The sequence below is a fragment of the Podarcis tiliguerta genome, assembly GCF_965153285.1.
Source record: "Podarcis tiliguerta genome assembly, chromosome: 8".
NCBI classification, from domain to species: domain Eukaryota; kingdom Metazoa; phylum Chordata; class Lepidosauria; order Squamata; family Lacertidae; genus Podarcis; species Podarcis tiliguerta.
In genome coordinates this window covers 64,139,809-64,211,129 of record NC_139541.1, presented here as the reverse complement: position 1 = coordinate 64,211,129, position 71,321 = coordinate 64,139,809, and the positions used below count along the sequence as shown (strand labels likewise).

General features: G+C 47.4%; 1 protein-coding gene across 7 annotated transcripts; it reads left to right on the top strand.

The window, feature by feature from the left end:
- The first annotated feature begins 10,968 nt into the window (after nt 1–10,968).
- LOC310684662 (mitochondrial peptide methionine sulfoxide reductase-like) lies at nt 10,969–58,926 on the top strand. Of its 7 annotated transcripts, XM_083456108.1 has the most exons (7): nt 10,969–11,125; nt 17,866–18,139; nt 33,040–33,108; nt 33,737–33,856; nt 41,269–41,373; nt 48,973–49,079; nt 58,182–58,926. In XM_083456108.1, the coding sequence occupies exons 2-7, from the start codon at nt 18,067–18,069 to the stop codon at nt 58,338–58,340; spliced, it is 633 nt and encodes a 210-aa protein (XP_083312234.1). In that variant the 5' UTR covers nt 10,969–11,125; nt 17,866–18,066; the 3' UTR covers nt 58,341–58,926. The 7 variants fall into 7 exon arrangements, with proteins under 7 accessions (XP_083312234.1, XP_083312233.1, XP_083312237.1 ...); XM_083456107.1 differs by lacking the exon at nt 17,866–18,139; XM_083456111.1 differs by lacking the exon at nt 33,737–33,856.
- The last annotated feature ends 12,395 nt before the right edge of the window (nt 58,927–71,321 follow it).

Sequence of the window (71,321 nt, the reverse complement as noted above, 5' to 3'; positions counted from 1 at the left end):
CTCCCATGATCCCTGGCTGTGGGCTACGCAGGTTGGGGCAGATGGGAGTTGGCGTCCAATAATATCTGGAGGGCCACAGACCTGCCTTAAGACTTTGAATCACGGCTTTGCACACAGTGCTGGCTTCAACTGCAGCTAGGTCGTTGTTTTTTCCTCAGTTTGGATTGAAGGTGGGTTGGGGTGATGCGGGGAAATGCAGCCAGATGCAGGATTTCCTTAGAAATGGGAGGACAGATCTAGACCGTGACTGACGTCGCATGCACACTACTCTCCAAACCAGTGACGGCAATGCACCAGGCGGAGAGTCAATAGTGGGCGGTGTGTGCAGCCCAAGTGCCTGGTTCTCCTCATCGCATCTCCAAAGGGACAGAAGGCAATGGGACGTGATAAGGAAGAGCCAAACTGAAAGGTCAGGGGCTGAAACGGCATCTGACGAAGGCAAAAGGAAAAGGTGTGCTTAAGCATGTGGGATAATGGGTGGGTGTCATACCTGTTTTGAATACCGAAGGCAGCTACTTTGAAACAGGTTCCGGCAACAAGCCAACATATATCTGGCTAATCTAGTCACCCCAGCTTTGCCCTCGGTAGCTGAGACTCCCGGGCCAAGGTCCCATTTAGCCCTCTGAGATGTTGGGCCAGCAAACATGTGGAGGAATGATGCTTTTGTTTCCATCGTTATCAGGCTGCACGATTCAGCCTCCCTCTCATGTATCTGAAGGGGTGGGAGCAGCACAGGAAGATGCTTTATACTGAGTTGGACTGCAGGGTTCAGTACAGTGGTACCTCGGGTTACAGACGCTTCAGGTTACAGACTCTGCTAACCCAGAAATAGTACCTCGGGTTAAGAACTTTGCTTCAGGATGAGAACAGAAATTGCGTGGCATCGGTGCAGCAGCAGGAGGAGGCTCTATTAGCTAAAGTGGTGCTTCAGGTTAAGAACAGTTTCAGGTTAAGAACGGACCTCTGGAACGAATTAAGTTCTTAACCCAAGGTACCACTGTATTGTCAACACTGCCTGGCAGCAGCTCTCCAGAACTTTACATGTTTCCAGGCATTTCTGCACCCCCTTTATTCAGTCTAAAGGGCTCCTAGACTGGCTTCATGAAGAACTTAAAATAGCAAAACAAAATTCTATAACAAATGGCAGGGATAGCCAACATGGGGCCCTCTAGATGTTATGAGTGCCACCATAGAGGATCATCTATGGTTTCCGAAACTCGCACCTCCGGCTGTTTTTGGACTACAATTCCCATCATCCCTGACCACTGATCCTGCTAGGTAGGGATGATGGGAGTTGTAGTCCAAAAACAGTTGGAGGGCCAAGTTTGGGAAACCCTGATCTAGTCCAATCCCCTGCAGTGCAGGAATATACAGCTGTCCCATTCAGGAACCATGCTTGAACATCAGCCATGCCAGCTGAGGCTGATGGGATCTGGAGTCCAACAGCAGCAGGAAGGCTAGCACTTACAGTGGTACCTCGGCTGTCGAATATAATCTGTTCTGGAAGACCGTTCGACTTCTGAAACATTTGACAAGCGAGGAGCAAAGGGTGGTCTGCAAAGTCAAGGGAGAAAATTGGGGGGGGGGGGGTACCGCAGAAGCCGTTTGACTTCCGAGGCTCATTCAAAAACAGAAGCATTTACTTCTAGATTTTCAGTGTTTGAAAACCGAAACGTTCAGCTTCTGAGATGCTCGAAAACTGAGGTACCACTGTATTTGAATTCCTTCAGCCTTCAGAGGAGAGATCACTGGAGACGTGGGTCACACCCACACCATACGTTTAAAGTACAGTGGTACCTTGGGTTAAGAATTTAATTCGTTTTGGAGGTCTGTTCTTAACCTGAAACTGTTCTTAACCTGAAGCACCACTTTAGCTAATGGGGCCTCCTGCTGCCGCCGTGCCACTGCTGCGCAATTTCTGTTCTCATCCTGAAGCAAAGTTCTTAACCCGAGGTAGTATTTATAGGTTAGCGGAGTCTGTAACCTGAAGCGTCTGTAACCTGAAGTGTCTGTAACCCAAGGTACCACTGTACACAGCTTCTTTCAAAGAATCCTGGGTACTGTAGTTTGTTCAGGGTGTTGGGAATTGCAGCTTGGTAAAAGGGAAACTACAGTTCCCTGGATTCTTTTTGTTATTATTACTAGAGAAGACTCCCTGGAAAAGACCCTGTTGTTGGGAAAGATGGAGGGCACAAGGAGAAGGGGGCGACAGAGGACGAGATGGCTGGACAGTGTTCTCAAAGCTACAAACCTGAGTCTGACCAAACTGTGGGAGGCAGTGGAAGACAGGAGTGCCTGGTGTGCTCTGGTCCATGGGGTCAGAAAGAGTCGGACACGACTAAATGACTAAACAACAACAACATCATTTATACCCTGCCTTTCCTCCACGGGGTTCAGGGCAGTGTAGCATTTCCCTCAAGGAAGGGGCAAAAGCAGAGCTGGTAAGGGATGTGACCTGGTAAGGGAAGCTGTGTGGCTTGGGGAGAGAGTCCTGAGGGCCAGGCAGAGAGCCCTGAAGGGCCATGTCTCTGATGCAGATGATTCTGTAAAGTCAGCAGCATGTTCAGTACTAAAGAGAACAGCAGATCAGGAGAAAAGCAAAAATCAAAGGCGGAAGCAGCCATTTTGATTAAGATCCTAAATCAACACGCTATACCTATTTCCCACCCCACTGAGCGACAAATGTCCCTATTTGGAGCTTGGTGTTCTCTCCCTGCCCCCCACCCCATTTCCCCCATCTATATTACTTTCTGAGCACGTTGATTGTGACCTAAATTGCTTGCACTGGGATTTTAATTCATTCTCAGCTGCAGTAATCACTTGAATTTAAGATTCTCTTCCCCTCCCAAACACGCAGTTTTACCCTGCAATTTAATCCACAATGCAATTTCCCCCACCGATGGATCCTTTTAATGACACAGCCGCTCCTGCCACAAAGCACCACATCCCTCCCCCATGGAGTTTCCTTTATGCGTTTCATGTCATTTCAACATTATTGGAGAATCTAATGAACTCGGAGCTATCTGGTTCAGCTGCCATTGTGCGGGCCACGGAGGAGGGTTTCACTTCACGCGGTCTCCATCTTTGTTTTATTTCAGTTGTAGGTGTTTTTGTCGCTGGGTCCATCATCTCTCCCCCCACCCCCGGTGCTTTTTCTTCTGATGTAGTCCACTGGCCAGGGATGTGGGTGGCGCTGTGGGTTAAACCACAGAGCCTAGGACTTGCTGATCAGAAGGTCGGCGGTTCGAATCCCCGTGACAGGGTGAGCTCCCGTTGCTTGGTCCCTGCTCCTGCCCACCTAGCAGTTCAAAAGCACGTCAAAAGTGCAAGTAGATAAATAGGCACCAATCCGGCGGGAAGGTAAACGGCGTTTCCGTGCGCTGCTCTGGTTCTCCAGAAGTGGCTTAGTCATGCTGGCCACATGACCTGGAAGCTGTACACCAGCTCCCTCGGCCAATAAAGCGAGATGAGTGCCGCAACCCCAGAGTCATCCGCGACTGGACCTAACGGTCAGGGGTCCCTTTACCTTCACCTAGTCCACTGGCCACTGTCCCCTGGATATGGAAAGAGGAGAAAACAGCTGATCATCTGTCCTTTTCATCTTCTAAGATCTTGAATTTGGGTGATGCTGATGTTAAGCCTGGAAGACACACTAAAGGATATAGATCAGGCACCCCCAAACTCAGCCCTCCAGATGTTTTGGTACTACAATTCCCATCATCCCTGACCACTGATCCTGTTAGCTAGGGATGATGGGAGTTGTAGTCCCAAAACATCTGGAGGGCAAAGTTTGCCTATGGCTGTGGTAGAGCATCTGCTTTGCATGCAGAACGTCCCTGGTTCTTTTGCCTTTTTTGAAATAATTTTTATTTTATTTTACAAGTGTAGAATTACAACAATACAAAATACATATCCATACTTAGAGATTTCTTTGAATCTCCAGACTTCCCACCCTCCGTAGGTCCTTTTGTCAACCTTCCCAACTGCATATTATTTCATAATTCAGGTTTTATATCTCTCCATATTCATGATATTTGCTACATTACAAGTGTTATTAAAATCCTGCTAATGTTTTCATCTGCTTACAGTGGTCTCCTAAACAAATTATATTCCCCCCCCCATTCTTTATTGAAGTTTTTGTCTTCTTGCTTCCTGAGCTTTCAGGTCAGTTTTGCCATTTCGGCATACTCCAACAGCTTGGTTTGCCATTCCTCTCTGGTAGGGACTTGGTCTTCTTTCCTACTCTGGGCTAGTAGCATCAGTGCGGCTGTAGCTGCATACATAAAAAGTCTTTTCTGCAACTTTGGGATATCAGCACCTACAATTCCTAATAAAAAAGCTTCTGGTTTTTTAAAATAAAGGTTATTTTGAACATTTTTTTAAATTCATTATATATCATCTCCCAGAATGCTTTTATTACCTTACACGACCACCACATGTGGTTAAAGGTACCTTCTTTCTCTTTACATTTCCAGCAGGTATTTGTACTTCAGAAGATCCCTGGTTCAACCCCTTGCATCTCCATGTAGGGCTGGGACTATCCTCTGCCTGAACTCCTGGAAAGTCATTGACAGTCGGTGTAGACATTACTAATGGTCTGACTCACTGTCAGGCATATTCCTATGTTCCTAGGTACAAAAGGCAGCAGAATGTAGGACTGAGGTGGCATAGTGGGCTGGGCCAATGCAAATGGAGGAGGTGCCGTTTTTGAACACTCCTTCAAGTAGAAATTTACTGCAAGTAGAAAATGAGTCCATCAAGGAGAATGGTTCTAGTTCTGTCCTCCCCCTGCTGTGCTAGGTTTCTAGAGAATTATTTCTGTTTTTACATAGGGACACATTTGTATGCTTCTCTCTCTCTCTCTCTCTCTCTCTCTCTCTCTCTCTCTCTCCACTGGTCATTGATACAGCATCACTAGCTTCTCAGGGGTCCCTCACCTCATTCTTCCAGCCGTAAGTGTAATCTGGTGGGCATGGTGCAAAAACACAGCCATGCACTTGAGCAGATCAGCCAGAGCTTGGTTCACCTCTGGATTTCAGAGGTGTCCCAGGCGATTTGTTTTTCAGTGGGCTCCAGTCCACTTGGTACCATGCTTCCCTCCCCTATGAGCCACAGAACCAGAATTTAGCATGTAAAACAAGCAAACAGAGGCCCATTTTCTCTTCCCCCAGGTCCCTCTGCTGAATGAAGTGAGAGGTGAGCAGCTACTAGGAAGAGGGCCTTTTCAGTGATGGCACCCTGCTTATGGAATGCCCTCCCCAGCAGTGGCAGAGCTTCAGGCTCAGGCACCGGGGTGGGGCAGAGAGCAGGAGGGGGCGGGGCTGGCACATGTCCTGGGGGTGTGGTGCACCGCCCAAAGAGGCGTGGTGGATGTCCTGGGGACATGGCACGCCGCCCACAGGGGCATGGCACACAACCTACGGGTGTGTGGCGCCCAGCATGAGCAGGGGGCAGCCACGATGGCACTCCACCAGGATCACGCTGCTGGGGGCGGTGTGCTCCCCCCTACACTCCTCTTCCTCTGCCACTGCCCCCCAGAGAGGCTCACCTGGCAACGGGGAACCTGTGGCCCTGCAGCCGTTCCTGGACTGCAACTCCCATCATCCCTGACCAGTGGCCATGCTGGCTCGGGGAGATGGGAGCTAGAGTCCAAGAATATCTGTAGGTTTGCCAGGTTCCCCACCTCTGGCTTACCCTATGATCTTTAAGCTGCCAGCTTGAGGACCTTTTGGTTCTCCCAGGTTCTTTGCAGCACAATCCCACCCAGCTCTTCAATTTCTGCACCAAGTTCCCCCTTGCTGGGATTTATGCTGCTTTTATTTGTTACAGTTGCTGTGCTTTATGCTTATTTTAGTTGTGCTCTGCTTTGCCAGGCTTTTGTTGGTTTCATAATTTATCTTGATTTTAGAGGTTTTTTATTGAGAACTGTATTTTATTCCTTACAGAAACCGCCCAGAGCACTTAGGTGGATGGGCGGCATAAAGATGAAACGAATGAATGAATTGGTTTCATTTATACAGGTAGGAGGCTCCTTTTGCCACTGGATGACACATAATTTGGACTGCCTTCCCCCATAATTTTCTTTTTTCATCTCATCTCACCTGTTTATTTGTATGTTGTTTCCCCATAAGACTGTGCCCAAAGTAGCCCACAACAACTCAAATAAACAGCAACAACTAAAAAAGATGAGAAACAATTACAAATCATAATATAAATAAATGTGCACACACAAAAACCAATCCATGCAACATTTTGAAAAAGAATGCAGGTAAATTACCAGTAATTCAACAGCCAGCAGTTCTCAACCTGTGGGTCCCCAGGTGTTGTTGGACTACAACTCCCATCATCCCTGAGCTCTGGCCTTGCTAGCTAGGGGTGATGGGAGTTGTAGTTTAACAACATCTGGGGACCCACAGGTTGAGAAAGGCTGGTAGACTAAACAACATTGTATAAAGCAATACAAAAGAGCAAGCCTAGTTTTTAAACTTAGCATGGGACAAATGACTGCATACCCACGATATGTTTAAGGCACACACCCTGCTTGGGAACCGTAGTCTGCTCTTCACAAAACAACAACAACAACTTATTATTATTTCTACCATGCCCATCTGGCTGGGTTTCCCCAGCCACTCTGGGCGGCTCCCAACAGAATAAAAAATCAAACATTAAAAAACCTCCCTAAACAGGGCTGCCTTCAGATGTCTTCTAAAAGTCAGATAGTTGTTTATTTCCTTGACATCTGATGGGAGGGCGTTCCACAGGGCAGGCACCACTACCAAGAAGGCCCTCTGCCTGGTTCCCTGCAACCTCACTTCTCGCAGTGAGGGAACAGCCAGAAGGCCCTCGGCGCTGGACCTCAGTGTCTGAGCAGAACGATGGGGTTGGAGACTCTCCTTCAGGTATACTGGGCCAAGGCTGTTTAGGGCTTTAAAGGTCAACACCAACACTTTGAATTGTGCTCGGAAACGTACTGGGAGCCAATGTAGGTCTTTCAGGACCGGTGTTATATGGTCTCGGCGGCCGCTCCCAGTCACCAGTCTAGCTGCCGCATTCTGGATTAGCTGCAGTTTCCAAGTCACCTTCAAAGGTAGCCCCACATAGAGCGCATTGCAGTAGTCCAAGCGGGAGATAACTAGAGCATGCACCACTCTGGCAAGACAGTCCACAGGCACAATTCCCAGCACCCATAACAAACAACAGTTCCCAGGATTCCTTGTGGGGAGGGGACATATATTTTAAATGTTTGATAGGTACATAGCCTGAGTGTTTGTGGGGAACATTGGAAGCTGCCTTATACTGAGTCAGACCGTTGGTCCATCTAGTAATGTCTACACTAACTGGCAACGGCTTTCTGGGATTTTGGGCAGGGAATCTTTCCCAACCCCACCGGAGATGGCAGGGATTGAACCTGGGAAGTTCAGTGTGCAAAGTAGATGCTCTCCCACTGAGCTGTAGCCGGGGCATTTTGGATTGTGCTGGCGATGAAGCTCACATTAGCCTCCCATCCTTACTGTCATTTATATTGCTTTCCACAGCATGCTTTTCTTCCCAAAAGCCAGCCCCGGAGGATGGGCACACAGTTCTTAGGCAGTCCTCCATGCAAACGTTGGCAAGTCTGAACTCTACTTAGCATCATGGAGGATTTCATTAAGTGGTTTGAGGGCCTTCTCTGCACCTAATCTGCCGTGCAGATGGATGGGCAATGGACCAGCAGGAGCTGGAGCTCCAAGCCCTGAGCACATCTGATCTTGAATGAGAGCCTTGTGCAGACTGCAGAGTAAAGCTCAAATCTGGAGCCCTGTGTGGATATTCACTGTTTCCATGAAGGGATAGATGTCACAGGACCTCCAAGTGTCTCTATTTTCCAGAGACACTCCCAAGTTTACAGAAGCCATCATGGTTTCTGATTCGAACCCATTTTCCCTTAAGATGTCCCTATTTCCACCGGAGAAACGTTGCAGGGTATGGAGTTATGCGATCCCCGAGCCAAGGAGATAAGTAACTACAGTGGTACCTCGGGTTACATACGCTTCAGGTTACACACGCTTCAGGTTACAGACTCCGCTAACCCAGAAATAGTGCTTCAGGTTAAGAACTTTGCTTCAGGATGAGAACAGAAATCGTGCTCCGGCGGCGCAGCAATAGCAGGAGGCCCCATTAGCTAAAGTGGTGCTTCAGGTTAAGAACAGTTTCAGGTTAAGTACGGACCTCTGGAACGAATTAAGTACTTAACCTGAGGTACCACTGTATACATCCTTTAGAAGACACCTGAAGAGAGCCCTGTATAGGGAAGTTTTTATGTTCAATGTTTTATTATGTTTCTATATATAATGGAAGCCACCCAGAGTGGCTGGGTATTCCTATTTTCATAGCAGAAATGGGTAAATATTGGGGGGTTGGGGTATGATGTCATGGCCCAAAAGGAAACGAAGGAAGCAAGGAGAAAGACAAAGGGCTGAAGTCAGAGCTACAATTCCCAGAGTGGTTTAACAGGGATTCCCACTTCCCATGGGAATTCTGGGAATTATGCGGCTCTGTGATGGGGGAAGAGGGGTCTCCTAACATGTCTCTGCACCTTTAACAAACCACACTTCCTGGGATCCTTTGGGGCAAGAAGCCATGACTGTTTAAAATACGGTAGTTTAATACTGCTTTAAATGTATAGTGCAGATGGGTGCCTAAGAAGAAGGAAGCTGCTGGTTGTAAATAAGAAGGCAGGCAGGCAGGTGGGAAAGACTGAAGCTGGTGATTTCACCCTCAAGGATCAGCCTCAGCTACTGCCCTGAGCTCTTCCCCTGCAGCCTGGGTGGAAATTACAATAAGGAATTGCATCCTCCTCTGGATGGCTTTTTGCTCAGCCTGGCTCTGTTCAATGGTTGTGGCTTTTTGGCTCTTCATTACAGCTCAGGCTTCTCCCTCCTCCAGATTTCACTCTTTCTCATCTCCTTTCCGCACAAAAAAGGAGACTTAAATCAAAACAAAGGAGTTACGAGCACAATTAGCAGAGCAAATGGAAGTGAGGGAGAAGAAAGCAAGAGAGCTGTGAAGTAGGGGGTGTCTCCCCCTTTCTCTCTCCGCTGGCAAGAGTGTTATTAGGCACTCACAAAGATTCCTTATTAAATGCCTTTTGACATCAAGTAGGAAATTATAGGACGTGTGCATTCATTCACTCACTCAGGTGACAATTGAGCCCTGGCTGCCACACTCAGGGAGGGGGGAACGTGGGGGGAGGATAATAAAGGAGATACTGGAAGAAAAGCAAAAGACAGCAGGTTTATAAATCATGTTTCCAAAGCTTTTTCCCCCCATTGAGCAACAATACCTCTTAGATCCGAAACAAGAGATGGAAATGAGAAAAGCCAATAGTGGCTTAAGCACAACACTGCATCTCTGTATTTATTTAATCCTTTCCAACAGAAGATGCTACCTTATGCATGGGGCTGCCCTTGAAGACTGTTCAGAAATATCGGTTGGTTCGGCCCTATTATCTGGGGCTACACACATACACCATATATTCCAAGCACATGATTTCATGCAATTCTGAGAACTGCAGTTCACTCCACGCAGAGTTACAATTCCCAGCACTCTTCACAAAACAACAGGGGCCAATATTTTGGGGGTCCAAGTCATGTGCTTTAACTGCATGGGGCATAGGTACCAACTCCTTGGGGCCCTGGGTGCCTGAGCACCCACAAAAGTCCCCATGAAGAGACCGGGCACCCACAATTTTTGGTGCCAGGGCCATCCACCCTGGGCACACACAGTTGTGGGGCCAAGTTGGCACTCATGATATGGGGTATGTGCAGCAAGAGTCTTGCTGGTCCAGTTCTATTTGGCCTGTGTCAAAGGAGCTTCACTGGCTTCCAGTGCATCTCTGGGAACTATCTGAGGTGTTCGTTATAATCTCACAAACCCAAAGCCACAAGGGAGGGGCAACCAGGGTGATCAGGGAGAGACAATGCAAGAGAAAGTCTACCTCCACCTGCCACCCAACTCCAGCAATGGAATGTTCTCTCCAGTGAGGCCTGACTAACATCTTTTCAGCTTCAGGTTAAGACCTTTCTCTTTTCCAAGGCATCTGGTGGATTGTGACCGTTTATCATGGCTCAGATACCGCTGATCATTTTACTGGTGCTACCACTGTGATTCTGATGCTGTTGTTCGTTAGTGTATTGATTATTGCTCTTTTCTGTAATGTTATTCTGTTTGTAAGCTGCCTATAGACTATTTTTGTATTAGCTAATAAACAAAACCATCATCATCATCTGTTTGGGACCTGGGCACATGAAATAGCTAAGAATTATCTGCTGCCCCATGATTTTAATCGATCAATGAACCAACTCAACCCTGCAGCCTTTATTGTTATGTTGTGCTTTTTTTTGGTCACTGCTTACAGATTTTTAAACATTAAGCATCGTAGAAGCTCTTTTAAATATAAGACCCCATCTTAGCACTATATGCACATTTAAAGCAGTGTCACACCACTTTAAATAGATGTGGCTTCCCCCACAGAATCCGGTTTGTTAATGATGTTGAGTGTTGTGAGGAAAGCCCCTGTTCCCCTACAGCTGGCAGAGTTAAACCAATTCAGAGAATGGAATCTGGGGGGGGGGGGGGGAAGCAGCCTTAGCAAACTACACTTCCCAGGATTCCTTGGGGAGAGGGGGAGCCCTGACTTTTAAAGTGGTATGACACTGCATTAAATGTACAGTGTAGACGTGACCCGAATTAGTAAACATATGAAGTGTGTGTGTGTGTAAATATTTCAAACAGTGAGGCGAGGGGGGTCAACGAAAGGCAGAAAAGTAGGTACCGAGGGAGCTCCTGACGACTAAAGCACCGATTATGGGATGGAGGCGGGTGGATCTCCCAGCAGCCCACCCCGCCCCTTGCGCCGCTTGAAGCTTCATCAGCCCCACCCACCACTTTACGTCACACTTCCCGCCCCTTGGCCCCGCCCACCTCTTGTCCCGTGCCTGAGAAAAAAGTGGAAACTGGCTACTTACTTGCATGTGGGTAGCGGTGGGGCGCCCTGTTGTTGAACTGCGAGCCATGCCTGGTCCTGTACGGATGCCCTCTCGGGAAGAGGCTCTGCTAGGCAGATCTGAGGCAATCGTAGTGTCAGGTACGGGAAGAGGGAGACCCACGCGTGTCCCTGTATTTTCGTGGGGTGGGTGCAGCCGAGGTGGGAGGGGGCTTAAGAAATCCCCACCCACCATGATCAGCTATGCTTTCTGTCCTTTACCCGCCCAAATCTATCTCACAAGGCACAAGCGCCTTCCTGCTAGGAAAAAAGGGAACGCCAGTCAGATAAGGCAGGGAAGCTCCCCGTGGGGTTTGCTCCCGCGTAGACCTGCATGGGACCGGCAGAGAAGAGCAAGGAGGAAGGCATCCAACGCCGTGTAGCTCAAGAGGATCGTTAGATCCCAGGTCCTGAGTGCGGAGATTGCAGGAGGGATCCTGCGCGCACAGACGCGCGCACTTCCGTGGCGCTCCGGAGGAAGTTTTGAGCCTCCAGGAGCTCTTGGAATGTGCGTTGTTTTGTGGTTTGCAAACTGGCTCTGACGCATGACGCTCCCGGGGCAGAGAAATCGGGAGCTGGGATTTGCACCCCAAAATAAGTTATGGGTGTGCAAACTTCCGTTCGTTATCCAAGCTGCTCACGTGTCTGTGTGGAATAAGGGGCTGGGTACATGGGCTTAGCCAAGGGACAGGCAGCTGCCCCCCCATCAATTAAAATATATAGCAAACGGAGGTTCTGCCTGCCCCCTAACAAGAGGCCTGCCCCCCCCGCAACAAAAGGCCTGTGCCCCCTAACAAAAATCCTGGCTATGCCCGTGGCTGGGTGTTGAGCGTCTATGGTTCTTCCCAAATGGTGGGTCTAGGGGAGAGTGTGAGGGACCCTCCTCCTTTTCCAGGCTTACTATTGTCCTTTGCATGTTACCTGCAAAGCTGAACATTTGGATGGAGGTGAATACTATGAGATGTAGAAGACTTCTTTCTATAAAAGACTGATGAGTCAATGTGGTGTAGAGAATTTCTCACAGGTCCTATTAGTGCCATCACAGATTTTGAGCACATGACTCCCCCGCCCCCAATGAATCCTGGGAGGTGTCATTTACTCCTCAGAGAACAGTTCCCAGAACTTTGAACAACCCAAAGGTTCCCGGGGTTCTTTAGGGGAAGTCCAATGCTATACAGCGGATGTGACCTCAGACTATGGCTGCGGAGAACCCAGGTCCAGATCCCTGTGCCCAGCCACGAAAAGCTCACTGGATGGCTTTGGGACAACCTACCTTACGGGGTTGTTGTGATATTAACACTGAGAACCGTGCATGCTGTGTTGATCTCCCTGGTGGAAGTGGGACAGGAATGTAAAGCAGTGTAATAAAGTGATTTTTGACAGGAAAAGCGCAAAGGCTGAAGTCCAAGGGAGACAGCATGCCTGACCTCATTGCTTCCTGAAGCTCACACAGTCTAAAGTTCTAGTTTGTGCATGCAGTAGATAAGATTGTAAAGCCTCCTTGTCTGTTCCATTTCTAATTAGCACTAAGGAGCTGCCTGGTTATATGTTTCCCCATTTGACAAAGAAGGGATTGTACACATTGAAAACAGTATCAGGGAGAAGGCTAAGCTAGAACTCCTCACCCTGGTTTCTAGTTTGGATCCCTCACCCAGAAAAAAGTACTGTATTTTTTGCTCTATAAGACTCACTTTTTCCCTCCTAAAAAGTAAGGGGAAATGTGTGTGCGTCTTATGGAGCGAATGCAGGCTGCGCAGCTATCCCAGAAGCCAGAACAGCAAGAGGGATTGCTGCTTTCACTGTGCAGCTATCCCTCTTGCTGTTCTGGCTTCTGAGATTCAGAATATTTTTTTCTTGTTTTCCTCCTCCAAAAATTAGGTGCGTCTTGTGGTCTGGTGCGTCTTATAGAGCGAAAAATACGGTAATTCATCTCTATATTATTTATACCCTGCCCATCTGGCTGGGCTTCCCCAGCCACTCTGGGCGGCTTCCAACAAAATATTAAAATACAGTAATGCATCAAACATTTAAAGCTTCCCTAAACAGATGTCTTCTAAAAGTCTGGTAGTTGTTGTTCTTTTTGACATCTGATAGGAGGGCATTCCACAGGGCAGGCGCCACAACCGAGAAGGCCCTCTGCCTGGTTCCCTGTAACTTGGCTTCTCACAGTGAGGGAACTGCCTGAAGGCCCTCGGAGCTGGACCTCAGTGTCCGGGCAGAATGATGCAGGGTGGAGATGCTCCTTCAGGTATACTGGACTGAGGCCAAGCAGAACATGAATGTGAAATCCCTCTCCCACTGTTGTTCTCCAGCAACTGGGCCTCAAGAGGGATATACCGCCTCCGGTCCAGGATTTGGTATGATGAGCCATTGTGATGAGCGTCCACCGATACAGCCTTGCGGTCCATGAATTTTTCTAATCCTCTTTGGACGCCTTCCAAGTTGGTGGACATCACTACATTTTGAGAGGGCAAATTCCATCATTGAACTACAGCACTCTGCGAAAAGGTGCTTTCTTTTCTCTGTCCTGAATTTTCAGCTTCATGGGATGATCCTGAATTCTAGTATTAGGAGAGGGGAGGGGAGAAACTCTTATTCCACTTTCACCACACCAGGCACATTAGTTTTACAGTGGTACCTCGGGTTACAGATGCTTCAGGTTACAGACGCTTCAGGTTACAGACTCTGCAAACCCGGAAGTAGTACCTCAGGTTAAGAACTTTGAGAACTGAAATCGCACAGTGGCAGCAGGAGGCCCCATTAGCTAAAGTGGTACCTCAGGTTAAGAACAGTTTCAGGTTAATAACGGACCTTCAGAACGAATTAAGTTCTTAACCCAAGGTACCACTGTATATGCCTCAGCCACGTCCCTCTTCCTCACCCTTTTTCTAAGATAAAAATCCCAAAGCTTGTCACTGTTCCTATATGGTGAGCAGCAGGGAGATTGAGGCACAACAATGAACCCCCCCCCCCATTCATGGTAATTTTTATTTGTATATTATATTTGTATTATAGATTATAATTCTATTAATTAAGTAGGGGAATGGCCACAGCTCAATGATAGAGCATCTTCTTCACATGCAGAAGGCCCCAGGTTCAGTCCCCAGCAGGACTGGGACTGCCCCCTGCATGAAACCCTGGGGTGCTGCTGCCAGTCAGAGCGGACAATATGCAGCTAGATGGAACGGTGATCTGATTCTGTATGAGCGGGCTTCCAGTGCTCTTAATATTTTCATAGCGTTCATTAGCACCGTGACCGAGCAAACATGCACAAGAACTGTGTGTGAAAGTAATGCCATTATGAGCTAGACAGGGTGAGTTGGACATGTGCTCTCAGTAGAGGAAAAGCTCTGAGCTACATTGCTTCAGATCCTGAAGGTCCAACTGAGTTCTTCTTACAAGCAATAAAAGAAAATAATGACTTGACCATCATTTGATGCACTCTGAATTTCAGATAAGCTCTGCTGATCACCTGGAGATGGCGTGAGCATGTTTTATGCTCTCTCCATAACTTGTGTTATCTATTATTATTATTATTATTATTATTATTATTCCTCTTTATGCTGGATTGAATGGGTAGATGGTTATATGCATTAGGATGGGGGGAAATGCTTGCTGATTTCCCAGCTGCTCTTCCCAAGAGAGTGTCATCCCTGTTTACATTCTGAACATGTGCCAAGGGCCTGTGCTATGGAATGATACTGATTGGGGATGGGGTATACTGCACTCTCCATGGCAACAGATAAGTGTTGCTAGGAGACAGCGGAGGAATAAAAGGCTGGGAGGGATGCCCAGCAGCCTTCGTACCCCTCCTCCTCCTCGCCTTCCACTCTCTCTCCCCAAAGTGTCTTTTGGAACAAGATTATTCCTGAAACGTGGCGACTGTCATTGCAACCATCACATGGTAGCGCAAGGCGGTGGAGGAGTTGAGAGCATCTGAAGACCGGGTTTCTTTCTTTGCACATCTACCATGCAATAATGTCAGTCGCCATTAACCCCTGTAGTCTTGCTTGGTACAAAGGCACTTGTATGACCTTCTGCCATGTCTGTAAGAAAGGAAAAGGTGCTCACCAGTGGTGGGGCATCTTGCTTAGGAACACAGGAAGCTGCCTTCTGCTGAGTCCCATTGTCTACACAGGCTGAGCAGATGCACATTTAAAGCAGCCCGTAATATGTTTTGTTGGAAATTGTAGTTTATCCTTTACAGAGCTACAATTCCCAGTGCTCTTGAAGACTACAGTTCCTATGATTCTTTAAATGTATGATGTGTATGCGGCCTAAGTATTTGCATGGGAACTTCGGAAGCTGCCTAACCCTGAGTCAGACCATTGGTTCCTCTAGCTTAAAGGTAAAGGGACCCCCTGACCATTAGGTCCAGTCGTGACTGACTACGGGGTTGCGGCGCTCATCTCGCTTTATTGGCCGAGGGAGCTGGCGTACAGCTTCTGGGTCATGTGGCCAGCATGACTAAGCCACTTCTGGCAAACCAGAGCAGTGCAGGGAAACGCCGTTTACCTTCCGGCCGAAGTGGTACCTATTTATCTACTTGCACTTTGTGCTTTCGAACTGCTGGGTTGGCAGGAGCAGGGACAGAGCAACGGGAGCTCACCCCGTCACGGGGATTCGAACCGCCGACCTTCTGATTGGCAAGTCCTATGCTCTGTGGTTTAACCCACAGCGCCACCCGCGTATGTCTAAATTGACTAGTAAGAGCTCTCGAGAGTTTCAGGCATGGAATCTCTCCCAGTCCTACATGGAGCAGGCAGGGTTTGAACCTGGGACCTTTTCTATGCAAAATCAGACTCTCTGCCACTGAGCCACAGCCCCTTTGTTTTTAGATTATGATCGCAATGCAGAAGAAGATGCTGGGTGTTGCTATAGTTCTGTTGACCATAAGATGTACCCTACTGAACTGGAACGAAGGTCCATCCAGCCCATCTTGACAAGTTAGATCATTCTGTGCTTTGCAGCGGAGAAGATTCCCAGCTTTAGTTCCTAGCATCTATAGATAGGGCTGGAAAAGACCTTCAGTCTGGACCGCTGATCACTCACAGTTTGGCTCTGCCTCACCTTGGACTGCCCAAGTCAGAAGGGGAAGGTGGAAGATGAGGGTCTGCAGAGTGGATGCTTGCCAAGCGCAAGGGGCGTGGTGGTGAATTCAAGAGCCTTACAGAGGATGTATGTATTGCCAAAATCAAAACTCTGGAGACTGATGGAAGGGGATGCTGGTGAAGGCAAAGCAGGCTTGGGAAGGGTTGTAGCTCAGTGGCAAAGCATGTACCTTGCATTCTGAAGCTTCCTTGCTCAACACTTAGTGGAAGCCTAGGCATGGTCACACAGAAGCAGGACCCAGGGTGGTCACTGAGACTTGTTCCAGGTAAATGTGCAGCCGCCAGTTTTTTGTTGCAGCTGACTAACACAGTCGACTCTCTGGAACTCATAATCTTGAAACAGCACCGGTCCTCTTTCTACTCAGATGGCCAGTTTGCCACCTCGACAGTGCAAGAAGATCTTGGATCGAGTCTCAGCTGAACTGGTTGCAAATTGACTTTGCTCCTCAGTCAGGTTTTTTCCCTTGCAAACAGACCAGGCTTTTTAAAACAATAACAACTTCTCTCTATTGCTTATCTGTACTCCTAGACTTCGGAACTCCCTCCCTAGAGAAGCTGGGCTGGCTCCCTCCTTGCTGTCCTTCTGACGGCAGGCAGTGGCGTAGCGTGGGTTGTCAGCACCCGGGGCAAGGCAAGCATCCGGGGTTGTCAGCACCCCCTAACCCGTGGATTTGCGCCCCCTAACCCGTGGATTTGCGCCCCCTAACCCTAACCCCCAGATGTTGCGCCCGGTGCGGCCGGCCCCCCTGCACCCCCCACGCTACGCCACTGACGGCAGGTGAAGACTTTTTTGTTTCCACAGGCTTTGAGGAACTGACTGCTTTTAATGACAGGGTTGGTGCTGTAGTAATCATCCATATGGTTTTAGATCCTAGATATTCAGCAGGTTCCCTCTGTGCCAACTTTTAAATGCCTGCCTGCTCTATTCCACCAGGCCTATGCAGGCAGTTAATAATACATCTCCCACAATAGTTGGTTTGTTTTATATTCCTTTTTGCTTTTAACTTAAAAAAACAAACTTTTTATGATATTGTTTGGCTTTAAGTTTTTGCATTGCTGCAAACCGCTTTGATATTTTTTTTTCATGATACAGCGGTAAAGAAATGAATAAATAAATAAAGCAAGCTTTAATTCTACCAATGTTTAATTGTGTTTATTTTTTAATGATTGTTTTTTTTCTTCTGTGTTTTGAGTTGTTCTTATTTTTACCTGTAAGCCGCTTCAGGTCCCGTATGGGAAAAAGGCAGGGTATAAAAACACACACGAATAAACAAATACTTTATATTTCCTTCTGTTCTCCTGGGTACAAAACTTTGCAACAGTGCCAAGCAAAACAGTGTTACTAGTCTGAGAGAGATTCATATCAGGTACCTAGGGCAAGCAAGGTATGAATTTGTTATTGAAGTAGCCCCGGTCAGCGTAGCTGCCAGGGATCAGGAATGATGGGAGTTGTATTCCATCTAGAGGGCCACAACTTCCCGACCTCTGCCTTAGGAAGAACTATTAGCAGCTTGGTGTTTTGGCTCCTTGGCTAATCCTGATCTCTTCTTCGGTGTGTGTTGTCTGGACACACAGGACACGCGTGCGCATCCTGCCGCAGAACTGGCATGTTGAATGTAAATTTGCTCATTGTCTCCCCTTCTCCTCCTGCCTTTACCGAGTTGTTCTTTCTCTCTCCTCCCTTTCTCTTTCTCTCGCTTTCTCTTGGTCCCATGATGCTTTGCACCTCAGCAAGCTGATGCCATATAAAAAGAGTGGCTGTTTTCCTGCCCGTTCTTCTGATGGCAGAAGGGGGGAAGCAACCCTGGCACCGTTTGGAGGCGAAAGTTGCCAGGCTTCCGACAAGGTCCTCCTTGTCTTGTATTCTCTGGCTTTCTTTATCTCCCTCCCACCTCTTTCCCTGACACCCAGAACCTCTTGTGGATAGAGGGCATGAGGCGGGCACCGACAGGAGTCCAGGGCGGGTACTGGCCTGAAGGAATTGGGGGACCGCGTACCAGAGGAGGTAAGCTTCTTTGCTTCTGCCGTGTTCTTTTCTTTATCTCTGTGGGTGTTTTTAAATAAATAAACTAGTTGCTGTGAATGTTTGCATCTGCCTACTTTTTTTTTGGCTAGCTTTCTGGGTTCCTCCAGGCAGGCGTAGAGCGAAAGGGGGGGGGGAGGGTGGCATAGAACCACTACAGTTGGGATGAAGGTTGGCAGGGAAGCTGTGAGACAGAGGGAGAGAGAGAATAAAGCTGGCACGGGCTGGAGGTCTGCCAAGGATGCTTGGCAGAGATGCCATGGAAGACTGGGGCAGCCTGGACGCGGCGGTGTTGTATGGATGGGAGGTGAGGAAGAAATGGTGAATCGCAGAAAGGCAGAGAATAGGAATTACAGGCTACTGAATTGGACATTTTCTTGCATCTACATTTTTAATTTTTTATTTATTTTGGAGGGGGGATCCATTTCATATTTGATATTTTTCTCGTGGAGGCTGTTGGTTGGCTCGATCTGTTTTGCAATATATTTTCAGGCGGAGAGGGGGGGGTTTGCGTTTAGGGAATGTGGCAGTTCCTATGCTGATTGAATTGAATCTGGGCCAAGGAAATTATGTAGCCTGCTTGTTCCCGCTCGGAAAAGGGAGTGAGAGTGAGAGAGAAAAGCAGAGAGACAGGGAGGAGTTGGCTGGGAGCTGCCGAGCTGCCTGGCCACTTTGGCAGCCAAAACATCGTGCCGATCCAAGCGGGCCTCCGTGCCTTTTGACTTCTCCTTGGGGTATCTGCTATCTCCCCTTCTGTGGCTCCCCTGCATGGCCCCGGCTTGTTCACATTGGGCTCCTGAATGGGCAGCGTCCGGCGTCTGTGGCAGGTAGCTCGGGACAGGTAGGAAAATCGAGGACCAACTCACACGCGCTGGGTCTCTACCATTTCTTTTTGTTCTGCATGCCAGATGGTTGGGTGTATGGTTGTGGGCTGGGCTGGCTGAGTCCTAGGAACATATGATGCTGCCTTGTACAGAGTCAGAATCTTGGTCCCTTCTAGCTCTATATTGCTTACACGGACTGGCAGCACCACTCTCCAGTGTTTCAGATGGTGTTCTTCCCTGCCCTACTTGGAGATGCCTGGGATTGAACCGGGGACCTTCAGCTTGCAAAGCAGGTTTTCCACAACCCTTCCCAAGCCTGCTTTGTTATTTCTTGACTGGCATCCATTATTCTCCTGATTTCTGTATTTGGCAATGCATCATCCTTTCCATGGCCCTTTTCCTGGGCAAATTCCACCTTGCAGACCCCTGATTTCCCCAGCCTTTCCGATTTGCTTTGTGCACTCTGAGGTTTAGGGACAGCTGAGGCAGCGCCGGAGACATGGCTGCATCTTTTCGGGTTTGGGATTGCCAATGCAATGCACTGCAAAGCGTATCAGGTGGGTGTGGTCCAGAAAGCCAGAGATAAAACAGGGAAATAGCTCTCTGCTAGAGGGCAGCTTGGTTTGGCTGGAATTCTCCCAATGCAGACATGTGTTAAGGAGAACGTTAGAAAGACAAGAGAACCACAGACCTTCCCTCAGCTCTTCTTTACATGTTAACACAGTGCTGATTTATTATATATAGTTGCCACCTGGCTTGCATGCTATATCCTGAGGTACAAAGAGGCTGAGATGCTATGAAATGCTAATTTCAAGTAAGGATTTAAGGAAGGTGGGCAGGCTATCTTTTTGGATGTGCCTTACCTTTCTGTGACAATGCTGATTTCCTGGTGCCTTTCTTGCCTCTGGAAAATCATGCTTCCTAGTTGTCTCTTTAAAATTTCACCTTTACAATGAATTCCCGCATGCTGGAGGCCTCATTTTTGGAGGTTTCAGCATGCTTGTTTAGGTTTCTGGAAAATTAAACAGGTAGGTAAGGGAGCAAATTCATGTGAACTCTTTAATATTCACGTATGTAACTGCACACGCATTAACTCAAGGCATGGGTGGCGAACCAGCTATCTATATGTCGATGGACTCCAGCTCTGATCAGCTCCAGCCCCTGTGGCCAAAGGGTCAGGGATAATGGGTTCTGGAGTCCAGAAACATCTGGAGGGCCACAGATCCCATATCTCTGCATGAAGGCATCATTGTCCCACCTTGTACAGCAGGCTATTTCACTCTGCAGCTAGTGAGTTTCCTTTTGAAGTGGGGGCGTGCTGTGGCTTTGCAATGTACACGTAGCCAAAAGGGAGTGCAGACAGTTCCTTTGTTATTGTTCTTTTTTAAAAACGGTATGACTAGACCAGGATGTGGCTCAATTGAAACTTTCTTAGCTGTCCAAACACACAACGGCAAGGCAGCAGTTTCCTACAGAGGCACACAGTGAATTCTTGTATTGCCTCTCGTTTTGGTACTCTGTTCATTTGGTTTGTTCGTTTCAGCCATTTGTTTTATGATTCACACATAGAAACCACATACCTTATTTTTTGCTCTATAAGACTCACTTTTTCCCTCCTAAAAAGTAAGGGGAAATGTGTGTGCGTCTTATGGAGCAAGCGTCTTATGGAGCGAATGCAGGCTGCGCAGGTATCCCAGAAGCCAGAACAGCAAGAGGGATTGCTGCTTTCACTGCACAGTGATCCCTCTTGCTGTTCTGGCTTCTGAGATTCAGAATATTTTTTTTCTTGTTTTCCTCCTCCAAAAACTAGGTGTATCTTGTGGTCTGGTGCGTCTTACAGAGCGAAAAATACGGTATTTCCTTGCTCGCATTTCTTTTTGCCATTTCTTTCTTGTGCCTTTTTTTTTTAACCCCTGCCTGCAGTGGCAGCAGCTAGGCTGATCAGGGAGGCAGGAGGGTGCCTGCTTCTTGCAGCCACTGCTATATTTACCCAGAATCCCCTGTGCTATGACATGGCACAGGGAGGGGGGAATTGTGGCAGGTGGCATGGGTAGGGGGAGACCACTTTTGATGGACCGGGGGAGACCACTTTATTTACCTACAGTGCCTGGAATGGCACAGATGACGAGAAGCCTCCCCCTTTGCTTCCAGAGCAGGTGAGCTCTCCTGCCTCCAACCGTCATGAATGAAAGCAATGAAAAGAATATCCATTCATTCCCCAATGCATTTGCTTCGGAACAAATGAAAGACTGAAACTGATTATCCCTATTCATTGATTTCAAATATGCTCCCCCCCCCCCGTTTTCTTTTCATATCCCAGTACATTCAGCTCCATTCTGATATTAAATATACTTTTAAAATTAATAAAGCTTTTAAGAACAGTTTGCTGACACACTGCTTCAAAAGCCACTGCGGGTCAGTCTTAACATTGTGTGATCTTTTCTATAATACATAGTATTTGTTATTAGAATTGTTCTTTGGGAATTTGGGAGGGAAACACTATTTTATTTGTTACAGTAGGAGTACTCTTATTTTATTATTTTTATTATTCCTCCAAGGAGCTCGATGTGGCATGCATAGTTCCTCTCCCCTCATTAAGCCCCACAACAGCCCTGTGAGGTAGGTTAGACTAGGAGATAGTGACTGGCCCAAGTTGACCCAGTGAGCTTCCTGGCTGAGGGCAGATTTGAACCCTGGCCTCCCAGGTCTTAGTCTGCCACTTTTAACTGTTATACCACACTGTATCTCTTAATATTTTACTGTATAAGCCGGCTTGGATGAATTTTTATTAGGAAAGGAAGTATGCAGGTTTTTAGTTATGTAGTAGCATTTAAATATTAGCTTTCCTCCAGGGACATTAAAGCAGCCGCTGTGGCCCTATCCCCATTTTGTCCTCTAAGCAACCCTGTGAGATAGGTTAATGATTGGCCTCAATTTCACCCAGTGAACTTCATGGCTGGGTGAAAAAAGCTCAGAATGTGCTGTTGGGCAAAGGTTCTCAACTTCTTGAGAATGTTGTGTTGTGTGTGTTTAAAGAGTCCCATTTCTAGTGTTCTACAACTCTGAAGATTTGCAAAGCTTGGCGGTGGGGTTCAGTCTCCTCCAGCAGGTCTCAAAAACCCCGTGACTGAAAATCAAAATAAATAGTGCAAAAACAAGAGAAATCATGCATATTTTGCACTGATGTTTCTCAACCCACATCTCTTCCCCTGACTACAATGTTTGGTGGTGTTCTCTGCATGTGCGAGAGGTGAGCATTGCATGGGCACTCGGCCTTCTCCTGTCTTTTTGGCTCCTGGAGTCATGGCCGTTATTAAGTGTAAAATTCTTTAAAACAGTCCCTATGGTAATTCTTTTTTTTTACCTGATAACATGGGTGTATGAATTCCATGCACTCTGCTAATTTCATCCAGTAGTTGTTTAAAAGTAGTGATGTAAGAAGAAAGAGTTTTCCGTTCTGTCCTATATTCATCACATGCAGTCCTGTTCCTTTTCCATTTCATCTTCCACCAAAACCTGTGTTGTTCGTCTCACCGTCTGCTGTGGCAACATTACAATTAATTACAGAAATCACACTGCCATTATGTTCTTCCACTCAGTTTCAGTGCAAAGGGTTGGGGGGACGTGATCAGTTATGTGTCATTTGTGGACTGAAAACAACAACAACAACAAATGCCAATCACATTCGCAGGATTGATTGCTGTTCTGTTCATGGGGTGGATGAAAAAATGCTGGCAACTTCCCTTCCCATTTCCCATTTTTCTTGCGATTCCCCAATCTCGCTACATAAAATATAATCGGAAAACATTGGAATGCATGTTTATTTACTGAACCATTATGACTCATCTACACAATGCAGGTTATGAGACTGCAGAGCTGTGTTCTGGTTTGGGTTGACTAATCAGCTGTTGGCCTCTTACATGCCTGCTGCCAAACAAGCTTTCTTCTTGTGTATCCTCCTTCAGCCAAAGCCCATTCCTTCCCCTCCACCCCCTCCGCCATTGCATTCTGCTCCTGCTTCTTGGGTATCCTAGAGAAAGACTTCCTGCTTCTCTCTACGCAAGCAGCCATTGTGCCCCTTGGCACTGCCCCTTCTCTGCTGATCCGTATAATAACCAATGGCGCTTAAGGTCAGAGGAAGCAACGGGGATGCCCTAACTCACAGGGTTGAGTTATGTGCGGCTGCCCACATTGAGAACGTCCAGGCTAATCTTCCAGGAAGGTTTGTGGACTCCCCCTCCCTCCTGCTTCACCTCAGGAGGCCCCAGCAAGCAGCACTAAAGCCAAGGCAGGACTCGGCTGGTCTGTCCCAGGCCATCTATAAACATAGCCTGCTTCCATCTGTTGGGGTTGGAAGCTGCTCATGAAGCAAGCCTTCCGGCTGATTGATCACGTGCTGTTGGGTAGAGTCTTAAAATAGAGATCTGCAGCGGAAGGAGGACTGGGCCGGTGAGGGGAGGAATCAGTCCTGGGCTTTTGTAGCCTTAATCTGTGATAGAGGGAGTGTATAACTTGAGCATGCATTCCCTAGAGATGCTGATGTTTGCCTGTGGATTCAGATTAGCAGGAGGCCTACTTTCTTGGGCTGCATGGCACTGTTCTGACACCATTGCTCCCCAGTGGTGCAGTGGGTCGGTGCGTCTGGGTATTAACCAGAAGGTTGGTGGTTCAAGCCCACCCAGGGAGAGCTGTGGGCAAGATTCCTGCATTGCGGGGGGTTGGACTATTTTGGTTCCTTCCAACGTCTGCAATTCGATAATACGATAAAACGATAATCTTTATTGTCATTGTCCCATACAGAACGACAAAATTGAAAAAAATCTAAATCAGACATTCAAAAACCAACAAGCCTGCTATCCCAGCTATCCCAGCCTGGTTAACCCCCTAAAAACTTGTGATACCCCCCCATAATTAAATACAATGTACTCCCATAGAGAATACCTTACACTGCGTTTAAAACCAAAATCACATTTGGATAGAAACTGTTTCTCAGGCAGCTAGTCCTAGTCTTTCTGTGGTTCTATTCCATGAGTGGTCTGACCCCAGGCTCTTGGCATTGGGACCGGCACCCTCATTCAACTTCCTGCCAGTCCCCTTCCTGCTGACAACCCCCTTTTAAGGAATGTTTGGGGCTTTTTGCTTTAGAGCAGTGGTTCCCAGAGTAGGTGCTGCTACCCTCTGGGGGATTGCGGTGGAGTTACATAGGGGGAGTGCTCAGAGGCAAGCGGGTGGCAGGAGATGGAGAAGTAAAAGTCTCTCAGATTTGGAAAGGTTGGCATCACGGGATCAAGTTCACCCGTTTTGTTGAATAGTCTTGATTTGATTTTGAATAAACCTGCAATTAATGGCTACTATTTTGACACCTGTTGTGTTATTATCATCCTTAGTGGGCTGTGGAAGCTTTTATTCTGAATAATGGTTTTTATAGGGTAGGGTAAAGGGTACCAGGGATGAGATGACGGAACCAAGGGGGCAGAAAGAGTTTGAGAACCAGTGGATTAGAGAAAAGGCAAGTGAGAGAGGAAATGATACAGGTTTATTAAATGATGCAGTGTGGAGAAAGTTCATCTGGAGAGGCTGTTCTCCTTTTCTCATTATAATAATAATATAATAATAATTTATTATTTATACTCCACCCATCTGGCTGGGTTTCCCCAGCCACTCTGGGAGGCTTCCAACAAAATATTAAAAATTGTTGTTGTTTAGTCGTTTAGTCGTGTCCAACCCTTCGCGACCCCATGGACCAGAGCACGCCAGGCACCTCTGTCCTCCACTATCTCCCGCAGTTTGGTTAGACTCATGTTTGTAGCTTTGAGAACACTGTCTAACCATCTCATCCTCTGCCGTCCCCTTCTCCTTGTGCCCTCAATCTTTCCCAACATCAGGGTCTTTTCCAGGGAGTCTTCTCTTCTCATGAGGTGGCCAAAGTATTGGAGCCTCAGCTTCACGATCTGTCCTTCCAGTGAGCACTCAGGGCTAATTTCCTTAAGAATGGATGCGTTTGATCTTCTTACAGTCCATGGGACTCTCAAGAGTCTCCTCCAGCACCATAATTCAAAAGCATCAATTCTTCGGTGATCAGCCTTCTTTATGGTCCAGCTCTCACTTCCATACATCACTACTGGGAAGACCATGGCTTTAACTACACGGACCTTTGTTGGCAAGGTGATGTCTCTGCTTTTTAAGATATTGTCTAGGTTTGCCATCGCCTTTCTCCCAAGGAGCAGGCGTCTTTTAATTTCATGACTGCTGTCACCATCTGCAGTGATCATGGAGCCCAAGAAAGTAAAATCTCTCACTGCCTCCATTTCGTCCCCTTCTATTTGCCAGGAGGTGATGGGCCCAGTGGCCATGATCTTCGTTTTTTTGATGTTGAGCTTCATACCATATTTTGCGCTCTCCTCTTTCACCCTCATTAAAAGGTTCTTTAATTCCTCCTCACTTTCTGCCATCAAGGTTGTGTCATCTGCATATCTGAGGTTGTTGATATTTCTTCCGGCAATCTTAATTCCGGCTTGGGATTCATCCAGCCCAGCCTTTCGCATGATGAATTCTGCATATAAGTTAAATAAGCAGGGAGACAATATATAGCCTTGCTGTACTCCTTTACCAATTTTGAACCAATCCGTTGTTCCATATCCAGTTCTAACTGTAGCTTCTTGTCCCACATAGAGATTTCTCAGGAGACAGATGAGGTGATCAGGCACTCCCATTTCTTTAAGAACTTGCCATAGTTTTCTGTGGTCGACACAGTCAAAGGCTTTTGCATAGTCAATGAAGCAAAAGTAGATGTCTTTCTGGAACTCTCTAGCTTTCTCCATAATCCAGTGCATGTTTGCAATTTGGTCTCTGGTTCCTCTGCCTCTTCTAAATCCAGCTTCCACTTCTGGGAGTTCTCGGTCCACATACTGCTTGAGCCTTCCTTGTAGAATTTTAAGCATAACCTTGCTAGCGTGTGAAATGAGTGCAATTGTGTGGTAGTTGAAGCATTCTTTGGCACTGCCTTTCTTTGGGATTGGGATGTAGACTGATCTTCTCCAATCCGCTGGCCACTGCTGAGTTTTCCAAACTTGTTGGCATATTGAGTGTAGCACCTTAACAGCATCATCTTTTAAGTGGTGTCTACACATATGGATAAGTCTTATAACCAAAATCTAACATCAGACGGCAGACTGCCTAAAACTTTTTTTGAAATGACTGACAATCTGGATTTGATTGATATATGGAGGACAAAGAACCCCCTAGGTAAAGAAGGAACTTTCTTCTCTGAGGCCCACCTGTCCTGGTCAAGGATCGACCAAATTTGGACCTCCAGGGGGCTGGCACCCAAGACTAAAAAGGTGGAAATCTGCCCAAAAACATGCTCCGACCACAACGCTCTGAAATTAGATCTCAGACTTACTCAAACCGGTTCCTTCAGATGGAGAATGAATGACACTCTTTTAAGAGATCAAGAGATTGTGAAAAAGGCCCAAAAAACATTAAAGGACTATTTTGAGATAAATTTGAATACTACAGTAGAAAAAAGAACGATCTGGGACGCAAGCAAAGCTGTCATGAGGGGGTTTCTGATACAACAGAATACAATTAAGAAGAAGCTCTGGAATGGAAAGAAAGATAAAATACTGGAGAAAATACATCAAGGAGAGAAAAAATTGAGAACTAAACCAAAGTCAAAGGATCTGTTGAGAGAAATTAAATTCCATCAAGCAGAATATTCAAAATTGATTAATCAGGAGATTGAATGGAAAATAAAACAGATGAAGCAAAGATCCTTTGAATCAGCAAATAAATGTGGAAAGCTGCTAGCTTGGCAGCTGAAAAAAAGACAAAAGTTGAATACAGTTACAAATCTAGAGATTGAAGGAAGAACGGTGCAGAAACCAGAGGAAATTAGGAAGTGCTTCCACAGATATTTTAAAGAACTTTATGTACAGGGGCCTCAGAAAGAATCAGAGATAGATCATTTTTTAAAGACAAATGGACTATCAAAAATAACTCAAGATAAAAGATCAATCTTGAACTCTACAATAACCACCCAGGAAATTGAAAGTGCCATTCAGAACATGCAACTAGGCAAATCTCCAGGCCCGGATGGGCTTACCTCCAAATACTACAAGACTTTGAAAGACTATTTAACACAACCCTTGTTGGAGGTATGCAACCAGATCATGGATGGGAAGAGGGCACCAGAAACGTGGAAAGAAGCGTTCATCACATTGATACCTAAGATAGAATCTGAAAAGACTCAACTCAAGAACTACCGCCCCATCTCACTCCTGAATGTGGATTACAAAATATTTGCAGACATTTTGGCAAGTAGACTTAAAAAAGTTTTAATTGAAGTAATTCACAAAGACCAAGCAGGCTTTCTCCCTGGTAGACATTTATATGAGAATACCAGAAACATCATCGATATTTTGGAACTTTTACAAACTAACAGGAACACAAGGGCGGTGTTAATTTTTGTTGATGCGGAGAAAGCATTTGACAATATATCTTGGATGTTCATGAAGAAAAACTTGGAAGGGATGGGAGTGGGGCGGGGGTTTGAAAATGGGTTACGAGCAATTTATTCAGAGCAAAAGGCCAAATTAATAGTGAACAATGTGGTGACGGAGGAGTTCAAAATTGAAAAAGGGACACGACAAGGGTGCCCTCTATCCCCTCTTTTATTCATTTCAGTCCTGGAGGTGCTATTGAACATGATAAGGGAGGACCGGCTGGTACAAGGGATAGAGGTCGGAGTGAAACAATATAAACTTAAAGCTTTTGCAGATGACCTAGTTTTGACATTGCAGGAGCCAGAATCCAGTACAAAAAGAGTTCTTGAACTTATATCTGAGTTTGGTCAGGTGGCGGGGTTTAAGTTGAACAAACAAAAAACCAAGGTTTTGACCAAGAATTTGACACTTACAGAAACAGAGGGGTTTCAGAGAGAAACAGAATTAAATGTGGTAAAGAAAGTGAAATACCTAGGGATCTATTTGTCTTCCAAAAATTTGAATTTATTTAAGGACAATTATGAAAAATGCTGGTTGGAAGTAAAGAAGGATTTAGAAATTTGGTCAAGATTGAAACTTTCCTTGTTGGGAAGGATTGCAGCAATTAAAATGAATGTATTGCCGAAAATGTTATTCTTGTTTCAAACCCTACAGATCGTGGACAGAGAGGAATGTTTTGGAAAATGGCAGAAGGATATATCTAAGTTTGTCTGGCAGGGCAAAAAGCCCCGAATAAAGTATAAAATATTAACTGATTCAAAAGAAAGAGGGGGGTTTGCCCTGCCGGATTTGAGGTTGTACTATGAAGCTGCAGCCTTCTGCTGGCTGAAAGATTGGTTTTTGCTAGAAAACACCGACGTCCTAGATCTGGAAGGTTTTGATAATGCATTTGGTTGGCATGCATATCTATGGTATGACAAGGTTAAAGTTCACAAATTGTTTAAAAGCCATATTGTCAGAAAAGCGATTTTTGCAGTCTGGATGAAATATAAAGACTTATTAGAGAGTAAAACACCGAGGTGGCTATCACCGGTGGAGGCCAAAGCTCGAAAAAGACCCAATATGGAGGCCTATTGGCCGAAATATTGGGAATTAATTGAAAAAATTGGAGACGGTTGGAAGTTGCAGAGCCAGGACAAATTAAAAAACAAGGTGCGAGATTGGTTACATTATGCTCAAATTCAAGAGGTTTTTAAAATGGATAAAAAGGTTGGTTTCCAGGAGGGGAAATCGAAACTAGAGACAGAATTGTTAGAACCAAAGACCAAGATTTTATCTAGAATGTATAACTTGCTGCTTATGTGGAACACACAGGATGAGACAGTTAAATCTGCTATGATAAAATGGGCACAGGATGTTGGACATAATATTATGTTTGAAGACTGGGAAAGGTTATGGAACACCGGAATGAAATTCACGGCATCTAGTGCCTTGAAGGAAAACATTATGAAAATGATATACCGGTGGTACATGACCCCAGTCAGGCTAGCCAAGATGCATCACCTGTCTGACAACAAATGTTGGAAGTGTAAGGAAGCAGAGGGGACTTTCTTCCATCTCTGGTGGACCTGCCCAAAAGTGAAGGCCTTCTGGGAAATGATTTATAATGAATTGAAAAAGGTATTTAGGTATACCTTTCCTAAGAAACCAGAGGCCTTCCTGTTGGGCATGGTGGACCAGAAAATGTCAAAGAAAGATAGAACTTTGTTTATGTACGCTAGCACAGCAGCAAGAATACTCATTGCAAAGAGTTGGAAGACACAAGATTTGCCCACGCTGGAGGACTGGCACACGCAGTTGATGGACTACATGGAGATAGCTGAACTGACCGGCAGAATCCGAGATTTGGATAAAGAAACAATTGAGGAGGACTGGGGAAAATTTAAAGATTATCTGAAAAAATATTATAAGCTGTATGAATCCTAAGAAAGTGCATGATTAGGAAACGTTAAGCTTCTGCGAATATGATTAAGTAAATGGTAAAATTAGTGATAAAAGAGAAAAGGAGACAATTTAAATTGAATATGTTATGTTTATTTTAAAGGTATTGAAATTGAGATATAATATATTGTATTTGGATACATAACATTCGAAAGTTACAACAAGGTATGAAATAAGGTAACAAAATGCTGACATTGTTAATGCAAAGAACGCAGAATCGGAAGGGGTGGGGAAGTCCAAGTTTTATTTTGTTTTTGTTGTTAAAAAAGAGAAAATTTGTTTCTTGTAACTACTTTATTTGTTTATAAACCTATAAAATTATGGAAAGAAACGCAATAAAAAAATTTATAAAAAAAAAAACAGCATCATCTTTTAAAAGTTTAAGTAGTTCAGCTGGAATACCATCACTTCCACTGGCCTTGTTATTTGCAGTGCTTTCTAAGGCCCATTTGACTTCACTCTCCAGGATGTCTGGCTCAAGGTCAGCAACCACACTACCTGGGGTGTACGAGCCATCCATATATTTCTGGTATAATTCCTCTGTGTATTCTTGCCACCTCTTCTTGATGTCTTCTGCTTCTGTTAGGTCCTTACCACTTTTGTCCTTTATTATGGTAATCTTTGTACGAAATGTCCCTTTCATATCTCCAATTTTCTTGAACAGATCTCTGGTTCTTCTCATTCTGTTGTTTTCCTCTATTTCTTTGCTTTGCACGTTTAAGAAGGCCTTCTTGTCTCGCCTTGCTATTTTTTGGAAATCTGCATTCAATTTCCTGTATCTTTCACTATCTCCCTCGCATTTTGCTTGCCTTCTCTCCTCCGCTATTTGTAAGGCCTCGTTGGGCAGCCACTTTGCTTTCTTGCATTTCCTTTTCATTGGGATGGTTTTCGTTGCTGCCTCCTGTATAATGTTGCGAGCCTCCATCCATAGTTCTTCAGGCACTCTGTCCACCAAATCTAAATCCTTAAACCTGTTCCTCACTTCCACTGTGTATTCATAAGGGATTTAACTTAGATTGTATCTTACCGGCACAGTGGTTTTTCCTACTTTCTTCAGTTTAAGCTTGAATTTTGCTATAAGAAGCTGATGATCTGAGCCACAGTCCGCTCCAGGTCTTGTTTTTGCTGACTGTATAGAGCTTCTCCATCTTTGGCTGCAGAGAATATAATCAATCTGATTTTGATGCTGCCCATCTGGTAATGTCCATGTGTAGAGTCGTCTCTTGTGTTGTTGGAAAAGAGTGTTTGTGATGACCAGCTTGTTCTCTTGGCAAACTCTATTAGCCTTTGCCCTGCTTCGTTTTGAACTCCAAGGCCAAACTTGCCAGTTGTTCCTTTTATCTCTTGACTCCCTACTTTAGCATTCCAATCCCCTATAATGAGAAGAACATCCTTCTTTGGTGTCAGTTCTATAAGGTGTTGTAAGTCTTCATAGAACTGGTCAATTTCAGTTTCTTCAGCACCAGTGGTTGGTGCATAAACTTGGATTACTGTGATGTTAAAAGGTCTCCCTTGGATTCGTATCAAGATCATTCTATCATTTTTGAGATTGCATCCCAGTACAGCTTTCGCCACTCTTTTGTTGACTATGAGGGCCACTCCATTTCTTTTACGGGATTCTTGCCGACAGTAGTAGATATGATGGTCATCCGAACTGAATTCGCCCATTCCCGTCCATTTTAGTTCACTGATGCCCAGGATGTCAATATTTATTATTGCCATCTCATTTTTGACCACATCCAACTTACCAAGGTTCATGGTTCTTACATTCCAGGTTCCTATGCAATATTTTTCTTTGCAGCACTGGACTTTTCTTTCGCTTCTAGGCTGGAAAAACGAGGAACTGAAATTGATCTATTTGCTCATCCCAGAAATCTCTGCAGAGATGCCTTGGGCAGTGGGTGGGTGTGGGTGGGTGTGAGTGCCCATTGCCCCAGGGTAGAGATGCCTGGAGGAGGAAGAGGAGATTGACTCTTGCACCCTTCTTTCTTCTGCTGCTAATGAGAGATGGACTCAGCATCTTGGGTCAGCAGTGAGCCCTCTGCTGGCCTCTCAACCTTAGAAAGTGCCTAACTGTGCCAGTTTTTGATGACGGCCGTGTTATAGTACTTAACAATATTCTTGGCATCCTACCAAATTGCTGTAATAATGGGGGGGGGTCTCTTTTCTGGTGGGGAAAAATGATTTCTGGTTGAAATGGGGGGGGGGGAATGGTGAGGCAAAAAATTGCATTTTGTTAAGGGTGCTTAGATGGTCTCTCGCAGAGCTACAATTCCCAGCATCCTTAACGGTTCCCAGGATTATTCTTTTTCGGGGGGGGGGGGAGGAATGGGGAGCCGTGACTGTTAAAGTGTTATTAGGTTGCTTTAAACATTATGGTCTGGAGATGACTTCCACCAAAGAATTCTCTCCAGTTTGTTAAAGGTGCTGAGAGTTGTTAGGAGATACCTATTTCCTTCACAGAGCTACAGTTCTCAGAGTTCCCTGTGAAAAAAAGGACCGATGGCTAAACCATTCTGGGGACTGTAGCTCTGGGAGGGAGAATAGGGGTCTCTTAGCTCGTCTCAGCCCCGTAATGAAGTACACCTTCCAGAATTCTTTGGGAAGAGCTTGTGACTATTTAAAGAGGTTCCCCCACTTTCCAGTGTTCTGACAGACAGTGATCCTTGGATGAAGGGTGGTATAGAAATTTAATAAATATAAATTTCAAAAATTGGAAAGGGAACTGGGGAGATGCCAAGCACTCAATGTAAAAGAAATCTTGCTGGTCCACAAGAAAAGGAATAATAACAATAGTAAGAGATACATCCATGGAGGATAAGGCTCCGCTGTTGGTGAGCATTTGGCCTGGCCCAGCAGTCTCTTTTTATGTTCCTGCATGGCAGATCTTGAACTGGCAAAGCGGGTTGGTATAGATGACCTTCAAGATCCCTTCCAAACATATGATTCTATGACCGTAGGTGTATACCACAAGGATAGGCAAGGTGATACCTTCCACATGTTGTCAGAATAAAGTTCCAATCAACACTGATCATGGTCCATGCTGTCTGGGACTGTTGTGAGCTGGAGAGAGCAGGAAACAACAACAACAACAACGACAACAACAACAACAACTTATACCCCGCCCATTTTTCTGGGCCCCCCCCCAGCCACTCTGGGCGGCTCCCAACAGAATATTAAAAACACAAAAAACATCAAAAAATAAAACTTCCCTAAATAGGCCTGCCTTCAGATGTCTTCAAAAAGTTAGATAGCTCTTTATTTCCTTGACATCTGATGGGAAGGCGTTCCACAGGGTGGGAGCCACTACTGAGAAGGCCCTCTGTCTGGTTCTCTGTAACCTCACAGTGAGAGAACAACCAGAAGGCCCTCGGAGCTGGACCTCAGTGTCCGGGCTGAAGGATGGGGGTGGAGATGCTCCTTCAGGTATACCGGGCCGAGGCCATTTAGAGCTTTAAAGGTCAGCACCATTTGCTACCCCTGTGTATAGGATTGCAGTGTGCCGTCTCAGCGGTGTAAGCCCCACTGCAGTGTTTTGTGATCCTTGTTGTGACCCAGCTCCTGGAGACTTAGTGAGGAGATTTTCACATCTCTTTCTCTTTCCCCCTGCCAGCCAGCCATGCCGTCAACAAAAATCCAATGTACCCGCCATTCCCGGAAGGAATGCAGATGGCAATATTTGGTACGTGACTGGTTCTTGTTTCGTGGCCAGGTTTGAGTACAATTTCTCTCCGCCCCCGTTGGGTTTCAGTACTGGCTGTCCTCAAATCTTGCCCTAGAACAGAAAGTAATGAAATGAATCCAGAAATCATTTGGCCCACCGATGGACAGCTATGATTTCCCTGCAAAGAGAACTGAGGCGTACCCTCGCAGTTCTTCACACTCATAATCAGTGATACTTGCCTCAGTTTCTTTGGGCTGTTCAAAGGTGTATAAGAGTGCTTTAAATTTATTGTGTAGGTGTGACCTGAGACAGCCATGGTGTGTTTGCTGAATGCATGAAGCATCCTCACTGGCCCTGCCCACTTCCTCTGCCCTTAGGTGTTGGCGCTAGTTTGAAAGGAGCCTTATGTGTATTGACCCCCCCCCCCCATCCCTGACATTGAATCTGCCGTGGTTGGGGTGGAGCCAAGAGACATGGTCCCACCCCCTTCTGCATATTCAGTGGACACATTGCCTGGGGCGAGGAAACATCAGCACACACCCTTCATAGCAGTGATAAAATGCTGAAACAATTCAAAAATCCATGGAATTCTTTCTGCAGCCTTTCCATAACGTTGGGGTTTTCTCCTACCTCTTTTTCTACCCAGGCATGGGGTGTTTCTGGGGAGCGGAGAGAATGTTCTGGAAGCTGCCGGGTGTCTTCTCCACCCAGGTGGGCTTCTCAGGAGGGTTTACCCCCAATCCTACCTACAAGGAAGTCCGCAGTGGTGAGTGGTTTTTCTCCCCACCTCTCTTAGTCCTTGTGGAGGGTTTTGGTTATGATCTTCTTGCCTAGTTAACCTGTGAGATAACATCCCAACATGCAGTTGCAATCGAAATTATTCAACCCCCTTTGCAAATCGGGTTTATTATCAAAATTTACAGGCTTTCAGCTGTGATAAAATCAAACAAAAGCAATTGAAATGAGGAGACCAGATCTGAGACTCTAAAGTAGGGGACTTTAAATCTTGTGGCCCGCCAGACATTGTTGGACTCCCATCATCCCCAGCCAGCATGGCCAATGGAAGATGGGAGTTGTTGTCCAGAAATAGCTGCAGGGCCACAGGTTCCCCACTGCCAGGCAAGCCTTTCTGGGGAAGGCATTGTGTAAGCAAGATGCCGACAAAAAGGCTGCTTTCCTAGCAGCCACCCACCTCTCATTCCATTGGGCAAGGTATCTAAGGAAGATATAATTAACATATGTTTGCATGTTTGACATAGTTAATTCTTGTTCCAGAGCCCACGAGAAGTGGCAGGCTGCCCTTCCTCTGAGGTTTTTAAGCAGTGGTTGGATGGCCATCACTCACGTATGATCTAGTTCAGGCACCCCCAACCTTCATCCCTCCAGATGTTTTGGACTACAATTCCCATCATCCCTGACCACTGGTCCTGTTAGCTAGGGATCATGGGAGTTGTAGGCGAAAACATCTGGAGGGCCGCAGGTTGGGGGTGCCTGATCTATTTGATATTCCTGCATTGAACTTGGTGACCCTCAGGGTCCCTCCCAACCCTACAATTCTGTGACAGTTTGGTACCCAGAAGACTGGAGCCCCATCTCCTGCCGACTGGAAAACCAGTCGCCTGGGGCACTTCTGCATTCTAGAGGTCAACCAGTCAAGAATACCAATCTGCTAAGAACAGGCATAGGACTCAAAAGTAGAGGTGGGGACCTCTAGAGTTGTTGGGATTCTCAACTTCCATCAGCTCCAAGGTAGCACAGCCAATGGCCAGGGTTGATAGGAGCTGTGGTTCAATAGCATCTGGAAGGCCATGTTTTGCCCCACTGCTGCTCCAACAAAGAGGTAGTCCTCTGGACATTCTTGGATGATAACTTCTATCATGCCTGACTGTTGGTCCTGATGGGAAACTAGGAACGTCAGGAGTGCACCTCACCGGCTAGCCCTGCTGGAGAGAGGAAGCTGTTGAGGTGCCCCTCTTCTGAAACATTAGCATCAACTCGCGTGTTTGGCTTGGTAAAGGGAGGTCGTCTTGGCCTTATTTGGGCCTTCCCATCAGAATCTGGAGTAGCTGTGGAAGGGTGTGAGGACCCCCCGTGGTTAATAGCACTACCCTTTTAGTAATATCAGTGCAGGATGTGGCTGCCCCATTTTCCCCTCGGCACGCCAATGTATTTATTGGCGAAGTTAATCCCCCTCCCGCAACATCCCCAACCTGGATCAATCAGAACAGACGGTTTTGCAGCTTATCTGTGAAAACATTTTGAGTGCTGGTACAGGGGATTATCTGTCTGCAAGAAATATTATCCACGTCTGTTGTCTACATTCTGGGTATTAACACAATGCAGCTGGGAAAAGGAGGGGCTTTAATTATTTTATTTATGGGAAAGTATTTCTAGTCTGCTATATTATAAACTTTCAGGGCGCGGTGTACTATGAAAAAAACACTGTTTAAAACAATACAAATAACCATTAAAGGGACTGGCTAATTAAACGGATGAAAAGGCCTATTGACATAATAATAATTAATAATAATTTTATTAATTTATACCCTGCCCATCTGGCTGGGTTTACCCAGCCACTGTAGGTGGCTTCCAGCAAAATATAAAAAATAATAATAATATGTCAGACATTAAAAACTTCCCTGAACTGCCTTCAGATGTTTTCTAAAAGTTGTGTAATTCTTCTATCTCCTTTTTAAAAAATGCTTTTTAAAAATGCCTGAAAGTCCAGAGGGAATATAGGTGCTGAATCTCTGCTAAAGTTGTCTCCCACAGCAAAGGGTAAGGTAAAGGTAAAGGTACCCCTGCCTGTACGGGCCAGTCGTGTCCGACTCTAGGGTTGTGCGCCCATCTCACTTAAGAGGCCGGGGGCCAGCACTGTCCGGAGACACAGCACAGGGTGGACCACACTAAATGCCCAACTTTCAGCTGAGGCCATTTGGATTTTTGTAACATGGGCATCAGCTTACAGCGCTCCTCTGGATGATCTCAGCGATCGAGCTGGAATATAATGGCTCAGGTTTTCCTTAAGGATCTCTCTCTCTCTCTCTCTCTCTCACACACACACACACACTCCCCCCCCCCCCCCCGGAAGAAGTAATCTGAAGAGATTATAGTGGAGCATGCAGGACTCGGAGTGAATGCCTGACTGATAAAATTTTCATGAAAACCAACGATAAATATTCGTTGGATTTTGGATAGAGTTCTGCCCACAGCTACTGCTGTCTGGTTGGCAGCCATTTTTGTACAAATGTAATTTGATTCTTTCTCTCCTGTTCTGACCATAGACTTGACCAAACCTGCCTATCATAGATAAACGATGGAGTTTCTTCCCACAAGTGCCCTGTGCTGCTTTTTTGGGCAGAGCTGGGCCCAGAGGGTGCCCAGGAGGAGGCGGCGGCTCAGGCACCGTGCAGCCTCAAGTGCTGCTCAGGGGTGCCATGCCCCCCTTCCTACGCAACTGCGGTGGCTACTAGACCGCATGGATATGTTTGGAGGTCATGTGCAACTGAATACCAGCTGCTGGAAACTGCAGGAGGATTGGGTGCTGTGGCGCACAGGTCCTTGAGGGCTTCTCAGGGCATCCAGGGAAGCTGAATAGCAGAAGAATGTTGCAAGTACTTCTCCATAGATTTATGGAATTCACTCCCATGAGAGGTTGTGGCGACGACCACCAAATTTGGGCAGCTTAGAACCATTTTTAGAACAATCCACTCCTGAAGCCAGCAGATACAGGACACCTCATAGTATAATCACAAGTCTGGCAGGGAAAAGCCACCTCCTTTTCCTTAGTATCTGTTAACAATTTAAATTTTATCCTTGGTTTCTTCCCCTGCCAGATAAATTTTGAAATATCTTTCTGTCACTGTTTGAATAATAATAATAATAAAATTTTATTTATATCCCGCCCTCCCCAGCCAAAGCTGGGCTCAGTAATCCTGCTCCACTGATTACTGGAATCAACTGGAATAGAAATAACATTCTTGGCAATACATTCATTTTTATTACTGATATCCTTCCCCACAATGATACGTTCATCCTCCCCCATACCACCAAATTTCTCTATTTCTTTCCAAGTGGTTATATAGTTGTGTTCAAAGATATTTATATTCTTTGCTGTCAACCATACCCCTAAGTATTTCACCTTTTTTTTCTATTAACAGTTCTGTTTTTTGTTGTAAGTCCTTTTTGTGTTGTTCTGTCATATTTTTTTACCAACTGTAATGGATCTAGGGATTGCTCGTGCGTAAGTTGCCTTTACTCCTGGCTAGGTTGCATGGTTGAACCCTTTCTGTCAGGACAGCCTCAAATTCCGTGGCTGCCTCAGTCGCTGGCAGGATCCGTCAGTGGGCGTTTCTTAAACCGCTTCCAGCATAGAAGCTGTTTGACGCCCAGTCTCCTCCCCCGTTGCCTGCGCGAAAGTTTTCTGCGCAAGGTGGGTGTGGGCAACAGAGTACTCGTACCCTCTCCGCTGGTCTCCTGCGAAGAGTCCTGGAGCCACCTCTCGGATTCCTCCATCTCCTCCCCTTTCCCACTGGTGTTACGCTGATTACCTTCCCCAGCGGATGGGCTATCCCTCCTTCTACTAGGACCCTCTCCACCATCGTCCGGGAGCCTCCTCTCCGCCTCCCGCTCCGATGGCAGTTCCCTGACACCAACATTTTTGTTTTGTTTTTATTTAACTTAAAGAACGAGAGATTAGACAAATGGAGGATGAGGCTCTCTGTGGCTTCTACACACAATGGCTGTGTTCTACCTCCCCTGGCAGAGGGACGAATCGGAATCCCAGTCACTTGGTGTCAGAAGTGGGGAGGGAGCTGCTGCCCTCAGGCCCTGCTTGCTGCATCCCCATCAGCATCTAGTTGGTCACTGTGAGAACAGGATGCTGGTCTAGAGCTGGGCTGATCCAACAGGGCTGTCCTCATCTCTTGCCCTCCTAATGAAACGGTAGTCTTGTTTGCAATTGCTGTGCTTGGCTATTTGGGGTAGCAGCTCTTTTGCCCGGCCTCGCTGAACACACCCTTCCCAGTTGACTCTCCTTCTCTGCTGGTTGGCTGGCTGCAGATAAAAGAAGGCAACAGACTCTTATCTCTTCATCCCCCCATACATACATACTGTGTTGGGCTGCAAATGTAGCAGAGATGCATCTAATTATAACCTGTCTCTGAGCTTAACCCTTCCCTAACTGGGCTGAGATGATGCATCTCCAAAGAGAGAGAGAGAGACAAGAGTGTCCTGCTTTTTGCTTTCCAAATTTAAGTCTGCATCTGCTCCCTGGGTGCCATCTGGGAGGAAAGGAGACTAAGAGATCCTTTGGCATCCCTGGTGAGGAGACGCGAGGCCTGATCTTAAGTAATACTGGTGGAGATGTTAAAATCCCCAGCTCAGGATTAAATGTCTTATTTTTGGTTAGGGCTCAGATAGGGGGAACCTGTGGCTGCCCCCTGGATGTTGCTGGAAAACAACTCCCACCATTCCTGACACTACGCTAGCTGAGGCAGATAGGAGTTGAGTAATATGACAGAGGGGCACCAGTTTCCTATCCCTGGGCTGGAAGCTGCCATATTTTGAAGAGCAAAAAAGAGGAAACATTTGCTGACTTCTCCTGTTAACTATGGGTCGCTGCAGCGAATCCACCCATGGAAAAGAGGACGTGTCCTGGAAAAAGAGGACATATGGCAACCGAAAAGGGTTAAATTCCATACTGTATTGTGTTAAGTGAGTAGGGAAGGAGGCTCAGTTGCCTTGCAGGAAACCACTGGGTGTTCGCACCCTATAGAGCTTTCTTATCTAAAGGGGTCAGTCGGCATCATTTCCCTTGCCCATATTTACACTCAGTGTCAGTGTTCAGAGGTGGCTTTGCAGCCTATGCACAAACCAGATGATCTCGTCACCCCAAGCAGGGCTGGCATCATGAGTTGGCACCTTGCAAGCCCCTCTCTGGCAGCAGGGCTGCCTCAGCTTAGCGCCCTATGGCCTGTCTTCATTGCCTCTGCTCCACATTCCTGTTCGACTGCCCTCTCCTGGTGCACAAGCAATGACAAGAGCAGCAAGGCAGACCTCTCCATCTGGATAGACTGGGCCTCGGAGGGTGAATTGGCAGTGATAACAAATGAATGGGCAGGTGATGACAGGAGCAATAGTACTGGATTACTAGAGTAGAGAGGGCCAATCCCAGAATCTGGGTTTGGGCTGGTTCTTTATTCCCACTGCAAAATGGTCAGGGCATAACCCGGTGGTTTATTTTACCCCCTGAGCCCCCAGTCCAGTGCACCTTCTCCTTCATCCTTTACCTACAGGTAGTTTTGCAGCAAAGCTCAATCAGCACACCCAGGCAGGCAAAGCTGGCTTAACTGTGGCTGTGCTTCAGATCATAGTGGTGACAGCAGCTCCCCCTGCCCCACCCTGCCCCGGGCTTGTGCCTATCCATGCTCCTTCTGCTTTTGCCTTTCAAGGCTGTTGGAGGAAAAGTTTTGCCCAACAGTGTAGGGATTCTGGCGTGCAGCTATGCAGTGCCTCCTTGGGTGCAGCAGAGGGCAAGAGATGCACGGCCGTGCGCATCGGCACGCTGCAGCAGCTTCAAGATGCAGGCCTATTTTGAGGCTGCAGCTGCAAATCTCTCTCTGCCGCAGGGGAGTGTGATTCTCAACACACACACACTTTTTGGTGTGTGTGCTGGAGGGAGGAGTGTTGCTTTCTAGCATGGCTGCTCCCCGAGCCACACAGCCCCTTGCTCTGCAGACCTTGGCCTGCCAAGCAGGAGAAGACGGGGAGCAGAGATGGGGGTGGGAAGGCTTTGCCCTTCCCTTCTGCTTGTGGTCCCCACCTTAAAGCATCCTGGGCGAAAGAGCCTGTGGCTGTTCCCCATCTGCTCCTCCCCATCCGCCTGTATATAGGGCAGCTCTCAGCAGGCGCTAGTGGCTCGCTCGGCTGCCTCGCTCATCACATTGCATGGCAGCCCCTCCTTTTCTTCTTAATTACCGTGTGAGGGGCAGCAGGTTTGCTTGAGCAAAATTAACTGGAAACTGCTCAAGGGAAATGGCCTCCCCAGAAGCATCTCCAGCCCTGTTGGGGTGGGAGGGGGTGGGGGAGGTGTTGCGGTAGTGAGCACGCTCTCCCCCATCCCCATCCCGACTTTTTAGCTACTACCAATAGGGAAGGAGGCTCTGGGTTAACCCTTGCAGTGTTGCTTGCCGTGGTTCTATCCTCCCTAATCCACCCGCATGCATAAAATTCTGCTCAGTACTGTTACGGCGGATGCAGGATTTGTTTTGCTTTGGGGGTTTTTCCAGCCATTGGTTGGCTAACTGTTTGTTTCAGAGTTTGGAGGTTTGGAGAATACCTGGGTGGCATGCAGAAATGCGATGCAAAACATAATGCGGATCAGAAAACAGTTCAGTGAGGCTTACTCCGCATAATGCAGATGCAGTCCTATACGCAGGCATAGCGGGAGAAGGAGGAGGGCCTGCTGGATCAGGCCAGTGGCCCATCTAGTCCAGCATCCTGTTCACACAGTGGCCAGTCGGGTGCCTGTGGGAAGCGGGCAAGCTGGACCTGAGCACAATGGCCATATTGCCTTTGCTGACCTGGATCTTGCGTAGTGCTAAGCCAAACTATGCTGCTGCCATGCTGTTGAGAGCTAAGCTATGGTTTGGCTTAGTGTCACGCCCGAACCCAGGCTCGTGGTTTGTCTTGCCCCAAACGCATCACAAGGTGTAACCGAGACTTTTCCTTGGCTTGCTTCTCATGGTTTGTTTTCGGGAGACCAACCATGAGCCTAAGTTCAGATATGAAGCTTAGCCAAACCATGGGATAGCTGTTGGTATTACGCTGGCAGCTGGACCAAGGGAAGAGCAAAGCGGCTATTTTCTAAATGTGCATGCTTGCGCGTTCATGCTTCTTGGTGCTGATCCCAGCGGCCTTGCTGTAAGCTCTGGTCAGCCACTAGGGGCAGATATCAGCTGTTTTGGCCCATAGGCCAGACTTCCCAACTTGGAATTCTGTAGCGCAGCTGATCCCTGCCCAAAACTAGGCTAGTTGTAAGCACCAATCAGCTGATGGACACTACAAAAATCCCTCCTGGTAACGGCGCTTATAACAAGCCACTCTAATGCAAAGGAGCAAAGGGAATTTTCAGGCTTAGGGAATAACAATCTATTCCTCCACCTTCTTCATTCCCAGGGATGACAGGACATGCGGAAGTGGTCAGAGTTGTGTTTGACCCACAGATCATTGGCTACGAGGACCTTCTCAAGTTTTTCTGGGAGAACCACGATCCAACCCAAGGTAACGTCTCATGTTGGAGGAAAGGGAATGAATGAGAGCTCTAACTGGCCTAGATAGAGCAACTTTCCCCAACTCAGTGCCAGAATTGTGTACCATGACCAACATCAGCTTGCAACAATTTCCAGCAGGAACCTTTCTCAACACAACCTGGAGATCCCTGGGATTGAACCTGAAGCCTTTTATGGGCAAAGCGTGTGCTCCTGTCACAGAGGTACAGACTTTCCATTTCTAGATCTGCAAGAATCTCAGTGGTCTGTAGTTATTCGCTGTCCCAGCATCATGAAGGGGAAAGATGGGACAGTACCGTATTTTTCGCCCTATAGGACGCACCGTCCCATAAGGCGCACCTAGTTTTTTTGGGGGGAAATAAAGGAAAAAAATTATTTCCCCCCCAGGCGCGGGGTTGGGGAAGCCCGAGCTTCCCCCGACCCCAGCCCCCAAACAGGCAGCTCTCTGCAAGCCGTGGGAGCCCAGTGCTGGCTCCCGCTGCTAGCGGAGAGGTCCGCGAAGCCTTGACGCGCTGAGCTCAGCGCGCGCAGGCTTCAGCATGCGGGCACCTCTCCGCCAGCAGCGGGAGCGCTCCCGCTGCTGGCGGAGAGGTCCGCGAAGCCTGGACGCGCTGAGCTCAGCGCGCGCAGGCTTCAGCATGCGGGCACCTCTCCGCCAGCAGCGGGAGCGCTCCCGCTGCTGGCGGAGAGGTCCGCGAAGCCTGGACGCGCTGAGCTCAGCGCGCGCAGGCTTCAGCATGCGGGCACCTCTCCGCCAGCAGCGGGAGCGCTCCCGCTGCTGGCGGAGAGGTCCGCGAAGCCTGGACGCGCTGAGCTCAGCGCGCGCAGGCTTCAGCATGCGGGCACCTCTCCGCCAGCAGCGGGAGCGCTCCCGCTGCTGGCGGAGAGGTCCACGAAGCCTGCATTCGCCCCATAGGACGCACCCAGATTTCCCCTTCATTTTTGGAGGGGAAAAAGTGCGTCCTATAGGGCGAAAAATACGGTAATCTAGTAATGCTGGAGGGAACCTGTGGCCCTCCAGAAGTTGCTAGGCTACAATTCTCATCATCTGTGACCAATGGCTGTGCTAAGTAAGCCATTTTTCTAATTAGGGTGCCACCACAGAGCAGGCCCCGTCACTGGTTGCCACTCGCCTAACCTCAGGGTGGGGGCAGCCAAAGCAGGGACTTAAGGAATAGTCGGCTTCATATGGGAGAGGGCAGATCTTTCAGGAGACCTTGCTCCCAAGCCACATAGCGCATTGTGCCTAGAATGGCATGGAAGCTGATGAAGATGTCCTAACCCTGACTTAAGGGAGAGACACCATGGTTTAGTAGTAGAGCACACCCATTGTCCCTGGTTTGACCCTCGACATCTCCACTTAGAAGAATCGGGTGGTGTGAAAGACCTCTACCTGAGACAAAGGAGGGATGGAGCAATCTGTTTCTGACATATGTCAATTCTGCATGTGTTAAGTCATAAGTCTGTTCTGCTCCACTCATCTGTGATTTCCTCCCCCTCTAAAAGAAGACCTGCATGGATATTCCCACTTAAATTTTCATTTTAAGTAGTATTTATGTATTTTATTATCAAAATGCATCTTTAAATGCGTATCCTTATGCATTGCGCAACTTTGTTTCACCCTAAGATCATACATTTTAAAATGCATTTTGGTATGTGTGGCCTCCCCCCCCTTTTTGAATGGAGAACTCTCATTCCAGAATTCGGGAGATGCGGCGGATAGTTGCATCTTGGTTTGCTCATTTGTCTGGGTAGGAGCAGAACAGGTTGGTGTGCATGAGGGTTCTATAGCACTCGTAGGTTCCTCCAGCATCCTTACCTGACACCCTAGAGAGAAGCTGTCTGTCAAACCAGACACTAGTTGGGTTAGAAGTACAAACGATTTGACCCGGTCTATGGCAACTCCCTGCGTTCCTCAGCTTTCTTGGCTCTTGCTAGCAGGAGGACACGTGATGCAGCAAAGCCTGCGGATACTGTGCGGGTCTGGATCTGGGCAGAGTCTGGTTGGGCACTGCCTGGGAACTCCACCTCCGTCCCCTTGAGTCAGGTTATCAATGCTAAATCCTCTGGAAACGCTGGACAGAGCCACAGAACAGCACACAGCAATTTGCCCGGGTAACTTCATGCAGAGGACATGCAAAGCTCTTCACCCAGGGAGGTTTTGCTAATGCCTCTTCTAAGGGGCGGCTGCGTTTTGTTTTGGTTTTGTTCGTAATCCTATAGTGATGCTTGTCAGGCTGCCTCCATTTTCAACCCTCTGCTTTTAAGGTAGTTGTCTCTTTAAGTGCCTTCCAGTCGGTCCCCCCCAAACACAGGGGTGGGGTGGGGAATGGTGAGGATGTTGAAGGGAGGGGGGCCATGGAAGGAGAAGGGAGATCAGTTGCAAAGAAGAGGGCAATGGGGACTTTTAATGTTCTCTCTCTCCCTCCCTCCCTCCCTCCCTCCGTGTGTGTTTAATAACCGGGAGGTGTGGGGGGGAGGCCTGTTTGAAACCCGCCTCACGTCAACACTGAGTGACAGCAAGGGATAGGGGGAAGGGTTAGAGGCTTGGGGAAGGCTGAGCCTTTTTTTTTTTGTAATGAAGTGTAATTTTAATGAGGAGATTAGCATTCTCTCTGTGTCACCGGCAGGGCACTCCTCTGGGTTCGTAATTGCGTGTGGGTGCTTTAATGAGTTGCGTCTGCGTCGATGGCTTTATTTATTTTTAAAAAACCATTTATATCCCGCTCTTCCTCCCCAAGGAGATCTGTGCGGGGTGTGCGTTTGTGTGCGCACAGACACATACATGCATTCATATGTATACACATATATATGGTGCTTTTTCGTTGTTGTTACAGTAAGTGCCACACTTTTAACATTTTTTTGGGGGGGGGGCACTGGTACTACATACCTTTGAGTACCCCCAACAATTAGATGATACGAGCATATGACATGACAAAGTTCACAGCTTATTACGGGGGCAGACAGCTTTGAACTCAGACAGAGCCACTGTTGGACTTTGCAAGTTTGGAGAAGGTTACTCCCCACCCCCGCATCTCATAATGGTCCCTTGTGACACCTGTCCACCACCTAACCACTAGGCAGCGCTGCCTCCAGCTTTGCTGATTCACCAGGGAACTTAGGAAGCTGCCTTATACGGAGTTAGATCATTGGTCCTTCCAGCTCAGTATTGACTACACCAGTGTTTTTTCAATCTCGGAGTCCCCAGTGTGGGTGGACTACAGTTCCCATCATCCTTTATTTACCATTGCACTAAGCAGACTGTGGATGATGGGAATTGTAGTCTACCCACATCTAGGGACCCAAGGTTAGAATTGTAGCATTGTAGAGTTGGAAGGGACCCTGAGGGCATTTAATTCAACCCCTTGCAAACATAGGAATCTCAACTAAGGTTGCGTAACACTGCTCTACACTGAGAGGCAGCAGCTCTCCAGAGCTTCCATGTTTATCTGTGATTCTCACAAAGCCTGCATTTAAACACATATTTTTGAATGTATTTTATGTCACATTTTGAAGTCATTTTGCTATGTTTTTTTGAGTTAAGAATTGCCTTGCAAAATTCAGAGCAGTATGAAATTCCCACTTGCCCAAAAAAGCTACATTCTGATCCACACATTGGTTTAGGAAGTGCAAATGAGGTCACTTTTTTTCTGCAGTATCAGGATTTGCAAAAAAATGAATTCTTCAAGCAGCCGTCAGCATAAGAATGACTGATGTGTCCCTTAAGACATGTCTTAATAAATCCTTGGCCATGAGGCCCTAGGACGCTGTGGATACTCATTTAAAACTAAAACAAGTAAAAACATTCAAATACTTCTGCAACCCATCATCATAATTCAGCAAATAAAATCTTCTCCTTGAAAAACTGCATCAGATTAGCTGACCCAATTAAAATACCGGCTGATTTTTAAAAAAATGTTGGCAGTTAAAACAGAAAAAAAAAAAAAACTTGCTTAAAAGTCTGGAAGGAAAGAAATGGCTTTGCTTGGTGCCAAAAAGAATTGCAAAGTGGGTGCCCAGCGATCCTCTTTAAGGAGAGCATTCCACAAGCATGGGGCTACTACTGAAAAGACCCCTCTGCTTTTGCCACCCCCCAGATCTCAGCATGAACGGTACCTGGAGGATAGTTTCAATGAGGAGTCCAGGCTCTCTCGATATTCCACAGCCAGGAATTATAGCAGCAGCAAGCTCTGGTGGGCTTTTTGGAGGGTGAGACAGGCCCCTTCAGTCCTCGTCCCACCGTGTGTCTCACACACATGCTGTGTCCCCACCACCACCAGCCTTGGGCGGTACCCAGGATGCCTGGTGTCCATGGATGACCTTAGGGCCTGGATAGCTTCTATGGAGAGAAACTCACCATAGGATATTGGGCCCTCATGCTGTGTTAAGACAGCACCTTGAATTTGGCCTGGGAATGTAATGGCAACCAGTGAAATCAAAGGCAGGCTAATCCCTGTGGGTTTACCTCGCTTGCCTAGGCAGTTTTGTGCAGTAGCATCCTGGAAATGGCAACACTGGTCCATGCAAACTGCCAGCTGATGGCTTCTTCCTCATGGAAGCTGTTTTGTAGGAGCGAGCCCAGCTCCTTAGTCCAGAGCTATAAGCACACGCCAGGAATACCATTGTTACATAATAAGAGCTGTGCTGGATCAAGCCAAAGGCCAGTCTTGCTCAGCAGCGTCTTCTCACAGTGTCCAACCAGATGCCTGCAGGAAGCAACTCCCCCCCCCCACTGACCGGGATTCAGATCTCCTCTGCCAGTGGAAGTAAAACAGAGCCATGGAGGCTAATAGACATCAATAGCCTTGCCTTCCATGGATTTGTCTAATCATCCTTTAAAGCCACTCAAGATTGAGGTCATCACTGTGTCTTGTGAGAGCGAATTCCATAATGTAACTCTGTGCCTTGTGACAAAGTAGTTTCTTTTATCTATCCTGGATCGTCAAAACACATTCAGCTTCGCTGGTTGCCCCTCAATTCTGGTGTTATAAGAAATTCTCCCCATCGTGCATCAATTTAGTCATCTTTTGCATGTCCCCTCCTACTTGCCTTTTCTCTCTCAACTAAAAAGACCCCAGTGTTGCAACCTCTCAAGTCACTTCAGTTCTTCGATCATTTTGGTTGCTCTTTCCTGAACCTTTTCTAGCTCTACAATATCCCTTTTTTAAAAAATACAACAACTTTTGTTCGATCATTTTGGTTGCTCTTTCCTGAACCTTTTCTAGCTCTACAATATCCCTTTTAAAAACAACAACAACAACAACAACAACAACAACAACAACTTTGGTTTAGAACTATGTATGGGTAGAAAAACAAATCCTAATTGTATATATTCTTACTAGAGCAAGAATAATGTTTGCAAAACTTGGAAAAGGAATTTGAGCCCCAACAGCATTGGGATCAAACTTGAAATCATTAAATTGCCTATATGTGTGTGTGAAATTATAGATTAAATTGGCTCAGCAGGGACTCAGTAAATCAGTTTATAAGGCTAAATTTGGCTTTAAAAGAAGAATTATATGATATTGTGATAACGGGAAAGGTTGGGGTGTTAAATTTGGAGTTAAAATCTATGGAAAAGAAGAATGATACTGTGTAAATAGTTGCCAAGTAGTGATTTTTGTTATACGATAATATTTTTTTTAAATCCACTTTTTCCCTACCATGAGCAATTTTACAGACCATTGCCATGTCCTTAAGGAGGAGTACCATGAAGAGGAGTTCAGGGGATTAAAAAAACAATAATAATTTTACAAGTTGTGTGTCTTTGCTGCTCAATTTGTATTGTGTTATTTTATGCACTGTGACTTGCTGCTATTTTTATTGCTTATAGTCTAGAAGTTATTTATTGTAATTGTGAAGAGTGAATTTCTGCTTAGCTATTTGGGGGGGGGGCTGATATTTAATTTTACTGCGTACTCTTATATCCTAATGGATTATTGAATATTACTCATATCAAATAAAGCAATATGAGTTGTTTATTTTAAACCTATGTTTTTATTATGACGTTTCTGCATTGCATCGGAGGTGTGCAATCTTTGTTGCTTCTTCAGCTTGTAAATCCGCCTCGCACACAGTCATACAGAAAGGTGATGTACAAATTACAAGTGAAATGGAAGTGAAATGAAATGTCCTCCTTTATTGGCCTGCTGTGTCCCTGGTCCAGATAGGCCAGGCATAGGCAAACTCTGCCCTCCAGTTGTTTTGGGACTACAGCTCCCATCATCCCTGACCACTGGTCCTGTTAGCTAGGGATCATGGGAGTTGTAGGCCAAAACATCTGGAGGGCCGCAGGTTGGGGATGCCTGATCTATTTGATATTCCTCCATTGAACTTGGTGACCCTCAGGGTCCCTTCCAACCCTACAATTCTGTGACAGTTTGGTACCCAGAAGACTGGGGCCCCATCTCCTGCCAATTGGAAAAGCAGTCGCCTGGGACACTTCTGCATTCCAGAGGTCAACCAGGCAAGAATACCAATCTGCTAAGAACAGGCATAGGACTCAACAGTAGAGGTGGGGACCTCTAGAGTTGTTGGGACTCTCAACTTCCATCAGCTCCCATCATCCCTGACCACTGGTCCTGTTAGCCAGGGATGATGGGAGTTGTAGCCCCAAAACATCTGGAGGGCTGAGTTTGCCTATGTCTCAGATAGGCAAGGGCTGTAACTGAGTGTTAGAGAGCATCTGCTTTACATGGAGAACGTCGCAGGTTCAATTCCCAGCATCTCCAGGTAGGCCTGAAACCCTGGGGAGCTGCTGCCTCTCCATGTAGACAGTACTGAGATGGACAGAGCAGTAGCAGCATCGTCGTTCCAGCACACCACAAGAGTCCTTCCCTGCCCCATCTCTGGTAACATTGACGTCTCCTGTTTGGTGCTCCCTTCAGGCACTGCTTTCTCCCTGGGCTCCGTTGTCTGTGTTCCAGATGAGGGCTTCGTAATATATTCACATTACGCAGACACAGGGTCGGCTGGGCTGACAAGTCACATAGCGGGCACAGTGGATTTGTTGTGCCTAGGTGATTAACAGCCTTTCCCATGAGAGGAATAGCAATCGTTTGCTCGTGGCTGGGAGGCAGAGGGGGCAGGGGGAAGGTGCTTCTGCATGGATACGTGGGGGCAGGCCAGTGTTTGGTGAGGGCGGTCAGCGGGGGGAAGAGCACCACTCAATGGGAGAGTATGCCTTTGGTTGGGTGAAGGTCTCAGGTTGAAGAGGAACAGTAGGCCAGCCTTCTCTAACCTGCCATCCTCCAGATGTGGTTGGACTCCAACTCCCATCATTCCTTACCAGTGGTGATGCTGGCTAGGGCTGATGAGACCTGGAGTTCCACAACATCTGGAGATCATCTGGGTAGAGAAAGCTGCTGTAGAGAATCCTGGGCTAGATGAACCAATAATCTCATTCCACCATCCCTGACAAGTGACCATTCTGACTGTGGCTGATGGGAGGGTACCACAATGGCTGCCCTGGCTTATACCCGCAGACTCAATAGTTGGCAGAACGTGCAGAACTCCAGTTTTTACCAGCTGCTGCCGAACAAGGGTGGCCACCTTGCAAGCCTGCTCCCTTTAACAACCGCTTTCTTTCCAGGCATGAAGCAGTACGAAGACGTCGGCACCCAGTATCGTTCAGCCATCTATCCCATTGGAGCTGAGCAGCTGGAATCTGCCCTGAGATCGAAGGAGATGTATGAGCAGGTATGGGCATTTGGATGGGGGAAGGTTGGAGGGTAAGGACACCTTAAGTTGCCTTGTGTGATCGGTCCGTTTCGCCCCCGTGTTAGCACCCTAAGGTGCTAGGACCTGGGTAGCCCATGTGGTGGTCATCTGCAGCTCCCATCAGCCTCAGCCAGCATGGCCACTGGTCAGGGATCATGGAAGCTGTAGTCCAGCTAGGGGAGGGGCTACTCCTGGGTTAGGTTCTTTTGCTGCCCAGCTATCTGACATCTTTCAGCTAGAGATGCCTGGGACTGAACCCAGGACTTGCGGTATGCAAAACGTGTCCCGCTATTGTCCCGCTGTGCTGTTACTCCTTGAGTCTGGTGCTAATGAAGAAACCTGCTTAACAGCGGTTGTGCCCCATAACCCTAAAAAAAAGAGCTCAGCAGCTATTCTGCAGCCATAAAGCAAACCTGAGAATGTATCTCATTTATGGTCAAGGACTTTGTATATGCCAGTGCAGAAGCCCATTCAAGTGCAAAGTAAGATCTTGGTTTCAACACCCATCTTGCTTGCTTGCAATTATAATTGTGAAGGTGGCCTTAAAAGTGTGTGGGAAGGGAAGTTAGTGGAGCCTTCAAGACATTCATCCCTGTGAAAAGTTCTCCGTCTTTGGCCACTTCCTGATACACATCAACACAGCTGCCTCTGTGGCTGATTGGCGAGGTGGTAATAATATTAATATTAATAATAATCATAATAATCATAATCATAATAATTTATAATATCTTCCTGCAAATGGCTGCCATTGCCCCACACTGAACTGCCAATGCATGCATTCACTGGCTTCCTTTGAGCTTTGAGGCCCTGGGCCAAATGTGCCGACCCACACCCCAATTGGCCCTGGTTATGCTGGCTGGGGCTGCTGGGACCTGGAGTTCAAAACCTCTACGGGGCATCAGGTTCGGGAAGGCTGCCTTGAACGGTCTGTGTCCTGACCATCCCAGGAAAATACACTTCCTATCCAAACTGCCAGGAGACTTAAGATCAGCAAATAAAGCCCTGCTGAGTGAACCATTGGGTGCAGAAGCTAGGCTGGCTGCTGTAAGAAGCAGCATCTTCTCTACAGGGGTCCTGGACCACAATTCCCATCGTCCCTGACCACTGGTCCTGCTGGCAAGGCATGATGGGAGTTGTAGTCCAAAAACAGCTTCAGACCCAAGTTTGGGAAACCCTGCTCTGGAAGCTTGTGAATGTCCATCTGTTGTCTTTTCAGAAGGCAGGGGAAGAGGTTTCTCTTTTGCTGTGCCTTTGAGGGGTGGGGAGCAAAGCTCCTGTTAGCAGGATCCTGGTGCTGGGATCCGCCCCCCCCCCCCATGGCTTGCTTGCTTGTTAATATTGCTTAATATTTTAATCCTCCTTATGTAGGTTGATGTTGCCACCTGTTTTGGAAACGGGTGTTGAAAGGCGGTTGATAAAATCCCTTAAATAAAAGGGTCCCAGGGGAGATATTCGCCCGCTGTTTCGTTGCTGACATTTTCATAGGACCTGAGATACCAATGGGGCTTTTGGACACACACACACACACACACACACACACACACATATGCCTTGTTTCTTTGCCCTCCGGTGAATAGGACTTGCCCTCTGAGCCATGCCCACAACAAAGGCAGGCGGGAGAGCATGCAGATAATTGCTCCTCCAAGGCCATATGTGCACTATGGGCTGGAAAAGAGGGGTTGCGCCAGGGGCGGGGAGAGAGAATATGCTGGTTTCCTTGGCAACTTGCCACCACGGCAATTGGCAGCTAGGGTGCAAAGGTCAGCGGCACAGGCAGGTGTAGCCTCTCCACCCACCGCCCCTTTCAATGTGATTCATTGCCGTAAGCCATTTGCCACCCCCCACCCCCCGGCCGCCATTGCAGAGGCAATTAAGGGCAACCCTGCTTGGAATCGGCACGTGCTGGGCAGACGTCGGCGTGTGCCTGAACTGGAGGGGAGGGAGGTGTCCGAGGATAGATGGGGCGCAGGGTGTTGGTGAGGGGGTTGTTGTAGGCAGAGCTGGTTGAACAGCAGCCTCTGGTGAGCAAAGAAACTCCACATTTGCAGGCTGTTGGGAAAAGGTGAGATCAAGGGCAACCTGGATGACTTTGGGAAGCTTCCGTCTTCCTAGGTGGAGCCACAGTGAGACGCTTCGGACTATGGATGGACAAATCGGTCAATTTCAGTTTCTTAATATTTTCAGTCTTAAGGTCTGTTCTCCACATTCCCACATCAGCTTGCAAATTCCAGTTTAACGTCCTCTTGGGTAGGCAAACTAAGGCCCAGGGGCTGGATCCGGCCAAATCACCTTCTAAATCTGGCCTGCGGACGGTCTGGGAATCAGCGTGTTTTTACATGAGTAGGATGTGTGCTTTTATTTAAAATGCAACTCTGGGTTATTTGTGGGGCATAGGAATTTGTTCGTTCCCCCCCCCCCCAAGTTTAGTCTGAGGGACAGTGGACCGGCCCCCTGCTGGAAAAGGTTGCTGACCCCTGCCCTAAATATTCACATTTTTGTGTGCGGTTTTGCCAAACATGTGCATCTTTTCAAACAGGTTTTCCCTAATACGATGCATCTCTGATACCCCCCATCTACAGGTAGAAGGGAGAGACCCTCGCCTGAAATCCTGGCAAGCCTATGCTCCTAAGTCATAGCTGTCAACATTTCCCTTTTCTTGCGAGGAATCCTATTCGGAATAAGGGAATTTCCTTTAAAAAAAGGAAAACGTTGACAGCTATGTCCTAAGGGCCAATGGGCTGCATCGAGTTAACCCTAGCTATAACAGGTTGGTTACTCTTCGATGCATCCAGAATATCTTCTTTTTCCCCGCTTGTGTTTGTATGTATGTGTCTCTGGCTACTCAGCAGCATAACTTTGAGACCAGAAACTGTCTCCGTCTTGGTGATCCCAAATATGACATGTCGCTCAGCTCTGCACTGATGGCAGGTTTGCTTCCAACAGCCCATTAGTCATGCTAAGATATACCCCACCAGGGAGAAAATATTCAATAGCCCCCATCCCAGAGGGTAGTGGGACAGCATGCTGCCTCTAGGAACAATCTGTTATTTATATATTCTGTTCTCTGCGGAGCCTAAATACTAGGCACTTTGCTCCCTGCTCCCTGGAGGGGCCCCTAGAGCTTTGCTCATCTGAGGCCTGCATGTGGCAGAAGAGACATCTTAGCATTTATTAATAGCTCCAAGGGCAGGGAGCCTCCTTGCTGTCCAGAGCCACCTGGGATCCTGTCTCAATAGCATTGCCTTTTCCTACGGGGGCCCCTTTCCAACCCTGCTCTCATTTGCTTACTTGTTTAAGACCATCTTTATGCCGATTAATATATCAATAAAATAAAATAAAATTCTAAAGCGTTGCACTGTGAATTAAAACGCACATACGCACATATCTTTCCAAAATTTACAATAAAAGCATCGTTGCAAGCCACTGGGAATAGCAGTAAAGTCCAGAGAAGCAATAAAGCTTTCCAGCTTTCAGAGAAAATGCTTTTTGAGGTTGGAGCAGGAGGTGTGTCTTCAAAAGATGACCAGAGCAGGTAACTGATGCTGATGACAGAGGCAGCAGCATGAAGGCAGGATCTGTGCTTCCCATTGGCAGCTGCTTGGGTGATCACAGATGGAAAAAGACACAGATCTTTAAGTGGTTGGGCATAAAGGGGGCACGGAAACCTCTTGCTTCCACCAGCCAAGATACACGTTTTCATACACCCCCCACGCATCTATGCGCCCCCACACCCACATGGTTGCTTTGGTGTCTGAACCAGTGGTGCATTATGCTGTTGAGAGTGCCTAATTGTACAAGGGCTTATGGCAGTCATTTATATACTGCTTTTTTACTCCCTATAAAGCAGGGGTCAGCAAACTTTTTCAGCAGGGGGTCGGTCCACTGTCCCTCAGACCTTGTGGGGGGGCCGGACTATATTTTGAAGGGGGGGGGAATGAATGAATTCCTATGCCCCACAAATAACCCAAAGATGCATTTTTAATAAAAGGACACATTCTACTCATGTAAAAACATGCTGATTCCCAGATGGTCCACGGGCTGGATTTAGAAGGCTATTGGGCCGGATCCGGCCCCCAGGCCTTAGTTTGCCTACCCATGCTATAAAATAAAGGGCCTCTCTTCAGCAATCTTTCTTGGTGGCTGGTAAGAGATAAGTGAGTGATGGGCAAACAAGCAACATTTTTAGCTGCCACCAGGAGCACTCAGGTGGGAATGGGAACTTTGCATAGGTTCAAAGAGTTGCTCTGGGATGTTCCAGGATAGGGTAGTGATTCACTCCCCCTCCCCCCCATTTAGGGTGTGTTCTGTATAGGCTAAAATACGGATTGCTTGATTGGTGGATTTCAAGGCTTCTAAACTGATTGTGATACATAAATGCAGGCCCTGCATTCATGCCATTGGGTACCAGTTGCTGGTGGGCATCCTTGAAGCATCTGATTGGCTAATGTGGGGAATGGAATGCAGACTAGCCAATTCTTTGATGTGGTCTAGTGGGTGGCTCTTCTTTTGAATCTGACCCTTTATAAGAAGGGTAGGGACCCTTGGCCTAATTCTTATCAGAGGAGGAGTCTGGAGGGAGGGAAGAAAGGTTGCAAGAGGGGCGGGGAAGGATAGGAAAAAGGCAAACATGGGTGGAGTTATTGGGGTGGGGGCGGAAATGCCTCTGCAAGCATCTAGTTCGGGCTTAAGACAAGAGCAATTTGTCCTTTCCCTGGTAGCCCATGGGGTGGGGAGGAAGAACAGGCATGGGGGAGAGAAAGCAGGTTGGGAGGGGGGAGAGAGAGAAGGTGGCAGAGAGAGAAAGTCAGTGACACACAGAGAAAGTGGGTGGCAGAGCAAAAGAGAAAGGGGGGGGTGACACACACAGAGAGGCAGTAGGGAGAGGCAGCGGTGGCGGCAGAGAGACAGCAAGCAAGCAGGGTGGATGTATCCACTTCATCTCCACCCGCTATCAGCATCCTGAAATGTGGCCCTCAATAGTTAAAGGTTCCCCATCCCTTGTCTATGTCCTAGTGATGCTTGTATGGGAACGGATGTACCTCCCAAAGCGCTGCAGAGAAAGCAGTGCTGGATGAGGGAAAGTTCCTGGGGGCTGGAGATCAAAGAGGCGAGCTTTTCAATTAGTTCCACCCATGCCCATCCTGCTAATAGAGAGAACTGGAGAGGGGGGGGGGGAGGAAGAAAATAAATTCCTTAGGATCTATGACCCCTGTAACATCCACAAGCACCCACATCACCCTGCCCATTCTCTCTGTCTCTGCAAGCCTGCTTTCCGCTGCTCTTTTCCCGCTGCAGCTTCTCTGCCAGCACCAGGCCCAGCTGGGTTCCAGTTAATTAACTGTGTTGTCTTATCGGCTCTCTTGCACGCACCATCCGTGATGCCTGTGAATTAACTCTGCCTGCGATAAGCCTCATTGTTCTGAGCCCTGGAGAGCCATGCGCCTCCCTCCTCCCCTGCCTCCCTCTCAGCTGTTACGCACTCCCCCACCCTGCCCAAAACATGTGCAGCCCAGTGTTGTTGGCTGGAAGCCCTCCAGAGTTGGCAGAGCCTTTGAAGTGGGCAGCATCCTTAATTGCATTTAAAGAGATGGCTGGGAAGCTGGGCTGCGTCCGCCCTTTCCCCCCCCCTCCACGTTTCTCGTGATGCAGATCCCTCCCACCACTGCTGAAGACATCCATTGGCTTCTCCTCTCCCTCCTTACCATCACCTCCCTACGTGAAGGCCGCCAACTAGGAGGAGAGGGGAAGCTGTACTTGGCACCAAGGCTTAAGAGGCTCGCTACCTCTATCGCTAAAGGGGAAAGGGTAGAGGAGATGCCGGAGGAAGCAGGCCAATCCCTCCTAAGCCCATCGGACGGAAGTAATTCGTTTTGACAGTGTCTGTCTCCTCCTACCTCCTTGCTTGAGAATTCGCCTAGAAATTTCAGTGCCGCTGAGCGTCTCCAAGCTTGACAGGGAGGCCCAAGATGGAAGTGGTGGGCAACGGCTTGCCGCCGCCGTCGTTCTGTGGTCTTGCGGCAGGCGGCGGATGCGAGCTGCCTGCCATTTTAATTATCCACAATGGCATTTCTGGGAAATTTAAAATGGCGGCCAGCTGCGGTAAGCCCCAAATCCAGGGAGGGAAGGGAGCAATTTAAAAGCAGGCGTCAACGCCAGTAGGCTTTGCTGGGGCATCAGAAGCTGCCCAAGGATGCAGAGTGGTAGTGCCAGCCATGGGTTTGAAGGCTGACTGAAACCTTCAGCTATTGCTCTGCCCAGGTGAAAGCAGGGCACAGAGCACCACCCTAGATTTGGCGCTGAAGAGTGAGTTAGGTTGCAAGGGCTACCAGAATGGTGATGGTGCTCTCCAGGCTGTCGGTGGACCCCTCCACCCTGAATTTGTCCAATCACCTTCTAAAGGAAAAGTGGTTGACCTGTGACCCCCACAGATATTGATGGAGTCCAGCTCCCATCAGCCTCAGCCTGACTGGGATGGTGGGATGTTGTTCTCTGGCAACATCTGGAGGGCCACAGGTTCCTCACCCCATTCTAAAGCGATTGGAGTTACTGATCATCACCTCACTTTGCCAATGTCCGTCCTTCCCTATGCGTTAAAGGTGGTTTGCATTAAACTGACAAAAATCCAGTAGTACCTCGGGTTACAGACGCTTCAGGTTACAGACGCTTCAGGTTACAGACTCCGCTAACCCAGAAATAGTACCTCGGGTTAAGAACTTTGCTTCAGGATGAGAACAGAAATCGTGCAGCGGCGGCGTGGCGGTGGCAGCGGGAAGCCCCATTCGCTAAAGTGGTACCTCAGGTTAAGAACAGTTTCAGGTTAAGAATGGACCTCCAGAACGAATTAAGTTCTTAACCCGAGGTACCACTGTATACAATGCAAAAATAATGTTAGTCTACCAGACCTTGGTACTTAAAGCACAAATTTGTAATAAGATGAGACAGACATATAAAAAAAAATATTAGGCATTAATCCATTAAGCAATTCATCAAAACATGCAATTTATAATTACTAGATCATAACATTTCCAGGCAACGTGAAAACATAAGTGACAGGCCGAGAAGTAACTCAATTAATGCAGATTGCAGGAGAATCAATCATGTAACAAATCCACAAGCCCAAAATGCACAGGAGCCACCGAGATTAAAAATGATATTAACTTAAGATTCCATGCACAAACCTCAGCTGATTAAATGTGCCATGATAGCCTCATCTTTCCTCTGTTCTCACCAGACCCCAACCTTGTGGCAACGAATTTCACTGACTGAAAATGTGTTCTGTGAACAACTTGTGTCTTGTCTGCCCTCCATCTACTGCAGGGGCGGGAAACCACATAGTTGCCTTTGACTGGACTTAACACTCCAGGGGTCCTTTACCTTTACCTTTTACCTGCAGGAGGAACAGGCTCCATAGTTCCTCTCTGGATAACCTTCCAGGGCCACATGCCAGTGAGCGCCCAGAGGCCAACACTGAGCAGAGCCTGCTGGATCAGGGCAATGGCCCGTCTAGTCCAGCATCCTCTTCTCAAGGTGGCAACCCAGATGCCTGTGGGCAACCCTCAAGGAGGACCTGAGCATGAAAACCCTCTCCCCTCCCATGGTTTCCCACAGCTGGTGTTCAGAAACATATAGCCTCTAACCATGGAGGCAGAACACAGCCATTGGACAGTCTCATCCTCCATGAATTTGCTCAGTCCTCTTGAAGCCATCCAAGTCAGTGACCATCACTGCCTCCTGCAGGAGAATCAGGGACACGGGTGGTACTGTGGTCTAACGCACTGAGCCTCTTGGGCTTGCCGATCAGAAGGTTGGCAGTTCGAATCCCTGTGACAGGGTGAGCTCCCGTTGCTCTGTCTCAGCTCCTGCCAACCTAGCCGTTCGAAAGCATGCCAGTGCAAGTAGATAAATAGGTACCACTGTGGCGGGAAGGTAAACGGTGTTTCTGTGCGCTCTGGTTTCCATCACGGTGTTTTGTTGTGTCAGAAATGGTTTAGACATGCTGGCCACATGACCCGGAAAGCAGTCTGTGGACAGATGCTGGCTCTATTGGTCTGAAAGTGAGATGAGTGCCGCACCACATAGTTGCCTTTGACTGGACTTAACACTCCAGGGGTCCTTTACCTTTACCTTTTACCTTCAGGAGGAACAGGCTCCATAGTTTAATTACACACTGTGTGGAGTATTTTCTTTGGTCTACCCAACATTCCGCTTCATTTGGTGCCCATAAATTCTAAATTTTATAGACTTCTGTCATGTCACCTTTTCCCTAAAGTCCCAAACGTGGCAACCTTTCTTCATAAGGGAGTCACTCCCATCCCCTTGATCATTTTGGCTGCTTTTTCCTCTTTTCTTTTCCAGCTGTCCTGTATCCTTTTTGAGCTGAGGCAGCCAGAACTGTGCACATTATTCCAAGTGCAGCCACCTTCACAGTCACGTGGGCCATAAACTTGTGTTCTTTTCACGCGTGGTGAAATTAGCATAAGCATCTCGATATTTTATATCTCCAGCACCAAGCTTCCAAAATTTGACGGATGCTATGAAGGCGGTGGTGGCATAGACTTGTAACTAAAGAACCTGCAGGCAGGTGGGGGGAGGCCATACATAGCTCATTAGTAGAAGACATGCTTTGCAAGCAGAAGGTTTCAGGTTCCAGTACCCGGCATAGACTCATAGAGTTGGAAGAGACCATGAGGATCAACCCTCTGCGCAGCAGGAATATGCAACTGCCCCATACAGGGATTGAACCTGCAACCTTAGTGCCCTCAGCACCATGCTCTAACCAACTGAGCTATCCAGGCATCTCCAGGCCTAGCTGAGAAAGATCCCCATCTGAAATCCTAGAGGGTTGCTGTCAGTCAGTGTACTAGGCGATAGTGAGCTATGGCCCTGCGGATAATGGTTGAACTCCAAATCCCATCAGCCTCAGCCAATACAGTCATTGGTCAGGGATGTTGGGAGCTGTAGTCTTGACAACATCTAGAAGGGCGTATGTTACCTATCCGGTGGTTTGCGTTTTGCTCTAACCATCCTGCTGGGAGTGCTAACTATCTGAATGTCTCTTCTGTTACTGTCATCCTTTGGCAGGAGCTGTCTAAGAAGCAAAGGGGACGGATAACAACCGAGATCCAGGAGGCCGGCAAGTTCTACTACGCTGAAGATTACCACCAGCAATACCTGCACAAAAACCCCGAGGGGTTTTGCGGCCTGAAAGGCACTGGGGTTGCCTGCCCCATTGGCAAATGAGAGCCCGCCTCCTCCAAAGGGGAGTGTTCTTGGGAACCATGGTGATCGGAACCCTTCAGCAGTTGCCATGGAAACCGAAGCAGCCTAGCATCCTCCTTAATTCAGCTGTAATTTAGCAATTGGGGCTGTCCTTTCCTTCCTTTGTGTTTGTGGGATGCTGCAAGATTTGGGGAAGGAGGCAGACAACAGCCAGCCTGCCAGGAGACCGTCCTGTGCCTTGGATAAGACACAGCTACCCACCTATACAGGCCTCACATAGGAAAGTGGTGCCTTCTTCCTGGTTGCGGCCTCTTCAGATGTCCAGTCCTGCCTCAGAGAGGGTTGCTGCAGAAAGACGAGATTGCCATTGCTCTGAGGCTGTGTTCACACTGAGGGATTAACACATGCGTCGCACCATGGTTGTCCGCACACAAGTCCCTTCAATTTTCTGTGCAGATGTTTCCCATCCACAACAGTTGGGCACTGCTAGCTGGGTTGTATTGGAGCTGTGTGTTGTTCTCTATGCCCTTCTATTAGCACTGCCACCACTTCTGGACTCCTGTGGTTTTTGTGTTTTTTTAAGAAATAAATATAATATTGGGACCAACTGGGCCAGTTACCTATTGAAACCCTTCTGTATGCAGAGTCAGCAGCATTTGGCTGGTGAAAATTGGGCTAGAGAGCAGACTTTGTGCCAGTTGCCATTGCCCACACAGAGGTGCTTGCAGCTAAGAAAGCAACAAAGTTGTTTATTGTAGGAAATCTGTAACTTGGATAGAAAATTTTCTAGTCTAGAGAAGAACAAGGCAGCCATACCTGGTTCTTTGTTTTCATAGAGGATAATTAAAGGTGACCGCTTATCTTGAGGTTCAAGTAGGAGAAGGAAGAGGAAGTTGTAAGCAGGATGCAACCTGAGAACATCAGTCTAACATCAAAGAGAGAGAGGTCAGCTCAAGAGGTTAAAGGTACAGAGATAGTTTGGGAATCTGGAAGTCCATAACATTGTCTCTTTTAACCCACGCAAAACCTCTCTTCTGCAAGCTGAGTTGCACCCAGACTTGCAACATAGATGTATGTGTGTATTGTGCATGATTCCACCAACAGCCTGCTAAGGAGCAGCCCTCCAGAGGGGCAGAGAGAGGAAAAGGGTGGATGTCCTTGGCACAATGCTCACAATCCCATTGGCCCTCACCAGTAAGAAGCCATTTTCAGCTCTTCTGGAGACAACTGAGACAGCCTGCAATGTTTGGATTTGATATCCCACCTTTCACTCCCCTTCAGGAGACTCAAAATGGCTAACATTCTCCTTTCCCTTCCTCCCCCACAACAAACACTCTGTGAGGTGAGTGGGGCTGAGAGACTTCAAATAAGTGTGACTGGCCCAAGGTCACCCAGCAGCTGCATGTGGAGGAGCGGAGACGCGAACCTGGTTCCCCAGATTACGAGACTACCGCTCTTAACCACTACACCACACTGGCTCTAAGTAGGTGGTTGTAGGCAGCGGAAAAAACCCAATTCCAGTGCAGCTGCATTTAAAGAAACTCTTGACTCTTACCAAAAGTTGTCGGGAGAACTACTGGAAGACAGACAAGAGCCATAGAGGAAGCAGGGGATGTGGAAGCGGGAAAGGGATTTTTTTTTTTTTAAGTTCTGACATGCCAACCCATAAATTAAGCCCCACTGCAATGTGTCCAGCTCACTGATGGCAGTGAGGTAGGCTTATTTTCCCTTTTTGGATTGTCCCAGGGATAGGGGGACTCTTAACTGAATGCTGAAAGGAGGCTGTCATGTGGATGATGGGCCAAAAATTTAGGTTCCAGGTTCAAACACATGTTAATTGCTACTGTGGTCAAGCCCAGAGAGTTTTGGCAGTGGTTTTTGCACCAAATACTATCTCTCCTGTGCTTTCCTTTGTAGCGTTCTCTTTAGGTCACCGTGACTTAGAGAGGCTGCCTAGAACTATTAAATATTATTCAGGATTTTCCACATCTGTGAGCTGTGACTAAAGCCAAGGCCTTGTTTTCTCCCTCCGCTGTGTCTTATGGGCATACAGCAGGCCAGCTGCTATTGCATGCAGCTACGCAGCTCCTTCCTCATTTCACCAATCTGCAGTGCAAGACAGCTGGCTTGGGTCTCTCCTTCCCATTCTTTCTACCCATTGGCTGTGGCAAGCTATGCCACACCCACAGGGCTCTGATTGGCTCCTCTCTGCTCCTGCCTCCTGATTGGCCACGGGACCATTTATAACGCTGCTCTGTTTTCAAGGTGCATTTCACAGCCCAATGGTTAATGGCGATGGGAGTTGTAGTCTACCCACATCTAGGGCCCTGAGGTTGAAGAAATGGCACTACATCACAAATCAACTGCTTAAACGTCTTCAGTGCGTGTAGCAGGATTGAGAGAAGAGTCTCTCTCAAAGATTAGCTATTAGCATTGTTTGTGTGTGTTGAGGGACGGGACTCATAATATCTCCATCTTTTGGAAGTGCCCTCTGATGTTCATGGTGGTACTGGTGCCAATGTAGGCTCTTCTCTGTGTTGCATAAAGTCATTGAATTCAAAGTAGATCACAACTGGGGGAAAACATTCCTGCTTCGGCACCCTCCAAAACATCATAGAGTAATGCTGCTAGCAACACACGCCCTTTTTTCAAGTTGCTACGGCTTCCAGAAGAATTGAGGGGGAAGGGGGGAAGTGGAGCAGTAGCTCATCTGCATATGCTAATTGTACTGTTCCAGTGACTGGCGGTGCTTTAAAAAAAACACCACCAGCAGCCAGGCAGCTGTAAAGCAATCCATGTGTCAACATATACAGTGATAAATGCATTTAGTGGGGGAAAGCATGTGTTGTCGGGAGTGGGGAGGGGATATGTCCAAGGCTGCAACCCTACATAAATTTACATGGGAGCCGCATTTAATTCCCATGTGCCCGACATGCAAATGATTGGGTTACATGGAAGCATGCACCCACACCCGTTTTAGAACATAGAAATAATTGAGGTGCACAGGATCCTGCCTTATAACTGAATCAGATGATTGGCCTATCTAACTCAGGTCTGTCTGCACTGGCTGACAGTGGCTCTGCGCTTTCAGACATGATTCTTTCCTAGCCATACCTGGAGATGCTGGGGGTTGAACCTAAATCCTTCTGCATGCAAAACGGAACTGATCTGCCACTGAGTTCAGTAAGGCAGCCGTCTTATATGCAGTTAACCCAAGCTCCACTGAACGTAGTGGGACTTGCTCCTGGGGGGACCTGCAAGGGGTTGTGTTGCACATCCCACTGAATTCAATTTAACTCACCCCCCCCCCCACTTTAATGAAAGGCAGCCTTAGAAGGCTGTCCTTTAAAAATAATTAATTAAACAAATAGAAGAAATACAGAACACTCTGGCACATCAGTATTTCAGTGTATGTCCCTGTATTTATTTAGCAAGCTTATTTTTGTCCTGCTTCTCTGTTGGAAAAGGAGCCCAGAGTGCCAAGAATGATAACCCGGACTTTGTTTCTATTGTGCATTCATGACGATGTGCTCATGGTGGTATAAAGGGGAGCTGGTTATATCCTGTTCTTCTTCCAATACTGTTTCTGCCTACAAAAGTTTTGGGGCTGCCCTCTTTTTTTCCTGCCTTTGTAGCTGTGTTCCAAGAGCCTGCCAGCAGGGGGAGCTGCGACATTAATCAGAGTGTGCTGCATGCACCAAAATAAAAATAAAAAGGCATAACCAAATCAGCCTCTCCTGGCCAGCATCGATCTGTCGATTGAGAATGAAAGAGAAAGAAGTAATCCATGCAAAGGGGAAAGGGGTTTTTCAGGCGGGACCTGATGCAAAAGTGAAATGGCTGATACGAAACGGGTTGGGGCCATAAACCACAAACACCTGATCTGTGACTGGTGCCCATTGGGATACAAGAGGCAGAAGGCTCGGAGCCCAACAGTAGGTGGCTCCAGAGCCAACTAAACCCTAGTTTTGTCCCCATCCTCCCTGCTGAGTTCTACAAGGGCAACACTGAGATGGAGGAGGAGGAGGAAGTTGGCCTTCGGGGCACAGTGAGGTTAGTGGGGGAGCACCCCATTTGTCCTAATGGCCTGGATAGCTTGGTTGGTTAAAGTGTGGTGATGATAATGCCAAGGTTGCAGGTTCGATTCCCATTTGGTACATCTGAATATTCCTGCATTGCAGGGGGTTGGTCTTGATGATCCTCCCAATTCTACAATTCAACGGCTCCTGTGAACAGTGGCAGACCTTGGGGTCTCAAATTTCAGCTGTTCCCTGCGCAACACCAAAACCCAGCACCCCCATACCTCTCACTTTCCATTCTGCATCATACTAGCAGTGCCCCCGAGGCTCCCCTAAATCCATCTCTGCTGTGAATTGTTAACTGAGCAGCAAAAGACAGTGCCCATAATTCTTTGAATAAAATAAGGTGTTGCAAAGGCATAGTGCATTTACGACTTGAAACCCTTGAGTAATCCAAACAATAGTCCTGGACAGCTGCTGGCAATTCCAGATGGAGTCACCACCTGTATTTTAAGTCAGGACCTAGCATGAACTTTCTATTATCTTTACCTACCTGGGTTACCCTGAAGCAATGACTTTTGGCTCTGAACTGGGAAGCAGCTGTATGGAAGTGAGAACTGGACCATAAAGAAGGCTGGTCACTGAAGAATTGATGCTTTTGAATTATGGTGCTGGAGGAGACTCTTGAGAGTCCCATGGACTGCAAGAAGATCAAACTTATCCATTCTGAAGGAAATCAGCCCTGAGTGCTCACTGGAAGGACAGTTCGTGAAACTGAGGCTCCAGTACTTTGGCCACCTCATGAGAAGAGAAGACTCCCTGGAAAAGACCCTGATGCTGGGAAAGATGGAGGGCACAAGGAGAAGGGGACGACAGAGGACGAGATGGTTAGACAGTGATCTTGAAGTTACCAGCATGAGTTTGCCCAAACTGCGGGAGGCAGGGGAAGACAGGAGTGCCTGGCGTGCTCTGGTCCAGGGGGTCACGAAGAGTCGGACATGACTAAACAACTAAACAACAACATCTTTACCTACCAGGGTTACCCTGAAACAATTACTTTTGGCTCTGAACTGGGAAGCAGCTGAATAGCTATTAGAGCTGCATGTTACAAATTCTATTTTTGTTTTTGTATTTTGGGGTACAGACCAACATTTTGGCTTGGGTAGGAATTCTGCAAATATTCACCTCCCCCCCCCATCCTATGCAGCAGCATTCTCTCTTCCATGAGGTGTGTTTGCGTGTGCACCCCACCCCCACCCCCAGTTGCTGCTTTTTTCACTTTATGGCAGTGGTGTGGAAATGTTGCTGGACTCCAGCTCCCATCATCCCTGACCATTGGCCATGCTGACTGGGGCTGATGGAAGCTGGAGTTCAACATAACATCTGAAGGGTTACAGATGTTTCCCCGCCTTTGCTGTATAGGCAAAGGGGGCCATTCCAGCCAATCAGAGATCTCACAACAATGAACAGGACAACTCTCCATAAGCAATCGGATTTGCCTATGTGACGGTGAGCAAGGCACTGCGAATGAATAAGCTAATGGTTTTTCCCCCCAGATAGGGCAACTTAACCACCTTTCTTTCCTCTCAGCCTTTTGAATAATTTTTAAATCTTTCATTTGTTAATGCTGTTGGTATTGCTTAGTCTGGCTGATTAATTTTAGCGGCGGTGGTGATTACATGGTTTGTGTGTCTCTGGGTTGTTATTGTTTGTATTAAGTGGTTAGCGATGTTGTGTTTCCGTTTTTGATTGCTATTTACAGTGCATTGGAAGGTTTATTGCTTTTTAATTGTATGTTGCCTTGAGGTGCACCCACAGGCTCATGAACCTGGGTGCACAGCAGAGGAGGAGCCATTTTATTTTTTTTAACCTCTCATAGTAACACATCTAAGGCCAGCCCTGCAAGTTACACCAAAATAATGAAAGTCAAAATTAATTAAAACTGTAAAAACCAGAATTCAGTTAAGATGCCTGCTGGAATTTTAAAAAGTATTCAGAGCTGTTCCACCAGGCCTTTGGTCAGGGCGCAGCCTGACCCCCTCCTCTGGCAATCTGCACAGAATTTTGCTTAACGGTTGCCATCAATTTGATTTTAATTAATTTTATAATGAATGTTTTTAGAATGCTGGATTATTTTGATTGTTGTTAGCCGCCCTGAGCCCAGCTTCGGCTGGGGAGGGCGGGATATAAATAAAATTTATTATTACTATTATTATTATTATTATTATTATTATTATTATTATTATTAGGTACCAGTGATTCAACAGGGAGGGGCCCTTTCTGACCTTGACTGGAAAGGAGTTCCATAAAATTGGCCCCACCATACTGAACGCACAGCTCCTGGAGAGTATAAACCATCCATCTGAGCCACGGGGGACCAGTAACAGTGACTCTCCCAAATATCTCAATGAATGGGCAGGGATATAAGTGACTGGTGGGTCTTTGAAGTATCCTGGACCCAATTTGTTACGGCCCTTGAACCTGGACTGGTAGTGTATGGACAGCCAGTGATAATAATAATAATAGGATTTATTTATTTTCGCTACTGAGAATATTTGTGAAGAACTAAGAGGTTGTACCTAACTAAGTTCTCCTTGTGAGTAGACCCACTGAATTATCGGACCTAAGTCCGATTAATTCCAATGGGTCTCCTCTGAGTAATAATAATTATAATTTATTATTTATACCCTTCCCATCGGGCTGGCTTTCCCCAGCCACTCTGGGTGGCTCCCAACAGAATATTAAAAACACGATAAAACATCAAACTTCAAAAACTTCCCTAAACAGGGCTGCCTTCAGATGTCTTTTAAAGATAGGATAGCGGCTTATTTCCTTCACATCTGAAGGGAGGGTGTTCCACAGGGTGGGCGCCACTACCGAGAAGGCCCTCTGCCTGGTTCCCTGTAACCCCACTTCTCACAGTGAGGGAACCGCCAGAAGGCCCTCGGAGCTGGACCTCAGTGTCCAAGCAGCCTGTCTACATCCTCGGAGATAACAGATTGGAATTGATCCCATGCAACTTGACCAGACAGGACTCTAGCACTCTCCCGCTCCGGCCCTGCTCCCACAGTAGAGTCTACCTCTTTCCAAATGTGAGCAACTTTATCCGAGTAAAAATAGCATTGGTTGCGACCCTAAGTTACTTCAACTCAGTGCCAGTTTTAGAAGTCAGTGGACATACTTCTTGGTTGCTGATGCTGTTGAACCATTTGCTGTGATGAATCATCATCCCTACGTCTGCTGCAGTGTGTGGAAAAACACATCAGGAGTCTCCAGATCCACAGTCCACATTCCCAGAGTGCCATGGGCTCCAGCCACTGTTTGATACGATCTCTGGTGAACTCCTTTATTTCAAAGTTCAGTGGAGTGAGCAATCTGCCTGCCTTGAACCTGCAGGTGATTCACTGAGGGAAGTTATTTTAGAAACAGGTGCAAGAGGGTGGCTCAGGACACACAGGAACTGTGTGAGTCAGGCAGGGAGGGAGGAAAATGCCTGCTTCCAGCTGTCTCTTAAGGTCCTTCCTTGGTCCAGTGGTACCATCAAAACAAGGCCTGTGGGCAGAGGTCGAGGGCCCTGCTTTGCAGAATTAAAAAAGGGCCTTAAATAAACTGAATAATATTATAATTTTAGAATACAGTGGTGCCTCGCAAGACGAAAAGAATCCATTCCGCGAGTCTCTTCGTCTAGCGGTTTTTTCGTCTTGCGAAGCAACCCTATTAGCGGATTAGCGCTATTAGCGGTTTAGCGGCTATTAGCGGCTATTAAAGGCTTAAGGGATTAGCGGATTAGCTGCTAAAAGGCTATTAGCAGCTTAGTGCCTTAGAAAAAGGGGGTGGGGAGCAAAAAAAAAATCGCAAGAATCGCAAGACATTTTCGTCTTGCGAAGCAAGCCCATAGAGAAATTCGTCCTGCAAAGTGCATTGAAAAACGGAAAACCCTTTCGTCTAGCGGGTTTTCCGTCTTGCAAGGCATTCGTCTTGTGGGGCACCACTGTACCTAACTGTGAAGATACATAGAATGAAAGGGCTTAAGTTCAGTGAGAAAGAGGAGGATTGGTTTGAGAAGATATTGAATTATTTTGGTAGGTTTGAACAATTTGGGGCAAAGTTAAAAGTTAAATAAACCTTGTGGAGGGAGGAGTGTTAAGGTATATAGAAGTGTACATATGGTTGATTTGAATATGTTATTAGCAAATATTATTGAAAATGTATATTATTGAATATGTATATTATTGAATGGGACACGGGTGGCGCTGTGGGTTAAACCACAGAGCCTAGGGCTTGCCGATCAGAAGGTCGGTGGTTTGAATCCCCGCGATGGGGTGAGCTCCCATTGCTTTGGTCCCTGCTCCTGCCAACCTAGCAGTTCTGAAGGACATCAAAGTGCAAGTAGATAAAGAGGTACCGCTTCGGCGTGAATGTAAATGGTGTTTCCGTGCACTGCTCTGGTTCGCCAGAAGCGGCTTAGTCATGCTAGCCACATGACTCAGAAGCTGTATGTCGGCTCCCTCGGCCAATAAAGCAAGATGAATGCCACAACCCCTAATGTCTACAACTGGACCTAACGGTCAGGGGTCCCTTTACCTTTACCTTTATATTATTGAATATTGTATGCCCAGTGTATCAGCTGCCTGGGGGGTTTCACTATTTGTGTTTTGGTGGTTGGTAAAAAATTATGGGACGCGGGTGGCGCTGTGGGTTAAAGCCTCAGTGCCTAGGGCTTGCCGATCGAAAGGTCGGCGGTTTGAATCCCCGCGGCGGGGTGCGCTCCCGTTGCTCGGTCCCAGCGCCTGCCAACCTAGCAGTTTGAAAGCACTCCCAGGTGCAAGTAGATAAATAGGGACCGCTTACTAGCGGGAAGGTAAACGGCGTTTCCGTGTGCGGCTCTGGCTCACCAGAGCAGCGATGTCACGCTGGCCACGTGACCCGGAAGTGTCTTCGGACAGCGCTGGCCCCCGGCCTCTTTGAGTGAGATGGGCGCACAACCCTAGAGTCTGTCAAGACTGACCCGTACGGGCAGGGGTACCTTTACCTTTACTAAAAAATTATATATATTAAAAAGGGCCTTAAAAACACAGCAGGGCTGGCTTCCCACATTGGGAAGTCTTAAGTCCTTGAGTCAAACTATGGAACCCGCTCCCACAGGAGGCAGTGATGCCCACCAATTTAGATGGCTTTAAAAGAGGATTAGATGAATTTGTGGAGGGGAAGGCAACTGATAGCTTCTAGCCATGATGGCTATGCTCTGCCTCCATGGAGTGTTCTCTTGTGCTTGAATCCAGCTTGTGGCTTTCTCTCAGGCATCTGATTGGCCACAGTGAGGGCCGGATGCTGATCCACATGGGGCATCGGCCTGATTCAGCAGGCTCTTCTCATGTTCTTACCTCACTGGAGAGCCAGCACCTGCTATTACCCTCCCCGTGTTTTGCTGTTGAATCTGCTCTTGCATCGTTTCCTTCTCTTCTGATCGACTTTATCTCACGTGCTTTTCATGATTGGGATTTCCTGGACAAAACAACTTACCCACATTTTAAGAGGGGAAAGATAAGCTTCGCAAGAGCTGAAATGCTGAGTCAAAGCGGAGCTCTTTGCAAGCCCACAGAGAAATCGACCCTGCGCATGTGTACTCAGAAGACGGAATGGGGGAGAAATTCCATTTGGTTCTCGCTTAAAGGCAAACCTATTTAATCTGCACTTTCTGGAACAATATGTGAACTGAAATGCAGCCATTCATCAAAAGTCGCACTTCTCCGAATGTTGTGATACTTTTCTCCAGCCAAGGAATGGGTACAAAAATGCAAAAATGGTTATGGTGTGCATAGAAATGCATGTTAGGGATAAGGTAAAGGTAAAGGTACCCCTGCCCGAAGGCCAGTCGTGACCGACTCTAGGGTTGCGTGCTCATCTCGCTCAAGAGGCCGGGAGCCGGCGCTGTCCGAAGACACTTCTGGGTTACGTGGCCAGCGTGACGGAGCTGCATCTGGCGAGCCAGCGCCACACACGGAAACGCCGTTTACCTTCCCGCTATAAAGCGGTCCCTATTTATCTACTTGCACTTAGGGGTGCTTTCGAATTGCTAGGTGGGCAGGAGCAGGGATCGAATGACGGGAGCTCACCCCGCCGCGGGGATTCGAACTGCCAACCTTATGATCAGCAAGTCCTAGGCACTGAGGTTTTACCCACAGCGCCACTCGCGTCCCCATGTTAGGGATAGTAACATACAAAAATGCATTATACTGGGAGGAAACGCTTTGCAAAGATGCATTTATTAAGGCAAAATTGCATACAAAAATGTGTACATGAGGAGAAATAATAAAGGTTTATATGAGGCTTTGTTTTTAAAAATCACAAACTGATGAGAAAATGTGGAGGACCAAAGACTGGAAAATGAGAAACGGAGTGAAACTGAAATGGACAGATGGACAGTCAGAAGTAAACATGAACCGTGCTCTGTGTGTGTTATTCCCTTGTATACTTCATTTTTACATTGAGGTTATTCATTGCATTGCATCTATCTCTAAAGAGAAAGGGTCGCCTAGAAGCATTATTAACAAACAAAAACAAATTTGGGATTACAGCCCTGCAGCAAACTCCTGTAAATCAGGAACAGGGAACCTGTGGCTCTCCAAAAGACTCCATTTCCCATCAGCCCCAGCCAGCATCGCCCAATGGTTGGGGGGGTTGGGAGTTGTAGTCCAGCATCATCTGGAGGACCACAGGTTTCCCATCTCTGCTTTACACCACTACTCAGAAGCAAGGATCCTGCTTTTTATGGGGGGGGGGAGGAGAGAAGCATCTGGTACGAAAGGGATTTTCTTTTAAACAAGAAATGAAAATTTGCCAGCATTTTTGTGTGGATCTTGCCAGCAAATTTTTGTATGGAATTTTGGCTACTATACACATTTTTTTTTTGCAGAGCAGTTTCACCTAATATGATGTGCTTCATATGCTATTTTCATACTATATGCACTTCTGTGTGCATTTTGCTGAAGCACGTGCATTTTTTGCGCGCACTACTTGACCAAATAACCTACCTTGCAAAATTTGGAGAGGTGCGGATTTTGAAGGATGGCTGTGTTTCAGCTCACATATTGCTTCAGAAAGTGCAGATAAGGTAGTTCACCTTCAAATGCTAACCAAATTACATTTCTCCCCCAGCCTTAATGTGGGCATATGTCTAGCGTGTGATAAAATCCACAAGGCCCTTGACTTCCTCTAATCGTTTTAGCTGAAATCCTGCCCTCCAATTAGCCGCCTAAAAACAGTAGCTAAGAGACCCATCCCAAAAGGTAACAGTGCCAGGCCTTCTCAGGCACACACAAGTTTAGGAAAAATGTAATACTAGACCTTCTGAATTGCAAGGGGCCCATAGGAAGGTTAGGAGCACAGGACCAGTTTGCCCAGCTGTACATCCCAGCATCTGGTTTTCAGAGGCGTAATATCTCTGACAATGGAAGTAGAGCAGAAATTCCACATGGCTAGCAACCATTGATCGCCTTCTCCTCCATGATCCTCTTTGAACCCACCCAAGTTGGTGGCTCTCCCTGTCTCCTGTGGGAGCGAGTTCCAAATTTTAACTTTGTTCTGTGTGGAGAGGGACTTCATTTTATCTGTCCTGAATCTTCCAGCAGGACAGGAGAGGCCTGTCACAGGGGCCATGTTCTGCCACCACTGTTGGAGGCCACAGGCCTCAGAGACCCAGTTTCTGGGAGCCACAAGTGAGGAGAGTTGCTCTCGCACTCAAGCCCTGCCCGTGGGCTTCCTCTGGGCATCTGGTTGGCCACCGTGAGAGGAGGAGGCTGGACTAGATGGGCCATTGACGCAACCCAACAGCCAGGCTCTTTGAATGTTCGCACAGGGTTCTTTGAGCCCTGCCTGGGCCACCTGAGTCGAGAGAAGGAGATGCATCTGGTAGCAAAGCTGTTTCCTTCCCCCACCGCCTCATCTCTCTTGTCGTCTTATCATCATTGGCTTGTGTGCTTTCTGCCCTCCCTGCTGCAACTGGGACATGCTTGGTCAGGTGGGCGGGTGTTAATGAGGAAACAACAGGAAGCATTTCGGGTCTTTTATTAGCTGCTGCGCTGTGCCTCGCAGCTGGAGGTGAGTAATCTGATCTCTGCGGTGTCCTGTTTGCCACTCCTGCAGCAAGCCACGTTACCCCATCCCGGTTCACCTGGTGCCGGACCAGCCTGCAGCTCACCCTGATCTCGACACCCACACCCGGGCCGCCCTTCCTCTCCTCTCCACCCACGTTCCCCCAGAAGCTTTGTTGCTCGCTGTTAACAAGCCGCCGACCCAGCTCCGGCACCCAGAGCGGCTAGGTATGTTGTCGTCTCTGCCACCTACTCACGTCCTGTCTGAAGCACAAGTCTCCAGCTGCACATCTTAAAAGTGAGGATCGTGCTTCTGGGCTGGGTTCAAGTGAGGCTTGTTTTGCTGAAACACCACCATGCCTCTGTGGCCCTGCATTCCAGGGGAACAGTTTCTGCTTTCAGAGCTTTCCAAGTAATCGGTGCACCTATTTTTGCATCCCTGGTTCCTCAAAGCGACCCGTTTATTGAGAATGTATCCCGATTTGCTGGTGCAAAAGTTACACAGAGGTTAGATTATAGGTAAAGGTAAAGGGACCCCTAACCATTAGGTCCAGTCATGGCTGACTCTGGGGTTGCGCCGCTCATCTCGCTTTATTGGCCAAGGGAGCCGGTGTACAGCTTCCAGGTCATGTGGCCAGCATGACTAAGCCGCTTCTGGCAAACCAGAGCAGCGCACGGAAATGCCATTTACCTTCCCGCCGGAGCGGTACCTATTTATCTACTTGCACTTTGATGTGCTTTCGAACTGCTAGGTTGGCAGGAGCAGGGACTGAGCAACGGGAGCTCACCCCGTCGCAGGGATTTGAACTGCCGACCTTCTGATCATCAAGTCCTAGGCTCTGTGGTTTAACCCACAGCGCCACCCGCGTCCCTAGGTTAGATTATACCCA

Bases quoted from the DNA above. Each gene is read 5' to 3' on its own strand.
- LOC310684662 (XM_083456106.1), top strand. From the start codon at position 18,323: ATGAAGGTTGGCAGGGAAGCTGTGAGACAGAGGGAGAGAGAGAATAAA. The intron at 33,857-41,268 runs GTGAGTGGTTTT...CTTCATTCCCAG, and splicing joins CTACAAGGAAGTCCGCAGTG to GGATGACAGGACATGCGGAA. The intron at 49,080-58,181 runs GTATGGGCATTT...ATCCTTTGGCAG, and splicing joins CGAAGGAGATGTATGAGCAG to GAGCTGTCTAAGAAGCAAAG.